At 34.8% G+C, this 61832-nt stretch overlaps 2 protein-coding genes across 3 annotated transcripts; one reads left to right on the forward strand and one right to left on the reverse strand.

The window, feature by feature from the left end:
• Positions 1 to 1495: 1495 nt before the first annotated feature.
• Positions 1496 to 38905, forward strand: LOC126735538 (programmed cell death protein 7-like). Of its 2 annotated transcripts, XM_050439576.1 has the most exons (7): positions 1496 to 1663; positions 3548 to 3666; positions 6171 to 6407; positions 6987 to 7165; positions 14343 to 14630; positions 29916 to 30195; positions 38530 to 38905. In XM_050439576.1, the coding sequence occupies exons 3-7, from the start codon at positions 6299 to 6301 to the stop codon at positions 38835 to 38837; spliced, it is 1164 nt and encodes a 387-aa protein (XP_050295533.1). In that variant the 5' UTR covers positions 1496 to 1663; positions 3548 to 3666; positions 6171 to 6298; the 3' UTR covers positions 38838 to 38905. The 2 variants fall into 2 exon arrangements, with proteins under 2 accessions (XP_050295533.1, XP_050295534.1); XM_050439577.1 differs by lacking the exon at positions 3548 to 3666 and having other exon boundaries at positions 1500 to 1663.
• Positions 38906 to 46461: 7556 nt separating this feature from the next.
• On the reverse strand, positions 46462 to 47723 carry LOC126735540 (m7GpppN-mRNA hydrolase). The gene has a single exon (XM_050439578.1). It carries the CDS (start codon positions 47586 to 47588, stop codon positions 46614 to 46616), a length of 975 nt encoding a protein of 324 aa, XP_050295535.1. The 5' UTR covers positions 47589 to 47723; the 3' UTR covers positions 46462 to 46613.
• Between the last annotated feature and the right edge of the window lie 14109 nt (positions 47724 to 61832).

Consider the following 61832-nt stretch of genomic DNA (forward strand, 5'->3'; position numbering starts at 1 on the left):
CTGCTACTTCGGTGAGTGAATCGCGAACTAGGAGATTAAGAGTATGGGCGTAACATCCGAAAAACTTCCATCACAGGCCATTTGTAATGGCACTTTTCACATTAGCCGCATTATCAGATATTGCTAAAATATATTTTTTCAATATCCCATTCTTCTGCTATGGTTCTTAGTTCCGCATTTAGATTGGCACTTGTATGAGACTGGTCAAATACGGCGCGTTTCAGAAGAATGGTTTGAATATAAAAATTTTTATCTATGAAGTGTATTGTGACTCCCATAAAGTTTTCATTGTTTGCCGAAGTCCAACAATCTATTGTCAAACAACTGCAATTACATCTTTGACCAGCTCTTTACGTTAAACTAAACATTGTTCGTAAATACTTGAAATTATTGTTCTAGAAATTACCTGTCTACTGGGAAGTTCGTAAGATGGATTTAAGGCTTTTGTATATTGCCGAAACCCTTCATCCTCAACTACGCTATATAGCTGAAAATCTTTATAAAATTGTTTTAATAACAAATCCTCAATTTTTTTCTTTGAGGCTTTATTCAATCTTTTGGGTACAAATGAGGAAATTTTGACTGATTTTTTAGAAACTTATGGTTTCCTTCTTCCTTTTTTGCTATGTAGCACATAATACTTGTACTGGATGAGCAGGTGGATGTCCGCTGGCTGTCGGTGTCCACAAAAGCTAAAAAATACAGAACTAAAAATACATGCAAAAAAAAACTCGCCGCCCCTTCATTCAATGATTCTTTTCGGCGGAGATCAAAGTGACTGCCGCGCGCTATCCAAAATGCCGCGCATGCCGCAAAAATAATAAAATTTAAAAACATAACCGCTAATTCATTGAAAAACTGTGATACCGTCAGCAGCGCCACGGTTGTCTTGCAATTTATTTGTTAGGAATAGGTTGGAGCTGTAATACGTATTTGGAATAGGTTTACATGTAGAACTGGTACAGGTCGGACTAGGTACATTAAAAAGTTATTCCATAACATCTCTAAAAAGCACCGAGTTGGCTACGTTGCGAACTCAGTTATAGTTCAATTTTGCGAACTTAGTTATAGTTCCAGTCTCCTTGATTTTAACCGAACTGCTTATGCAATGGTCAAATCAAGAAGACTAAAGGAAGAAAAGATACCTTGCATGGTTGCTCGTTTCTTTTACTATCGCACGCATCCCAATGTCTGTCTCTTTCCGTCCCTCGTTTCTCTGCCAGGCGGGCGTTGCGCATTACGCTACTGCGCAAACGCCAATCAGAGGATAGTATCGTGGGGGTAGCGAACTTACAGGATTTGGCTTCACCCAGCCCAAGCAAGATAACTCTCCTCCAGGCTCCATCCAGTCTTCTTGGGTTAAATGCAATAAGGACATCTGTGTGCCAGAAGTAGAAATATACGTACACCAACGGCGGTGCTGCAAACACAGCCAATTTTTGTTCATTCCTGAATGGTTATGGTTATATTGGTTATGTTTATGTCTTTCTATTTACAAATTGTGTTTGTTTTTGGTTCTAGCTTCTAGTTAAAAGTCTTAAAACTGATAAGAGTGTTTATAATTTAAAAATGTGTAATTCTATTATAATTATTCTTTAACCTATATAGTATCTATATAGTTTTATCTCAGAAGACTTGAGACACATCTATAATTAGGTACCAGGTAAATAGAAGAAACTCACTATTAGTAATATATAAAACTTTTTGGAAATGTGTAAAGCTTCATTCCAACCAAGGCGCTTCTACTGTTCCAAATAAGATGTTCCTTCATGACCTTAGGGGTGACTTTGCCACCCACTTTTCATCTGTATTTATTTAACAAGAATACTAACCCTTCTAATGCTTCAGGCAGCTTTGATACCTCATATAAATTTAATCATATCAACGAGGCATTCCTTAGTCCTACTACAGTTGAAACAGCATTATCTAAACTGAATAAAGGTAGCAGGTCCCAATGGAATACCAAACAGGCTTTTAAAAGAGTGCTGCCATTCCCTTTTCCTTCCACTTTTTCATTTTTTCAATCTGTCTCTCACTTCTGAAAGTTTTCCAGATGATTGGAAGCTCATGTATGACCTATTTATAAATCTGGGAATAAAAATGATACAACTAATTATCATCCCATGAGTATCCTCTCTGCAATTCCCAAGCTGTTTAAGCACTGTGTAGAGGTAATTCTGTCTGGCACATTTCAGAAAATAATTGGGGATCAACAACATGGATTCACCAGAGGTCACTTTGTGGATACAAACTTGTTTATTTTTAGCAACTACATCTTTAAATCATTTGCCAATGGTAATGAAACACATGCGATATACACAGACCTTTGTAAAGCCTTCAATAAAATCAACCATAATATTCTTATTATCTCTCATTTTTCATTACTTTGGATTATGTCTTATCTGATGGATAGAGAACAGCGGGTTAAGATTGGTGGTTTTCTATTAAACCCATTTTTAACAAGGGCTCCCACTTAGACCATTGTTATTCAGCCTCTTTATCAATTGTCTTGGCTCCTATGGGATTCTGAGTTCTTGCTGTTTGCTAATTATTAAAAAAATTTTTGAAGGATTTCTTCCTCTCAAGATCAGTTGATGCTCCAGAGAGATATAAAAAAAAGTGTTTTCCTGGTGTAAGTTGAATGAAATGTCATTAAATATCAAGAAATGTAGGTTCATGAGGTTTACTCAAGAGTATCCCTCCTTGTCAATATGTTATAGGTGACTTTTTGGATCTGAGACTTACTTTTTCCCACCACTTCGAGTATTCTATAAATAGAGCTAATAAACTGCTTGGATTCATCAAGAGATCTTGCAAAGACTTCACCAATGTGTTAGCATTGAAGTCACTATATATTTACCTAGTGAGATCTCTTCTTGAGTTTTCCAATATAATTTGGTCACTGTGGAAAGGTAGTTACCATAGGGTGTATGAAATAAGACCATAACAAGGTTTGGTAATAGACTGATTTATTGTATGTTTGATTCCTCTGAATACAGTTTGGTTGTGGCACATTATAACAATAACACAACCTCGGAACAAGGTTATAATCGAGGTTATAATAATATAACAAACCTTGATGGCACCACAGTCACCTTATTTTCTCATTTACATTGAGAGGCTTGAAAATGTTCAGTGCAAGAATCTAAAAAGTAATAATTGTAGCAGACAAAATGGTTATATTCCTAATATTATGTTCTGATGCATTATTTTTTAGGGAATCAATAGAAATGTCCTTGCTGTGATTTGATATATTTTCTGCTCTTTTGGCTTTTTTTAAAACACTTTTAGTCTTGGCTGACTTTCTCTTTAATCTAAGCATCTGAAAAATAATAATGATCAATTTCTAATTCAATAATTTAACTGATTTTTTAACCAGTATTAAAACATTTTCACACATTCATTCATTCTTGAATGTTCAAAACATTTTCATTTGCAATTTTAGTAACTAGGCTTGACAAATGCCATGTATCTTTTGTTTCAACCTATTTACTCTGGCAAAAAAAGGAACAGACAAACAATCTAATTAATTAAATTTTTATTTCAGATTTATTTATTGATTAAGCAATAAACAAAGCATAAAGGTCGAAGATACAATGATAATTCACCAGAAGCAACACTAATATTCATACAGAATTTCATACAATTCATTGCAAAAAAACAGAGGTATTGTTTATAGTCCTATGTTTTATAATAAGTTGCCACTCCAAATTAGAATATTGCCAAACAATAAGTTTAAAGTAGTGTTAAAAAAATATCTGGTGTCTAAGGGTTTTTTTAGTATTGATGAACGTAGGAATAATAACTTTACTGACTTTACAAACTATGCACATTAGATTTAAGCCTGTGTATGTCTATGTTTTTGGCCAATACTGTATATTGATTGACTTTTGTATTAACACCAATAAAGTTCTTTGTCTTTGTTGTCTATTTCTATATTAAAAATTATCAGTTCACCTGGGTATGATAGTATAAAAGCTGATTTTATTAAAAAAATAATAAGTATTATAGTGGCTTTTTATTATTTGTGAAAACAACCTTGTGTCATATTCTTGTATTGAATATGTACCTTTAAACTCTTCTGTAAATAGTTGATCAGTAGGCCAACACAATTAAGTTTTATATCTATTTTTTTATAATCATCAAAGTTGTAAATATTTCGTACTAATTTCTGTACTTTTCACAAACTGAACATTTCAACCAAGTTACTGTAACCATAATTTAGTTTGAAGGTTTTAAATAAATGAAATTAAAGTAGGGCAACTTTCTTATGTTTACCAGCTTAGATATTTTAAAGTTAAAAGGGAGTTCAATTATTATTTTATACTCTAATATAAAGATTGAAAGCCAAGCTATTCCTAAAGAAACAGTACATGGGTTTACTGATTTCTCATCCAACTTCGACATATTATAGTATAAACAAAAAAAGGAAGAACTTATTATTATCCTATACAGAAAAATTATTATATATTGAAAACTGAAATATTTATTCTAATGGCTTTAATAAAAAAAAGAATATATAAAATACCAACATAAATTAATGGTATTAAAAAATTAGTCTCGCGAAGAGGCTAGGACAAATTATTTTCTTTGTTAGAATAGGCAAGCCTTTAATAAGTATTTTTCCCTTTATTTAAAAATATATTAAGATTATCTAAACCATCTCTTAAAAAGAACCCTTCACCAAACACAATGCTAATTACCAAATTAGACTCCCAAGTTCAAACTTCATCTATATGTAAGAAAAAAAGTACTTTTAAGGCATTACCATTTTCACAAAGGCCAGATACAAAACCAGAGAATGATAAATAGTTCACTGAGAAGGTGAAAAAGGAAAGAGGGATATAAATCCAAGGAGTGTGACGGCTAGGAATATTAAAAGATATTGGTATGACTTAAAAATGTTGGTTCAATTGATTAATATTTTGAAGCCTTTTTAGTGATAAATGAGTAGTTGACGCTTTTCACATTTAATTCTTTTACTGTGAATTGTAAATCTTGCTTTATTTTTTCAATTTCTCGTAATATTTTGTCTTAAGTTCATGTCCTGTAATTCACTATTGTTGGATTGTGAATTTAAAATAAATAAATAAATTTAGGTTGCTGACATGTCTGCCAAAACCATGTACAGGGTGTGGCATAAAGAGCGAACGTTTTTAGGACATTTCAATTTAAATTCGGCTTGATAGGTCCCTATTTTTTTGAGGAAAATGGGGTTACCGTTTCAGTAACGTCTGAACGTTACGTTAATATGGTAAACACCTTCTTTATCCCCGATTTAGAAAGATGACGTATTGACCGTGACCGTTTGTGGATTCAGCAAGATGAAGCCACAGCACACACCGCTAGGGCATTCTTGGCTGTTCTTCATCCTTTATTTGCCAACTATTTAATTTCAAGATTCGTTGACGTTTTATGGCCTCCTCGGTCCCCGGATATGTCCATGTGTGATTTCTTTTTAGCGGGGGGGGGGGGGGTATAGGCGGGACCTTAGGTCCTCTAAGAAAATAATCCTCGTACATTAGATGAATTGAAACATGCAATCTGCCAGGAAATTAGTGAAATCAATAGAGATTTGTTGCAAAAAGTCGAGGCTAGTTTTCGCGAACGCCTTCAAAAATGCGTCGATGGAAACGGTCACCATATGCCTGATATTCTTTTCCACCAGTGAAAATTCATCCTAGTTTTATCAAATGCTATGTCTTTGTGTATGTTGGTCTACCAATAAATTTTCCCTAAAGCAAAAACTGATGAATTGGTTATAATTATGTGTTTTCTGGCCTCACACTTAAGATTTAAGTATTACTTTAGTTGACTTACTTAAGTGCAGTAAATTTAAAAATTATATTTTACGGTGAAGTTAATATTTCTTTAATAAAGTAATAATTAATATCCTTCAATTCAACCTAAACTGAAAATTATAGTCACCTTAAAGTTACCGATATTTATCATTGATATCTCCATATTTTATTTTTTTTTTACAGAATTTTGGCAATACATACCATTTCTGGATTAAATTATTAGGCCTAAAAAAATTCTTTAATTTTACAAATTATTTGATGACTGAAGTAATCCCTAGTAAACTGCTTTTAAAATATAGAATCACTTTAACCATTTAAAAAAGAGTATTTTCTTTTAATATTCTCTACTAACTTTTTTTAAAATTTTAGATATTAATCAGGGACATCCTTAAAGAAGCTGATTCCCTGCTGCATTAAAAATACTTGATGTAGAAAGGGCCAAGCCTTGAAGAACTATTTGCTAATTTTCACAATATCTAAGTCTTTAGGCTTGTAATATGAGTTTCTTAAATGTTCACCCTTCATTTGCAACAACGAGTAGACAAGCTGCTGACGTTGCCTCACAAATATTTCAGAGGCAAAATTTGAATAAAACCCAGGTTTTAGGTAGGTGCTAATTGTCTATAATACCTATAATAAACTAAGAAAATTAGCCCCTAGTTAGATTTGTTTAGGGCTTGTTACTGAATTTTATATTATAAACACAAACTCCAGGATTATAGTGATACATTTTTTAAGAGGGGACAAGAAAAAAATCAATTTATACCTTTTAACATTTATACGTAGATATATTTCAATACTAATGTAAAAATTCAAATCTGCTATAGTTTACCCTCTTATTTGTTTAATTAATCATAATCCTCTAAAATTGTAGAATCAACCCAACCAGCAGGGCAGGACAAAAATAAATAAATTAAGATAATACAACAATTATTCCTCACTATTATACATTGGACTGATCTGACACCTGTTTTTTATGTTTAAACAAACACCTAATAATTCCTCTAATTAATGTGCAAACACCTGATACTCAGAAAAAGAAAGTACATAAGACTGAACAACCGATTTGTGTTATCAGATCTAGTACCTCTTTTCGATATTCCTTTAGTTTTCTGGTAGAAATATGAAATTAAAAAGAATAATATTATTTGAATGATGTAAAATATTTGAATGATTTTTTTTTAGATAATTTGTATAACAAATCGAATGATGAACTATGGATAGAAAGCTGGTTGCAACAGAACAATATTTATCGACCTTTGCCCAATTTAAAGAAAATAAATGTGCCGCCTAATGCTATCAAAATAAGCCAAGCTAAAATATATCTTACAAAATGCACTGGTTTATTGGAAAAACTAAACAAAGTAAGTGCTTTATAGTACATTTTTAAGAAAAATAAAGCAGTCTAGTGTTTAAAAATATTGCAAGAAATTCTAATGAAGTTCTTATTAAGTTTTAATTAAAAGATATCTGAAAGTCTAAATAAAGCTGCTGATGGATACTTAGGTGATCAAAAAAATATTATAATCAATAATCATAGTAAAATTTAATTATAATTATTGAGTAAGGTAGTGTACGCCAGAGAGGACGGTCTTGCACCCAGTGCTTTTTGTGATGAATTTGGATTTTTCATTTATTGCTGAATGAAAAGAATGCTATGCAAATAATAATATCATAGATACAGTGCATCCGTAAAAAATGCCCGAATCCGTCGATTTTAACATGTAAAATTAAACAAATACCTATCTAAATTAAATGCTGGTATTTTGGTTTTTTAATTATTGTTGTTGTTAGTGTCAAAAAGTGAATGCATTTTGGTGCAACTATTTGAAGTATTTTTACATTTACAAGTGGTGTTTATTTTTTTTGAGAGGCGAAAGCAGTGTCATCCTGCGTTTTATTAGATTTTATTACTTACTAGTAGATTTAGTAACTAGATTTTATTACCTACTGTTATTGTATGAAATATGAGAAAATTAACCGACCGTGAAAGAATCGAAGCAAAGTTTCGTGAATTTGGGAATGTTCGGGATATTCAAAAAGCTGGTCAAGGCTCAATAACTGAAGACTTAACGTTTCGTTAACGGTCCAAGACAATCCCAGGCCACAATCACAGGCACGGCTGTGATTGTGGCCGAATGCTAATTTATCGCGATCTAATGTGCTTAAAGTATTGAAAAAAGCAAAATTTCACCCTTATAAAATATTCTTACTTCAAGAGCTATCGAAAGATGATTTTGATTGCCGAAATGAATTTTGTGAGCAAATGCAGCAATTATGATACCAATAATTTTGTAAAACGTATAATATTTTCTGACGAAGCAACGTTTACTCTAAACGGCCATGTGAACAGACAGAATTGTCGATACTGGGCGACCGAAAACCCTCATTGGTTCACAAAATGTCATGCACAACACCCTCAAAAAGTCAATGTATGGTGCGGAATAGTGGAGGGAAGAGTCTTAGGCCCTTACTTTTTTAATGACACTCTCACTGGTGAGAGGTATTTGGATCTTATCCCCGCTCTGATAACTTTGTATCCGGATTTGGAAGAACCCGACATGCACCAACATGATCTTTTTTTTTCAGCAAGAAGGAGCTCCGCCACACTATGCTTTACCCGTTCGCAATTATCTAGATGAAGTTTTTCCAAATCGTTGGATAGGTAGACGAGGGTTCATTGAATGGCCACCCAGTTCGCCAGATTTAACTCCTCTCGACTACTTTTTATGGGGATACTTAAAAAGTAAAGCGTATGTCAAGATTTAAAAGGACAAATACGCCAGGAAATTAGAAATATTACTCGAGATGTCATTGACAACGTTCAAAAAGAATTTTTAAATCACCTTGGTTATTGTCAGGTTGTTAACGGTGCTCAATTCGAACATTTCATTTAAATAGGTATTTCTCTAATTTTACATTTTATCAGCATTTTTCGTTCAAAATTGCTTACGTAACCACTTTCATTTGTACCATATCCTTTGTAAAAAAATGGGTTCTTTCTGATTCTGCATTAAAAAAAGGTGGTTTCCATTTAAAAAACTGTAGATTTAATTTCCACGTAGAAAAACCCAATATTAAAATCGACGGGTTCCGGCATTATTTTCAGAAACGGTCCCTTTCATTTTTATTGAATTTATCCGCTACTTTACCGAAACACTGTATATAATCTATCATTATTTGTAAAGGTAAAGGAAAATAAGCTTCTACCAAAGCAGAAGTAATTAGGTCAGTGGTAAAAAGTGGTTTGATGTTATTCTACTTTTAAGATTCTAGGTAGTTTACTCATCTTAATGCACAAAAGCACTTACAGACATAGCTTACTTTTAATAAAAAAAATCCCACTTTATCTGCCACATCCTCTCAAATCTTAAATATTCATTTACATAAATTAGTAATACAGTTTAACGTCCGGTGTGTTAAATAAAGAGAAAGTGTAGCAGATTTAGGAACTTAAATAAAACTGATTTTGTTCCAGAAGAAATGGTCCAAAATAATTATTATATTTCGACCATTTTCAAGGCTTTTCCGGCATTTCGGTTTAAAATTTGTTGCTATACATAAACTGCGCACCAAAATTAACGCATAATCACAATTTTTTCGATTTATTTTTTTCTTTCTAGCTTAAATTATAAAAAATTAAAATAAAAATACACAACGTGTTCTCAAAATTTTATACCAAAAAAATAAATCAACTAATTCTATAACAAAAAATTTAAAATTGTGACATCCAAAAAAAATCAATAACGGGTATTTCTCCCTCTGGTATTTATAACGGCTTGACAATGATCCCTCATACTAAAAATTGGGGTCGTTATTTGATCTTGGTCTATCTGACCCAAAATTTCTACCAATCCCAAATAAAGGCCATTCAAATTGTTTGGGGGTCTTGGCAACTGTCTCCCCATGATATCCCATTGCTCTATTAAGAAATATAGAAATAAGAAATATTTAAAATAAAACAATTTTTAAAATTATGCGTCAATTTTGGAGCGCAGTGTATATTAAGTGGCTTTAAGTTTTCTAATCAGGGGATAAAAGTTCACATAAGGATCCTAATAAATTTCTGGAGCCTCACCCAGAGTTATCAAAGGCCAAAGAACTTTGCAATACATCATCTTGGTTTTCTCATGTCATCGTGTCTTCGGACTAGGTTTAAAGATCTTGAGATCTCGTCTCATCCTTCTCTGAATTAAATGAAGAATTGTGTTACAGAATATTTGAACTTCTCGAAGAAAATTCTAATTAGAGCTGATATTCATGGGCATGGATAAGATCCTGCAAGGCAATCTGGGAAAGAGTTCAACTTTCGAAACACGACTAATTAATGGATGGATTTCGTCAATTATAACTACTGATCAGGCCAGAAGTATATTTAAAATTTTTTATGATTTTCTGGAGCCTTACTAAGAGTTATCAAAAGCCAGAGAACTTGAAAAAGTCAACCTTGATTTAACGTCTGTAGATAAGGTGTAAAGGTGTTAGCTTATTTCATCCTTCTATTAATGAAGTGGCGAATTTCCTTGCAGAATATCCAAACTTTTCAAGGAAATTCTAACTGGAGCTGAGATTCGTGGCCATGAATAAGATCCTGGGATGTAATCTAGGAAACTCAGAAGTAATTATCCAAAAACACCTGATTAATGAATGAATTCTGTCAATTTTTTCCATGTCTTCATTTTCACTGTCACTGTGTTTTTTTTTAAAGAGAAATAGCCCTGAAGATAAAACCTAAAGTTCCTTAATCTATTACACTTTCTCTCCATATTTATAACGCTCTAATAAAATGTTAAAATAAACTCAACACATTCTTCTTTCGGGAACATACTCCTTTTATTCTTAAGATAAAAAATAAAACTGGTTAAAGTACCACTAAGTTTAGTGCTTTTTAAGATCATATTATGGGAACACGTTTATGGGAACCAATAATTTTAAGAGAAAACTGACAGTCAAAGCGAGCAACTTCTATTTAAGAGGTTTAATTTTAAATAAAATAAATTTTTACATAAAAAAGAGGCTTGTAGTTAAATAACATTAAAAAAAAAAGAATATACATATATTGTCTAACAATTTATAGACCTTACTTTTCTAGAAAATTTTTAATAATACAGATACTGTGTACCTGTATGTAGGTGCCAATATTTGTTGCTTTTTTTGTAAGTTGCTATATTTATTCTGTTAAATAAAAATTTCTGCTTAAATTATCTTAAAAATTACATAAGCTAATTTAATGCTCTAAAAAGATGCAAACATTAAAATTATTTCCTTACATTTTTCTTTCAAATGCAACAATTCAAATAATAACAATTAATATTCTACTTTCCTATTGTTTACTTATCAAATACATTTCAATTATCTGTCCAGTCCTGTATGTATCACATATACAGGGTTGTGATTTAATAACGGATAAATTCAATAAAAGGGGGAGGGAAATCTAATAGAATAAGGTCGGGTGGCCTAGGCCACTCTATTGATCCACATCTGCCTATCCACTAGTTTGGGAAAATATTTCATAATTCTAAGAATGATTTTCCTTAAACCAGTGTGAATTTTAGTTTACCAGTACCTAAAATTATGCCGATTTTTTTTTGTCGGTAGTTCTTGAACCCCCGATAGTGTGGGACTCCGTGACTGGTTACCCACTAAAACTTCTCCGCTGGGTGGTACCAGTTGGTTCCCGGCACTGCGGTCTGCTCTGTTGCATTTCTATTATGCCCCATAGATTTACTTTCAATATATGTTCAGTTCTGTTGCTTCTAGGAACTTCAGTATTTTGCCCAGTGGTGAGGTTCTTATCCTCTCTGGTGAGAGTTTAGTTTCGCCCTGGTCTGGTTGAATGCTTCGCAGAAGCATAGAATGTGGAAAATAGTTTCTTCTTCCATATTGGTGATGCGTATGTAATGATGGGTCTCACCATTGTTGTATATACATAGTGTATCATTTTTGATGATAGTATCCATGATCTGCCGAACATTCTCTTGCGGTACATAAGAGTTTCTGTGGCCTTGTTTGTGTTGTTTATTACATGCTTCTTGTAGCTGTGTTTTTCGCGCCTAGATATCTGACCTTATCTTCGAGTCGCAAATATCGCCAAAGAGCACTAGGTGTCTAATAGGCTTTAATTTCCCCCTTTTTGTGAAGGGAATTAGGGTGATTTTGCGAGGTTTACCCTTAGTTGTTCTTCCATGCACCAGAGTGCTTGACTATATTCAGAACTCTTTGCATTTTTTCGAATACATGCTCTTGGTTGCCTTCCTATAGTAGTAGAACGATGTCGTCTGCGTATCCAACAGCAAAGATTTGTTGTATCTCCAGTTGTCTCAGGAGGCGATACAAGGCAATACAATACCGATACAAGGTTCCACAGCAGTGGTGGTACTCCTGCGGTGTTCGTCTGCGCACTTTGGCTTTTACCATGGTGCTGTTGAAACTCAACTTAACACCGTTCTATGATTTAGCATTTGGTTGACCCAACTGCCTAGCATGGGATATATACCTCGTGCCGCTATGGCTTGGTTGATTAAGTCATATGACGTGTTACCAATGCTCTCTTCATGTCTAAGAAGGCTCCTAGGGCGATTTCTTTGTTGTTAAAAGATTGATAGGCATATTAGTGTCGATGTAGCAGTTCTATAAGCTTTTCCTCTGTTTTCAGGAGGAATGATGTGAGGCAGATTAGTCGGAACGATTTGGGTTTCGCGTATGATTCGCATCTCACTTTTGGCAGGAATACTACCTTCGCTCCCTCCAACTCTGGTATGTGCGCCGTGACTAGACTGTCCTGCATTATTCTGCATTTAGGTAGCATTCTGCAGGTAACAGAAGTTCTCAACTGCTATTCTATCTGCTGTAGCATGATAGGTATAAAACTATCTATTCCGGCAGACTTAAATGGTTTGAAGGTGTTTATCGCTTATTTAACTTTCTCCTAGATTACAACCTTTTTTTCCAATTCTCAGTTCTCCCTTTTGCCCCTGTTTCAAATTACGAAAGTCGGGTATTGGTCTTGTATTGAGTCGAGAATTTCGGGTCCCGGGATGTTCAGCATTAAGCTGAACGATTCCTCCTCGATTGTCGTATATTCTCCATTGGAATTTATGCACGAACCAAGGGTCTGCTGCGGCCCCTTGGCTATTGCCTTGTGCAGTCTTGCATACGCTGGTATCTCAATTAGGTCCCTGCATTTTCCATCCTTCCCGTTTTGCTTATTTTATGGCATTATTGTATCTGGTTAAGCTTTCTCTGTATTAATTCCACTCCTCCTTTCTCTTTGCTCGGTGAAAGGGTTTTCTTACTGTCCGCCTAAGCTTACTGAGCTCTTGGTTTCAGCAGAAGGTGTTGCCTGACATGTTTTGCTTGGGGATCCTCAGAGTTGTGTCCGCAGATTCTAGTTCGAACCTTATATACCTGTGATCTGATACGTGCCACCTTGTCACAAATGCGTCCCTTGCCTAGTGTTAGATCAATGGCCTCTCTGCGCAGTACATGGTTGAATACGTATGCCTGTTTACTTGTCCATTATTCAAACAAAAAGTTGCATCGTCTGAAAAATATATCTGTTTCACTTGTCTGGGGTTATTATCAGTTCTTTCGATCATGGCTTGTTTTTGTGATCTCGATCATTTTCTAGTAGCTCTTGAAGTAATTGAATTTCATAAGGGCGCCACTTTTTCTTTAATAATTTTGTTACAGTCGCTCTATGAAGCGTGTTATTCAAAGCGAGCTAAGTACTGAGAGGTTCGGATTTTCGTTTAAGGAAATTAGTACTGCCTGTTTTTTTTATCATTAGGAATGCCAGGCCTTCTTGGTCCGCCAAGATCCTTAACAGTTCCAGTCTCTCACCACTTAGCCTCTATTCTACCGATTGTAGACTGAATTACAGTTCTTTGTTCAGATACTTATTGTTAAAGATTATTTGATCTTCGTTCTGTTTTCTCACTACAGCCAAGCCTAATTAATATTTCTATCCTCTGAGTCTCAGAGTGTATTGTAAATATTGTCAATTAGCAATACTGTTGAAACTTAAAAATTGACACTAGTACAGTGTTGTAGGTAATTAAAATGACTGGTTATAAATGGTTTGAAATGCTGTTAATGGCGGATACTTTCAGCATTTAAGAAAAAAAAATTCTGTCACACTTTTTTGCGACACTCGTATATTTCCATTTCATTTCAAAATATGCCCTGGGATCCAAAAATAAAATTGATGTGTCTGAGAATTTATCCGTTATTAAATCACAAGCCTGTACAATTAAAAAGCTAAAATTGTAACTCGGTTCAGATCTAAATGCTTTGGTAGAATAACATTCTTATACCTTAGAATGGTTTGTTAAGTTCTTTTTAACATTTTCTATTGGAAATAAAAGATTTTAATAAAACTTTCACATTCTACATCTGAAAAAAAGGAAGCATTACCGGTCTTATTTTTATATAAATATTTTATGTTAATGATTTTTTGACGTTTGGCATATACTTAACTAACACCGTACTTATTGAGTTTTAATATTAGCTGTTATTTATAATTCTTTGTTTCACTCTCAGGCTCAACACGATTTGGAGGCGAACGTATCAACGTTATCTAGTAATGATTGGAAACAAAAAACAATAGAAATCGCTGCTATTAAAGATGAGTTTACAAAAATAATGTGTAAATTCGATAACGCAGATGTCTTTAAGCATTTAAAAGTGTCTTTAAGAGCAAGGAAGAAGAAAAGAGCCAATAAAAGAAGAACTAAAGATCAAACAATGTCTAAAAAGCAAGAGGAAATTGAAAATAAAAACAAGTTGCATAAAGAGATTGATCAGTGGTTATATAACAAAAGGCATGAGGTAAGCATGTTGATAATAATTAATAGTTTTTAGCTTTTTAGTCTATCTACATACATAATATACAGGGTTTCTATCATTATTTATATTAAGTCCTAAACGTCTTAGATTTTTCACTACAGATTGTAAATTTGAAAGAAAAAATAACAACAACAAAACAACAAACAAGTTGTACTAAAAATAACAGCGTATGCCTCTTTAAATTCTACACCACTGACAATTTTTAAATTTCTGTTTTGAAGATTATGCAATTCTTTTGTCTTTTGCCAAGTTTCATGATTTTGTGAGGTTAGTTCAAGAATTATGAGTAAAAATTCATTTTACCAGCACCATCTTTAAATGGTCTCTTCCTTAGGAGATTGTTTATGAAAAAAAAAATATTTAAACTTTTTAAAAAAAAACGCGTACTTAAGTTAGACCCCCGAAGTAGCAGCTGAGCCTTTTGTAATAACCGTATATTGTTAAATATTAAAAATGTCATTTTTAATTATTACATTTCATACCTATGATGTTTTGAGATTATTCGCTAATATACGGGTTTTTTCATTTATAAAAATGATTTGTCAGCAGTACAATCACGACTCTTAAGCGATGATTCTTGATGCGATGATAAACCTTGAGATGCCAGACCCAGAATTTTAAGTTTTTACTAATGCAAATAGAGCATTAAAAAAGATTTAATTAGAGGTATGTTTTGAACAAAAAATTAAGGAAAATAATTATTAACTCGAAAACCGAAAAAAGTTATTGATGTAAGAAAAAAAGACCAGAAAGTAATTGCAAACAGAAGATGTTCCAGTTGAAATATCAAAGATCACGACTTCTTGGTATAATCGGCAACGATGCATCGCTAGAAGTATTTTAGATATATCGTTAATGGCTATACACGGGATTAAGGATGCCTTCGCGCTAACCTGAAGACGCAAGTCTAACTGTTACTGATATTTGCATACACACGAAAGACATCACTTCATTTTGAATGAACCGAAATAAATAAAATATCACTAAATATTAAAGATATGTGTCTAATTAGAACCGCTGTTGGATGTACAACTAATGAAAAAATATGAAGTGCAAATAGGTGAAGACATGATTACATAAAAGGAGTCAATGCACACATGTAAATTAATTAAAAGAGTTAAAAGTAGAACCTGATGATCACCGAGATTATATGCGAATGCCCGAAGAAATGTACATGGAACTATTGCATTTGGTATCACCTTACATTCAGAAAAAAGATACTGTGATGCGACAATCTAACAACTAGTTTCTATCTAAGTCCGCACGAAAGATTATCATCCACTTTAAGATGGCTGGTAACAGATTGCAGCTTACAAGATTTAAAGTACAGTGCTGTAATATCCCGGCAAAATTATTGCAGAAACTTGTAAAACAGTATTTTTAGTTTAGACTCTTTTGGTGGTAGATGTTGTCCACTTGCATCGCCCGGTTCAATACCACCACATAGGACTTAGGCGGCGTGAAGTGGTTCCGTGGAACTCACGTTTCGCCGCCATGTCGATGTGCCCGGTTTCCAAAGGGGAAATGGAGAAGACAAGTAAATGCATGATGGCGCCCTCACGACCAAAACTTTCCGGAGGTAAACTCGCCTCCCATTCGGATCTCCGGGCGGAGGCTGGTCGGGGGGGTCCATCAGGCGGATCAAAAAGCTTAAAAATCAATTTCTGCAACATCAGAGGCCTAAACACCAATATTAATGCAGTACACCAACACTTGCAATCAAATAAGCCTCACATTCTGGCATTGGCAGAAACAAAGGTGAAACCTTCAACAACAAATGTTCACCTCACTTATCCTGGATACGACCTACACACCCGATTTCGACTAAACTTTGGATTGGCAGTATTTGTCAAGAACGATTTGAGTTGCCAGCGGGAGGAAACGCTTGAACCTACGGACTTCGACGTCATGTGGTTCAAAATAATAGCCAGTGGTGCCACGAAAATTATCTGCTGTATCTACAGACCACCAAGCGACACCCAATATAGACGGCTCTTTTTGAACCTGGTTGATTGCATTAACCATCTGCAAATTGACTACCCAAGCGCAGAAATCATCGTCATAGGTGATTTTAACGTTCACAATATCAACTGGCTGCGCTTCTGCAACAAGAACGACGATGAAGGACGAGAAGCTGAGCTATTTGCCACCATATGCGGGCTTACGCAGCTTGTGGAGGAACCTACCAGAATCCCCGATCGAGGCGGCGAGTTCGCGAGTCTCCTAGATGTGGTCTTGGCTTCAGACCCTGACTCGTACACAGTATCAGTACATGCTCCCCTAGGAACATCGGACCACAAATTGATAACAGTCTCTTGCCAGTTGGAGGTTAAAACGCAGGATCCTCCGATGCCGCGGAAGGTATGGCACTATAAATCAGCAGAGTGGAACCATCTTCGGGAATTTGATCGCTCATTCCCTTGGAAAGAAGTCTGCTTTAGAATCAATAACATCTCAGAATGTGCAAACCAAATTACAGAGACGATCTTGGCAGGAATGGAAGCTTATATCCCTTTTTCTACTAAATGCGGATCAAACAACAAGCAATGGTTCAACCTAAATTGCAAAAAGGCAGTAAACACTAAAAACGCAGCATATCGCAAATGGCGTCAACATCCTTCCATCGAAAATCGGAGGAACTTTTTAGCCTCCAGAAATAGCTGCAAGCGAATTATTGATGAATGCAAAGAGAGTCACAACAACAGGATCAAAAACAAACTGCTAAACTGCCCAAATGGAACAAGATCTTTCTGGTCGGTATCGAAAGCCGTTAGTCAAGGATTTGCTAAGTCGGCCTTGCCACCCCTAACAGCAGATGATGGTTCTATCGCGTTAACAGCAAGGGAAAATGCCAACTTACCGGGTAAACTCTTCGCGTCCAATTCTACTCTGCACTCGCAATGCAAAACACCGCCATATTTGCCAAGGGTGAATTCATCGATGGGAGAAATTTCGTTTCCCCAACAAATTATAAATAAAATTCTTAAAAGCGTAGACACCAACAAAGCTACTGGACCCGATGGAATTCCAGCCCTAATACTAAAACGTTGTGCAGACGAATTGACTCCTTCCTTATGTAGACTGTTCACGGCATCGTATAAGCAGAGCCAATTTCCAACAAGCTGGAAAACTGCTCGAGTGCAAGCTGTACCCAAAAAGGGTAAGAAGACGATGTCCTCTAACTACCGCTCGATTGCACTAGTTCCAGTAATATCGAAGATTATGGAGAAAGCAATCAACCAACAACTGTTAAGATATCTGGAATCATCTGGACTAATCAGCGATCATCAATACGGCTTCCGAAAGCTTAGATCCACCGGCGATCTTCTGGCCTACGTCACACACTTGTGGACAGAGGCCATGGAGGAGCACCGCTCAGTCGCTCTTGACATTTCCAAGGCATTTGACAGAGTGTGGCATGAGGGACTACTAACCAAGCTCTCCTCAATCGGCATACAAAACTCATTATTGAATTGGATCAAAAGTTTTCTTGAACAACGAACAATCCAAGTAGCCGTCGATGGATACCTCCCAGACAAATTTAACATTAACGCTGGAGTCCCTCAAGGATGCATTCTATCCCCCACCCTTTTCTTGGTATATATCAACGATTTGCTAGGAACCACTGTCAATCCAATCTACAGCTTTGCGGACGATAGCACACTTATTTCCACATTTAAGTCCGCCAAACCAACGACAACCGCAAGTTCTCAGAGTCTTAGGCAGCAACAAGTAGCTTCAACCAACAACGATATTAAAGCAATCTTGGAGTGGGGCGATAACAATTTGATTAATTTTAACTCTAAAAAAACGCAGGCTGCAGTATTTACGATGAAGACTAACCTTGGTGGCCCGGAGCTGGTTATGGCAGGGAAAACATTGCCAATGAAATCATTTTTACATCTTCTAGGAGTCGAGGTCACCAACAGTGTGTCTTGGCATGACCACGTTGCCGAGGTCGCCAGGGCGGCTTCCAAAAAACGCGGAGTGCTTTTCAAAACGAAAAAACTGTATTCACCAGAACAGCTGCTGACTCTTTATAAGGCTCAAATACGCCCTTCCCTCGAGTATTGCTCGCATGTCTGGAGCTCCGCACCCAAGCATAGTTTAAACCTGCTGGATTCTATACAGAAGAGAGCTATTCGTCTTATCGACAAACCAGAACTGACAAAGAGTCTGGATAGTCTGGAGCACAGGAGAAAGGTGGCTGATCTCTGTTTATTCTACCGTTATTATCAAGTGCTCCTCTGAGCTGGCAGGCCTGATTCCACCCAGGGCTGTTCCGGCAAGAAGGACGCGTCTAGCAGTTGCGGCTCATAAACATCGAGTCCACCTGCCTACCCCAAGGACGTCGCTGTATCGGGACTCATTCATCTGGAGAACATCTTCTTTGTGGAACGGGCTTCCACCTCACATAATTCCCGACGCATACAACCTACAGCGATTCAAGATAAATGCCCACAAATATCTTCGCGCAAGCACCACTTCAAGAGTGACATAGGACTTTCCTCTTGTGCTTGTGTTTAGCATAAAAAAAAATTATAAAGGGTTCTTTAGTATTGTTTTAATGGCAATTGTTAATGCTAATAACGAACTTACATTAATTAATATTGGAACAAATGGTCGTGTTTCCGAAGGTTGTGTCTTGGAAAATAGCAATTTGTTTCTCCAAACTTATTGGTAACTCACTAAATATACCAGGTTTAAAAGAAATTAGTCCTAAAAAAGCAAGTAGAAATTACTTTTTGTATTCTAGCGACTCGTTTTCGCCTATTACACACAAAAATAAACATGAATCTAAAAACCATAGAGTTGGCGGTTTTAACGTATTGTATATTGAACAACTATTAATGTTGTAAGTGCGGCGAGTCTTATATATCACCTTTAACTACACAAGAAAATGGAATAACTACCAGTAATGGTACAGAAAATTTAACAAATCCAACGGGGTCATAACCGTCATGCAAACCAACAAGCAAAGGAAGTCAGGGATTCATTTTTAAGATATTTTAGTTAAGAAGGTAAAGTACCTAGGCAAAATGATGAACATAAGTTTGTTGCAACAATATAATTGCATTACAAGCAAAACTTTGGACCATCCTCACGTGTTTGTTTACTAGTGTCAATAAAAATATCAATACCCGGTCAGGTCAGAAACACCGTTTGCTGAGCCTATCAATTTGCGGTGTTGCCGACTTGCTAGCAAAGTCTCCAAAGACCCAGAATGTGGTCTGAATCAGTGTGCGCAAAATGTACAAAGACAATTTTTGCAAAATCGTGTGCCAGACAATGCAGTTCATGTGCTAATTAGTCGCATGTAAACTGTACAAAACTATCTGTTTCTCATTTTAACAAAATCTGTGTCAGGACAATAAAAAAGAAAAGTCATGAATGGATTTGCGATAAATACAGCGAAATCAGGGTTAGGTGTCGTGCATCTCTCGATTTGCAAGAGGTTGATCGACCTAGTCACTCGTCAAAAAAAACCTACTCAGGCTGCTAAAATTTCTTTATTATAGCTTATAGTAGACGCTCGGTCTCGGCAACAGAGAAAAAAATTGCACATCAAAAATATGAAATCTCCAATCTTAAAGTGGATTACATTTTTCCAGTTAAAGATATAGGTGCAAGGTTATAAGTGATACTTGCTATAAATGCTACATTTCAAAGATGAATCATAATGTAGCCCAAAATTTAAATAACTTTTGGAAACATGTCAACATTGCCGAAGGCGGTCAGAATATAGTTAATTTCTTTGCCCGTCACTTTCAGCAACTTACAAAAAACATGAAGGTACAGTTTCCAATTATAATTTTGGTTACAATCTTGATTTTGATTCTATTAACATATCTCTTACTGATGTTCAAAACGATTGACGGCCTCAAAACTAAATTTTCTTATGGACTTAATGGCATACCATCAATCTTATTAAAAATTTGTACTACATCAACAAACCACACCCCTACATTGTACATTATCTGTTTTGCCTTTCTTTTGATTCAAGTTTCTTGACTCCGATATATAAGAATGGGCATAGAAATGTCATTGCCAACTACAGGGGTATAACCACTCAATCTGAAATACCCAAATTATTGACAGACTTTTTGTCAGAGAGCTCTCATGGCGTAGTCGGAACATAATTATACATCACACACAGGGGATGTTGATAATGTTTTTTATGGTCAGTAAATAGTGGTTTGGAGCTTAATATTTAAAAAATGCTTAAGCATGTTTTTTGGTTGATCTCTAAGATTAAATGTACGTCATTACACAATAAATCGCTTAGTTCTTAAATCTGCTACTACTGTTAGAAACTTGGATGCGTTACTGGAGAGTAAATTGACATTTGCGGTTCATTATGATGAGATTGTCAATAAGTGTGTGCGTAATCTTGGTTTTGTTGTGCATAACTTTGGTAAATTGTCTGTCTTTTGTTTCAAGATGCCCTACTATTCAATTGTTCGTTCTGTGCCTGAATATGCCTCGTCTGCATGGTGGAATTTTTTATTGCCCTGATATTTTGGAAAATATAGGTACCTCAATATCAATGTCAATATCAAAAAGAGATGTCAGAATCCTCTATGTTTCATTTGCCTTTCCACTATGCCAAATACAGTTTATTTTCTCGACCAGAATGATGAGAGAGCATTTTAGTGTTTAATCTTGACCTCTTTGTAGATAAATCTTAATCACGTTAATTCATTTAAATTAAGACTCAAGGTTAACTATAGGTTATGTTTTACGTCTTTGTATTTTCTGCTATAGCTTGTTTATTTTCATATTATTAATTATTGTTATATTCTTTGCCAGTTATTATTATTGTTATTATTATGTATTTTATTATATTCTGGCAAATTGGCTTTGCTTTTTAAATAAATAAATAAATTTAAAAAAATAAGTAAATAAAATAATACCAATAATAATAATTAATATTTTTGTTACTATTAAACGATTTTTAAACAAAGCATTATTTTTGTAGAATTTACATTTGAAATATATTTCCATAAATTGGACAAAAAATTTAAATGTACATACATTTTCTGTATTACAAACTAAATAAGTAATGTATACAAGTGAAGGGTACAGGCTAAAAAGGGGGAATGTCACTTTTTGCTCATTTTGAGCTGTTCAGTCCGTTCAACTTTTAATAGACAGAAGTATCACCTAGTAACATTATACAGGCGAAAAAAGGGAAGAGTCGCCAGTTATCGACAATTTAAATTAAGCTGTACTGGCTAAAAAGGAGGAGAGTCCGCGAGCCACATGCTAAGAAGGGGGAACGTCACAAATGCACGTTATTCAGGAACTGTCAGAAGGCTCTCTTGACTGTAGTTACTTTTATTTTCTGATTGTGTTTACCGGTTCTGGTGTTTATTTATTGTTCGTCAAACTTGTGGAAATATAAGTGACAAGTCGTATTTTAATATTGTAGGGCTAATAAACAGTATAAAATGAATCCGTGACAGTGACAGTGAAGACTTTGTTGTTATGCCAGTTCAGGGAAAAAAGAGAAAAAGTAACGGAAGACTAACCGATGTTTCTAAAAAACTTAACCTACAAAGCCTGTGACAGGAAGCGACTCCCAATGTAAACGTCCCAAGTGTTTTGATAAAGTTCCACTTAGTGCAAGACAAAAGAAAATAAGTGAGTTTAATTTATTAAAATCCGTGGATGAGCAAAACATCTATTTGTGTGGACTTATTAGTGTATGTCCTGTACAAAAGTGACGTCCACGTAACGCAGAAGAGGTCGCAAGATTACATGAGAGTTCACTTGCTTATCATGTCAGAATCTCTTTAGATGGTGAGACAACAGAAGTACCAGTTTGTTTTAAGGCTTTTCTTTTCTTACATGGTATAACTAAAAAAAAAGCTTGAAATTCTGCAGAAATCTTTAAAAATTATTGGTAGCGCCCCAATTGATAAACGAGAAAAACACTTAAATAGGCCTCTCAAGCTGAAACAGGAAGCTAAAGATCTAGTAGTTAATCATATTAGTTCTTTCAAAGGACGACAAAGCCATTACAGCCTAAAGGATTCTTCAAAAACCCACCTGCCCGACGATTTAAATATCAGAAAAATGGACAATATGTACAAAAATACCATTACAGATTAAAAATATTGTGTGTCATATGAAACATATGACACACAATATTTATCTATTTTCTCACGAGACTTCAACATTTCATTTGGTTACCCAAGGTCGGATACGTGCAGTATCTGTGACGAATACTTGACAAATATTAGGTCCCTAGAAGCCAAAATGAAGAATGTGTCAGAAAATGCCATAGAAAAAAAAAACAACTAGATGACAAAATCACTACCCTCCAACAGGAAAATCTACTTCACAAGCATAAAGCTGAAGTGTTTTATTCAAGAAAAAAGGCTGCAAAATTATCTAGTCGGCTAAATGAGAACAAAGAAGCAATATGCATGGATTTTGCTAAAAATCTGCCAGTGCCCAACATCAGCACAAATGATGTTTATTATAAGAGACAGTTATCTGTATTCTCTTTTAATATTCACGTTTTGTCGACTAGTCAAAGTATTTTATATACTTATCTCTGACTGAGGCTCTGACGATGTATGTTCGATGTTGCATCATTTTATTTACAACTTTCTACCTAGTAGTGTTCGAGTCCTCGATATATTTTGCGACTCATGTCGGGGACAGAATAAGAATTACACAGTTATCCGTTACCTCCATCACTTAGTGCATGTGCAAAAAAGGTTTGGTGAAATCAAGATCAGTTTTCCCATTAGAGGACATTCATTTATGGAATGCGACAAGGATTTTGGACTAGTTCAGCAAAAGTCGCGTGTGGAACTACCAAATGAATGGGCTGGAGTTTTCAGAGCTGCACGAGTTAAACCAAATCCTTTTGATGTTAGGGAAATCACTTTCGATTTGTTTAAATGCTGGACTACACATTTTTCTACACTTTAGAAAAATAAGTGTCCAATGAAGATCCAGCCCATACGTGAACTAAAAGTCGTTAAAGATCATCCCAGGCTCGTCTTCCATCGTTCAACATGGAATGGTATGTGGGAATCGGCTGTTTTGATTGAACCGAAGAAAAAATTTATCAATAATTTACCAAACAATTTGTTCGAATTACCAGGCCAATTATACAAAGGTACCTAACTATACACATAATATTATTTTCCAATGTTAAGGATGTTTTATCTATTTGCAGGACTACTGCCTATGCAGCATAGCCAAGTACAATGACCTGCAGTGCTTAATGAAATTCTGTCGCAATCCAGCCGCTAGAAAATATTTCTCTGCATTAAAACATACCAGAAATGTCAAAGAGAAGGCTTCCTTTCCAAAAGCTTCGTGTGTAAGAAGCGCAAAAAAAAGTATTTGAATTTTTTCTGTATCTTTCAGAATTAAATGAGAAATTCGAATTAACCTTTGCTGTTTTGCTTTAGAATTGCTTGTGTATAAAAAACTGATGATACCACAAAACTACAGTGAAAATATGTGACATTCCCCCTTCTTGTTCGTTACAATCTGTACTTTCTTCTTCTTTTTTGCTCTAAAAATTTTTTTAAATGGAATTTCATTAATATTTTCTCAATTCCAATCCCAAATAGACATAACAAACTAAATCCATTAATACACTCAATACAAAGTAAGAAAATAATAAGTTATTGGGTTTTAAAATTAAAAATTGATTTCCTGAAAATCAACGATTTCTGACATTCCCCCTTTTTAACCTGTACCCTTCAAGTGTGTGTTGCTAATGCTATCGATACTACTTACTTCAACAATAATTATTGTCGATTTATCAACTTGACTTCCTAAAATAAAAAAAAAATACTGCTCAATGAAATTGAAATTTATTAACCCATTAGCGCCCAGCGTCATCATTTGATGACGCCAGATGGTGGGGATGAGAGCGCCCGAGTAGGTTGGCGATTGCCGACGGCTGTCTAACGCATCAGAGCAATGCCTACGCAATATTCTGCAGGTGGTATTTACTAGTGTTTGTGTTTGCTTGTCCGGCGAAAATCACGTTGTTTCTTAAAGATTTTGACTAGAAAGACCTGCTATAGGCCCATAGGTCATATTTCCTTTAGTAGTAGAGGTAAGATACTTTCTTTAGTGTGTTTTACAACCAAAGAGATGTAGAAATATTGTAAAAATATTATGATATTTCTAGTTGAATTTTTTTAGCCGTAAACCTAACCTAAATCTCTGTGTCCTCAAATGAGGACACTGGGTTATTACATATTTTTTTTATTATTTTTAGACTGGCAAAAAATGAATAGACATAGTTTTAAGAACTTAGACGATGCGGTGGAATATCTCTATTCTAACCAAATAGATGCTGATATTGCGCTATTACCTCCCGAGGTGGATGAATTGGCGGACGTAGACGATATCGACGATGGTGACTTAGGGGCGGTTGATGTCCAGGAGGTCCCAGGGGTTGTGGAGATACAGGTAGAAGAACAAAATTATTGGGAATCGGAAGATGATCTACCGCCGTCAAATTTCATAAAAAGGAAAAAGGTTGCATGCAGCACTAAATCCTGGACACCAAAATGGACTAAGGAAGAATCCATGTATGAAAATATTGAAGAAGAAGGTTGTGCCGAAGCTTTCCACAAAATAAAAGAAGAATTACAGGAATTAACACCACTACAAATATTTGAGAAGTTTTTTGATGACGATCTTTATAATCCTCTTCAAACAGACCATGAGATATGCCCAACAGAAAAATAAACATGATTTTTTTGTAACTTCGGAGGACCTCAAAATTTTTATCGGGTTTTTGTTTTTTCTGGCTATCATGCCTTACCAAGTGAAAGAGACTATTGGTCTGAAAGAGAAGATTTGGGTGTTGCCCTAGTGAAAAATGCGTTTTCCAGAAATGCCTACAAAGAAATTAAATCTTGTCTTCAATAATAATAATAATAATAATCTTTATTTAGCATAAATAGCTACATACAAAAACAACAAATTTCCCAAAAAATTAATAAAAATAAAGATACATATATCAATAATAATGTTCATAAAGCTAATTCAACAACATATTTAGTCAGCAAGAGTACATATATAAATAAGCAATAAATGACAAATGCTGGGTATCCCGATCCCCGACACTTGCAACGCCCCGGTTTTACCAGGAAACTTCACTTTGCTGACAATTCCCTTGCAAATGATAACAAAGACGATAAGTCATTCAAAATAGGGCCATTATTTGGGGCAATAAATACTAAATTTCAGCAATGGGGAGTTTTCCATACATTTCTATCGATTGATGAGATGATTGTAAAATATTTTGGACACCATGGCCTAAAACAATTTATCAAAGAAAAGCCTATACGATTTGGATATAAATTATGGGCGCTTTGTAGTGATAATGGGTATTGCTACAATTTTGCTTTGTACTGTGGCAAGGATAATAAATCAACAGCAGTGCCCAAGATTCCTCTAGGGACAAGAGTCGTAACAAGTATGCTGGAAACTGTAAAAAATCCTGAAAGACACATTATTTTCTTTGACAACTTTTTTACGAGTTACAACCTCTTGTGTGACCTAAAAGAAAAAGGCTTCCGAGCCACAGAAACCATAAGGGAAAATCGATCATCCAAGTGTCCCACCAAGTCATCCAAAGAACTCGAAAAGGAACCGAGAGGGGCCTATGACTGGCACTTTGACAGTAGCCAAAAAATTCTTGTAGTTAAATGGAATGATAGCAGGTGCGTTTCGGTGGCAACCAACTTTAATACACTTTTACCAACCACTATTGTACAAAGGTGGAAAAAAAAAGAAGGTGGTCGTGTTTCAGTTGCACAACCTTTTTTGATTGCCAACTACAATAAGCATATGGGAGGGGTGGACCACCATGATTGGTTGCTTGAAAAACATCACATATCAGTACCGGGCAAAAAATGGTATTGGTGCCTTTTTACTCGAGTGATAGACATGTCGATCGTAAATAGCTCAATTCTTTATAACATGATCCATACCGGAAAAGAAAAAAAATCCATAAAAGACTTCAGGATAGATGTGGCTTATTCATACCTAAAGATTGGTCATGGAAGAAGAGTAGCCTTTGGTCGTCCCTTGAGTTTGTCAAATACGTCTCGGAGTAATGTTACAGAAAACATAAAATATGATGGCAAGAATCACTTGGTAGCCAAGAGAGAAAAGCAAAGGAGATGTCAATTTAACACATGCCAAAGTAAACCCCGCACATTTTGTTCGAAATGTAATGTCACTCTTTGGGTACCTTATTGTTTTAACAATTTTCATAAAAAAAATTAGTTTTTTAATTCATGTTTCATAAACACCTCTGATTTTTTTATCAGTACATTAGTTTTATCTTGTAATATATGAAGTTTTTGTATTTACTTATTTGTTTTTTTTTTATATTTCAATATGGGATTACATATATTATATAAGCCCAGCGTCCTCATATGAGGACGGTCTATTTTTTGACCAAATGATCAAAAAAATGACCCAAAAATCAAAAAAAAAAAAATTTATTTTTTTTGAGCCAAAACAAACAAGTTAAGCAAAACTCAAATAGAAATTCAAAAAAAAAGTCGGGCCTTAATGGGTTAAGCAAGCAAGCTAATATTGATTTCTAATATAGCAATTATTTAATACTTTATACTCTATTGAATAAGAGAAATAAACAAAACCAAATTTTCTTGGTGGCCAACTAAGCGAGGGAAGCAGCTATATTTCGGTTTAGAAAAACCAACGTAATAGCCTATTAATCAAAAAGGCTTTTCCTCTCCCCTCCCGCCTTTATTTAACATCTAACGCAAAAAACTAATTAAAAAAAAGATGCACCTTATTTGAGAATATTTTAAGAGTATACAATTAGGATACCTTCTAGATGAGCATTTAGTAGAAAAACTACTTTAGGCTGACTACGGCGTTTACGCCGCCTAGCGGTAGAGATAGGAAGTTTTCATGCCTCTTCTCATTATAAAAGTTTTTTTCACATTGTTGCCAGATCGAAAGATCCTGAGAGACAGCTCGCTTGGCCTCGTTGTATATTTTTATACATAATAATTAGAAAATTACCTCAGAAAGATCATCTAGAAAACCTGAGTTACTGGTACCTACACTGGATCTAGGTATTTTGTGGTCTTTCAGAAACATCAATAACTTTTATAATACCACAGTTGCCACCGACAAACGTCCCAACTCTTGATTTAATAGAATCTATCGCTTCTTTGTTTTCTTTTCGAAAGCAACTTCTTAATTCATAATTATATGTAAAACATAATTAATGTTGGGTGGGGTCAGAAATAAAACAGAAACCTGTTTACCTAAATGTCGACGTTTCGACTTATATTAAGTCATCCTCAGTCATGACACTGAAATGGATTCAAGTAATTACAGAGATAAAACAAAGTAATTTCAAGTACATAAAAAACACTATTAAAATAAATATTCTTTAAGTTACAAAAATTAAAACAACAAAAAACAAAAACCACGACACAGTTAAAATTACATTCAGGTACAATCCGTTAAAAAAAATTTTTATAAAAAAAAACAGTATAAAATTATTATTATTTTTTTTTTTTATACATTACACCTCTTACCTAAGTTTAGGTTTCTTAAGCTATAATTAAAACACATTTATAATAGGAGCGTAGAATTATTTTTAACATGGGTTAAATTGTAGGTGTTATTGTGGGCAAACTAGAATCAACAATAAGTCAAGAAACAAATGTTTTTATTCTTCCGAGCGTTTATTTATTTAATTTTTATGATTCAATGTTATGTTGATAAGTTAAGGATTAGTAGATAAGGAAGATGTATGTATCTATACGTTCAAAACCAGAAACTTAATTTATTAATACACTGTGTGATCTAAATTTGGGACATACACTCTTTGACAAAAATAAATTTTATGTTTTAGTTTTATCTTTTTGGTAGTACATTAATTAAATTATAGTAACTTGCATTTAGATCATCGGTGTCTTGTTTTTTATTAATGCTTTCTTTATACTTTTTTATATTAACCATTTCTAGTAAAATTCTTTTTTTATAATTTGATTCTCTGCCAATGATCCGAGTGCTGTTAAAATCAAATTGGTGTTGTTGATTGAAGGAGTGTTCTGCTAGAGCAGTCTTCCCAGATGCTGCGTAGTTCGTTGGTTTTACGCTTCTTTCATGTTCGCTAATTCTGGTTTTTAAGTACCTGCCCGTTTGACCCACATACAGACCTTGACAATCAGAACAGGGTATTTTATAAACCACGCCACTTTTACACACACCAAATGTAACTCATTGGTGTTTTATCTTTGAGTTTTGAGAAGTATTGTTTGATGGTATTTTAATTTTTGAACGCTATTCTGACTTCATCATCAGAAACAACTCCTGATAGCCTTTCAGGCAAACCTTTGACATAAGGAATTTTTGCAAATTTATGGTTTTGGTTTTCTTTGACTTTAATAGGTGTAAGGTTGTTGTTTAGGATTTTGTTTAATAGTTTATGAGGAAAATTGTTTTTTAGTAAAATATCTTTAATTTTGTTAACATTTTTTTAATGAAAACTGGAGTGAGATAAGGCTATTGCGCGGGATTTTAGGTTGCTAATTATGTTTAATTTTTGTTTAAATGAGTGATTTGATTGGTAGTTAAGAAATCTCTCAGAGAAAGTGGGTTTGTGATACCAATCAGTGATGATTGTATTATCTTCTGTTCTGATTAATAGAATGTCTAGAAATAGAAGTTTGTTATTTGTTTCACACTCAATAGTGAACTGTAATTTAGGGTGGAAACTGTTAAATGTACTTTTTATGTTTTCTATTTCAGTTTTTTAGAATACACGTGGCAATGTCGTCAGCGAATCTTTTAAAAAATGGTAACCTAAATTTTATTTTCCCCATACAATATTTCTGTAATTCTGACATAATCAGATCAGAACATATAGGTGATAGACAGTTACCCATTCCAAGACCATAGATTTGTTTGTAATATATATTATTGAAAAATTATAATTCTATCTAAGGAAGAGTTTTTAAAAAGTCGAACGAAGATATTTGAATAAAAAGCTCTTGCTTTTGGTATTTGGACTAAATTCTAATTGTCTAAAATTACAATTAAAATAATAATGAAATCTAGCACTGACTATAAACTTTAATAAACGACTAACGTATTTATTTTTTACTGACATGTATTTATTTGGAACTATCTAACTTTATTAACGACGAACGATTAAATAAGTAGTTTCCAAATACGTACATTGAATTTGATTTTTATTTAACCACTCATTTTTTAATGTAGGTTGAAAAATTAAAGATTGAAGAAAGTATGCAAAGAGACGCTGATTTAGTTCTAAGCGAGGTAACAAAGAAAAAACAGGATGCGCGAAAGCAACTCTCTCTACTTGGCGCTCTTATTAAATTAAGGAAAGTCAGAGAAACTACAACAAATCAAAGAGAAAGTATTACGTCATTGGAAAATAGAAGAGCCTTTAGCCTGACCACTGAAAAGCTAATAAAAATGTGGGAAGATACTTTGCTTGTTTACACAAAGGAAGAACATGGATTGAAACTAATGTTAGGTAAGCAGTTATGGTATGTTGTATGTGTGACCGGTAATTTAAACGGTAATTATCAAAGATTACCTCCATAACATATTTGACACCAACCTTTTATTCGTCATTCTGAAGACTTAGTTAAAAAAAACTTTTAAAGATAATTAAAGTTTTTGATAACATACTAGATTTGTCCTGTGTTTGGTTGCTACTCATAGTGGCAAATGACTTCTATTCTCCGTTTGAAACGTTTTAAGGCCCTTTAAAAATGAGGGTGTAATTTAGCTGGTTTATCTTTGAACTGCAATTACATTTTTTTGACAAACAACTAATTATTATAGTTCAACAGTTGAGTTTATTTTAAGTTTAAAACTTCTTGTTTCACAGCTAATCATAAAGTCATAAGTTTTTGGTTTTAATAAATTGGACCATTTTTCTTGTCCTGTGAAATCTAATATTAAATTTAAAGAACGATGTTTTGCTTGTGGAAATATTTTATGCTAGGTACTAGAGGAGCAAACTACTCTCGCTGGACTCTCAGAAGCAGAAATTGAAAATATTAAAAAAAAATTTAATATTGTCTTTAGCTAATCCTATTTCAACAGAATATAAAATCTTGCTTCTTTCTCCTTGACCTCTTCTTTTTAGCATGCTATTTCTGAGTTGTTTTGTTGATACTGCTGCCGAAAACACAAAATTTCAAACTTAAACTTTTGATTCATCAACATCATTAAGATGCTTGTCACTTACCATGATCCGATAAAAACGATGGGAAAAATGTAACCAGTAAATATGTTAAAACCTGAAATGAATTAAGGGTACCCACACCTTTACGCATTTTTGTTTTTAAGCTTACCTTCTAGACTGACCAAAAACCAAGACTTCATTGATTTTTTATTAATTTTTTTTTTAAATTGCAAATGTCAGATTAATTTCATTTTAATGTATTTAATCAATGCAGGATAATTAGTAAAAAATTTATTTAATATTTAAGGGTTTACTTGAATAATTGGCAAAAAAAATCCAAGCTTTTCAAATTTTTTTCTTTTATTGCCAACGTTTTGGCCTATATCTATTAGACCTTCTTCAGGACACTACAAAATTTAAAAAAAAAACATAGTAAAAACATTTATAGACAAGTCATAACGGTATGTTATACAGTGGTCAAAAAAAAAATTATCAGCAATTAAAATTTATTAAAAACAAATTAAATAAGTATATTAAAACTAAGAGGAAAACATTTAAATATACTTACAACAGAAACATCAAAGCTCTTCGTTTAATTGTGATAAATAGAACATAGTGATTTCATATGATTGTATTTGGTACATTTGCTGTTGGTAAACATTCAGCTGTTGGGGCGTAAGTAACAATGTACGTAACTAACAATGTAATAATGAATAATATTTTAGTTTTGGGCTTTAATTTTTAAGATGTTTAGTGCTGCTTGGTCGCAGCTTCTCACAACATCCACCTAGAGAGGGTTAACTTGGAAGACATCCTTAACTCCACACCACTTATAGATATTTTAGGTTGTAAGCTCACTTATGGTTATTTTGTATTTTATTTATTTATAATATATATAAATGTCCCTCCTTGCACAACCGAGAGAGACTTTGAGACCTTGTGTGAAACAATTATGTCACTGGATCTGGTCCACATAAAACGCGTTATGATTGTTGGAGATTTTAATGTTCGGTCTTATCAGACAACCGAAGCTAGCAGTGTCAAGTGCAAGCTTTTGACCAACCTATGCGAGATCCTTGGTCTTAAGCAGTTTAACAATATTCCAAATGTTAATAATAGACTTCTTTACTTGGTTTTTTCAAATTTCGACGTCAGTGTCATCAAAGGTATATCACCGCTTATTGACGAAGATTTGCATCATCCTGCTTTGACAATCTCTTTTAAATCGGCTTCCCCTCATAAATATAATCCTTCTATAAGTTCAAATAATCTACAGCAGTTTAACTTCAGAAAAGCAGACTTTCCACTCATGTATAATTTGTTGCTTGATGCAGACGGACAACCAGCGTCTTGGAGTCTTCTGACGTTGACAGCGCTTGCAAGAAACTTTACAAAAGACTTGATTCAGCTTTTGCCGCTTCAGCACCTTTAAAACAATGAAGACGACGGCGATTTCCAGTATGGTTTTCAAAACAAATTATTTCTAATATCTTTAAGAAGGAAAAAGCATATCGTGATTATAGATCCTCTCCAACTGAATTTTTTTAAATCTTTCCAGATACAACAGTCTTCGTCAGACAATAAAATCTCAAGCCCGTGAGGCCTATAACTCATTTGTGACCCAAGCCGAGGAGAACATTGTCACTGATCCCTCATCGTTTTGGTCTTTTGTTAGAGCTAAGAAAGGTCACTCTTTACTTCCGTCTATCATGTGCGATGCCAATGGTAATTCTTTTCAAGGAACAGAAAATATTTTGCTAGCTTTTGCCAAACTTTTTCAGAATGCCTATAAAGATCCAATCAACCTCGCATAAACCTATCCTCCTTCTAATTCCTCAGACCTCATTGACATTCTTCCATCAATTACCACTGAGGAAATTATTGCTGCTAGTCCTTTGTCAGCCTTTATGTCATATTTTGAAAACTGGCAAATTTCCAGGCGTCTGTAAATGTGCTAAAGTAATACCAATTCACAAAAAAGACGATATAAACAGAATCGACAACTACCGACCTATCTCCATACTTTGCCATTTTTCGAAAACTTTTGAAACTATTGTTTATAACAGAATTCTTTCCCAAGTTCAATCACTACTCTCAATAGATCAGCACGGTTTTATTCCTAAAAGGTCGTGCATCACTAACCTCTGTAATGTGACTTATTTTATTTCTTCAGCCCTCGATAGAAAAAGTCAGGTTGATGTGGTGTATACTGATTTCAGTAAGGCTTTCGATCAGATAAATCATAGCATTCTGCTGGAAAAATTGAACAAGCAATTCAACTTCTCAGAAAGACTAATTTCGTTGCTTTCGTCCTTCCGCTTATTGACCGTCTACAGTTAGTTGAGGTGGAAGGTTGCAGATCTAATACCTTTGTTTCAACTTCTGGCGTCCCACAGGGATCCAATCTTGGCCCACTTCTTTTTATCTTTTATATTAATGATCTTATAGAATTGATTTCCTGCCTTAGACTAGCTTATGCTGATGATCTGAAAATATTGTGGTGTATCAATAGTATCTTGGACTGCTTGTTCTTACAGAGTAACTTGGACCTAATTAGGGGGTGGTGCAGTCGAAATCAGTTATGTCTTAACATCTCGAAATGCTGTGTGATCTCCTTTCACCGAACCAAGGATCCTGTTTTGTTTAATTACAATATAGACAATCAAATCCTCTGTAGAAGTACTTCTAGTAAAGATCTAGGGGTTGTATTCGACGATAGGCTCACATTTGTGCCACATATTGAACAGACAGTGACCTCCTCGTTGAAACTTCTGGGTTTTGTCATTCGAAATAGCCGACTCTTTAACAACTCAAACTCAATAAAACTATTGTACTTTTCCTTTGTTAGATCAAGACTGGAATACGGTTCCTTGGTGTGGTGTCCTTTCTATGAATGCCATGTTGGCTACATCGAGAGTGTTCAGAGAAGGGTTTTAAAGTTTCTTATGTTTCGTGACGATGGAATATATCCTGTTGGGGGACATGATCATGATCTGATGTTAGGTAGATTTAATCTGCAATCTCTGGCCATAAGGAGAACAATTCATTTTGTAACATTCTTATGGAAGTTGGTCATTAATCAAATAAATTCTCCTCCTCTCTTGAACGATATTCTATTTCATGTACCACGACTTGCTTCTAGAGCAAATATCACTTTTGCTTTAGATTGCACCAGAACTAACATTAGGTTTCATGATCCCGTATATCAAATGTGCAGAATTTTTAATTCAGTATCATCAACCTGTGACATATTTGTATGCTCCATAAAGGATCAAGTTTTGTCTCTGACAAACCAACAGTTACCATAATTACTTTTCTCTTCCTTTTTTCCCTTGTCCCATGAATCCCTTTCTTTGTTCATTCTAATGTTAATTTACATCTCCTTTAATTTTGATATATACATGATGTTACTATAGTAATTTAAGTTTTCCTTATTTTTCTTTATTTTTGTTATTTAATTTATAGTAATTTAATACTTGTTTACACTTTCAAAACATCAATTGTAGATTTTCCTGTAACTGGGCTCTGCCTGTTGGAAATAAACTGCTAAATAAATAAATAAATAATGCAAACAAAACAAAGGTTTTGTTTTCCGTTTTTTTAATTTAGCGTTATAGATATTTTAAGATAAGTAATATATTTAAGTATATTGTTAAATGTTGTTAAATGGTTATACAAGGGTTATTTGAAGAGTATTCTAATTTGATTTTTGGGTTTTATTATGGTTATCATGTCTGAGATTAATCTTTTCTTATAGTTATTTTGGATGTCGCTGATCTTTACCTGTTCAAAATTAAATTGGTGTATGTTTGTCTCAGCATGTTCTGTCAGAGCTGTTTTATTTTTTGACCTTAATAATATTTCAGGTTAAACGCTTCTTTTGAGGTCCGTTATCCTAGTTTTTAAATAACGACCTGTTTGACCTATATATACACCTTGACAGTCAGAGCATGGAATTTTGTGAACAACACCACTTTGTAGTTCTTTCGGTGTTGTTTTACTGTATTTTCACATTTGAACGCAATTTTGAAGAGTTGATTATTAAAAGTACCGGCCAATTTTTCAGACAAATTTTTGATATACGGAATTTAAAAAAATCTTTTTTGGTGTTCGGTGATGGAGGTTAAGTTATTAACCTCCACCTGTTCCTTTAAGTTATAAACCATCCTATTAAGGTGGTTGGTTCCTGTTTTAGAATTCTATTGATTAGTTTTACAGGGTAGCTATTTTTTATAAGTAAGGTTTTGATGTTATTTATATTTTTTCTAGGAAAATGAGAGGTGAATTTTGCGTTATTTATATTATGAAAAACATGCTGTCTATCTCACTGATATACCTTTAATTTTAAAAAACTTACTTCCAGAAGAACTATGGCCTGCTTGCTGTTTATACATAAAATTTTTCATAATAACATTAGATCAGTGTTACTCAAACTTTTTTCGTGACGGAACCCTTTTAAAAAACTAAATTTTTAACGGAACCCTTAACTCTAAACTAAAAGCAAAACCAGTTATATGTGAATTGTTTATTAATAATCATACAAAAAAAGATAGATACAGTAAGTAGTGAGTTAGTAAGCAAATGATAACACATTAAAGTTCATTTAATGCGAGGCGTGTAATTGTTTTTTATTCATCATCAGACATCAACTGAGTAAAGTCAAACTTGATAGAAGAAAGTTGAATTCTCATGTCTGGTTCGGCATCCAGTCTATTGCGGTATTTTGTTTTTGTAGCTGTATATGCTGAAAGTCCCGTTTCACACAAATACGTTGTTGGTAACGGCAGAAGAACATTCAAAGCTTCTGTGGCCAGTTGTGGATATTCATTATGAACCCTGCACCAAAAATCATTTAGATTGAAATTTTTTTAATGATTCATAGATTTGACATATTTTCAGGTTTCTGCAATTTAGATGAAAAAGGGATTTGAATCCATGAGTTTATTTTCAGTTTTGTATTATGTTCTTTAGGAAAGTAAGATTCAAAAGTCCCTTGCAGATCATTGAGATATTGCACCAATTCAACAAATATTTCATTTTGAAATATTTCTGTATCACTAAGACTATGGTGATTAAGGAACTCACTTAGCAATGAAAAGCTTTCGATTTCTCTCTTACCAAAACAAGTAATCCAAAAATCTAATATTCTTTTAAAGGCAGTTATTTTGATATTAGCATTGAAAACTGTTGTCTGTTTTCCTTGTAGTGACAGGTTTAATTCGTTAAGTTTTCCAAACATGTCTGCTAAAAATGCTAGTCTAAATAACTAGCTTTTATTGGACAAACGGTCTTATAAATTAAAAGGAACATCTGTAAGAAAAGCTTCTAATTCTGTTCTTAGTTCAAAAAGCCTTGTCAAAGTTTTACCCCGAGACAACCATCTCACTTCAGTATGGAGCAATAGTGTTTTATGATCGCTACCATAATCTTCACATAATATTAAGAATAATCGGGATTGTAGTGGACGTGACTTGACAAAATTAATTATTTTTACTGACTCATCAAGAACCAATTTTAGATTTGGTGGCATTTTCTTAACTGAGAGTAATTGTCTATGCAGGATGCAGTGGCTGGAACTGCAATTTGGCGTTTTTAATATCAATGCAATCGTTCCAATCGAGTTGATTTTCTTCAAAAAATATGTTAATCGCGTTAAAAATTTCTTCTCCGGTTGTGTTAGTAGGCAGCGATGAGCACATAAGCAAGTCTTCTTCGAGTGAATGTTTATATGGATATCGCACAATTACTAGCAAGATGGCCAGTCCAGCAACATCAGTCGACTCATCCATTTGCAAGACAAATTTGTTATTTTGAAGCCGTGAAACCAGTTCTTGTTTTATGTTTGCTGTGATATCCCCAATTCGGCGGTTAACTGTATCGTTCGAAAGCGGTACTGTAGAAACATGCTTTACAGATTTTTCGTCGAGCATACATTTTATTATGTCTACCACACATGGTTTTATTAGCTTTTCAGCGATAGTGTGCGCTTCTCCTGCTTGAGCAATGCGGTAACTAACCAAATACGATGCCTCCGTGGCCTTTTCATTCACAATCTAAGTCAAATACGTCATAGTTTTTGTTTTTGAAGTCGGGATGTACAGTTTCTAAATGTAGGCGCATCTTAGCAAGTACCATCCAACTATTAGGAAGGAGTTTGCTGCACAACATACAAAGAGGTGAGCCGTTGGAATCAACAAATCCGAGATTAATGTATGATTAGTCATACTTTCGTTTTTTCACCTTCACTGTGTTATTAGATGTTTTACTACTTGAACTTGAAACCATAAAACTAGAACTTGACGCCGTCATATCACTTTGATTTGAATTTGACGCATCATCCAAGCGAACCACATTTTTTGCAACACCTTTAAGCCAGCGCTCCATTCTTGTTTAACACTAATTTGATTTGGTCAATTTTATGACAAATAGTATCTCTTGACGCACGAAATCAAGATTTTACAACCACTACGAACAACAACAAGACAAGCGAACATAAAATACTAAGCGCGGTGTGAGTAAATTTTGCGGTACGTTGCTTGATTAATAAATTCTCCGCGCCAAACAATCCTCCTTTATATTAAACCAGCAACCATCGAATCATCTCGAATTCCTCAGAAACTTCGGAGAGCCAGACGATTTTCTCCAAAGTACGAGTCAACGCACGAGCGCGATGATCCGAGGTCATTCGATTGCTTATAGTCCGAGGGCGAATGGTCGCGTACGAGTAACGCTGTAACACTCCGATGTAATAGGTCGGACATTTACTTAATAATACATATATTAAATTTTCGTATATCTACCAGTAACACCTATGAGTAGGCGTTTCGTTTTGGTTGTTTATTTTTATCTTAGGTAACTTTATTCTTGTAGGGTCCACTTTAATACATGCATTCATTTATTATGACTGCTGGCGGAGCCCTACCGGAGGTTTCGCGGAGCACCGGGGCTGCGCGGAGCACACTTTGAGTATTGCTGCATTAGATTGTTCATTTTTACTCGAAGAACTGTTGTTAACGATACAAATTTAAGTAATAAGTCGCCAATTTTTCGACTGGTTACTGCCGTAAACCTACTATTTGATATTGATATATTTTATATAAGGTATATAGGAAGTTGAAAAAAAATCAAATTTAATGTAGAATATTTTTATGTTTTTTTTTCTTTGTTGTCAAATTCTTTATCAGGTTACTTAATAAGTTATCTGAGGTGAAGAGCCTTATTTGTAGTCTGTAGCGTTTACTTACTATACATATTAGAAACCAATTGCAATAATTTAATAAATTCTGCAGATTGCATAAATAAATAAAAATAAAATAAATGATCTTTGTCTCTTGGGAAAAGTTTCATTGGTTTGGTAATATTTCGTTGAACATTATCTATCTTATAGTGATATTAAGCATTTAAGTAGAAGACCGTTGAAGGATAGAACTCCAGATTAGATCTTACGTAACTAAAGATGAATTTTTTCGTAATTTTTTAAGTATTTAAATGATTTTTTTTTGCCTTTTTTGCTTTTTGGGGTGGGCATAGGGACTAGGGAGCAAAGAAACTTGGTTCTTTATAACAATTAGTATTATAACTATATAAAGTAGGAGAAGTTGTAATGGTGTAAGTAGCATTTAAATTAAGTAGTAAACAAACTTAATAAAATATTTGAAAGGTACTTTTTTACAGAAAAAAACCACACCGAGGGATCAAAACAATCAAAAATAGCAAAAGAACGTAAATTGATCGATGAATGGAAAACCACTTTTTTCGGCCAAATGCAGGCTGTACCTTCAAACAATGCCACCTATTGGGCGCTAACCGCGGCAGAGAGAGACCTAGAGACTTTTGTAGCAATAAGAAAAAGCTGGGATACGTTCATGGTTTCGCAAACCAATGAATTTGGTTCAAGGATTCCAATTGGTTGGGTTTTACCTGACGAAAGAGCAATACCTTCTTGGAATAAATATTTGGAAAGTCGCGAGTTAAATCATTAATAAGTTATTTATTTTGTAATGAAATGTAAGAGCTTTTATAATTAGAAATAAATCCGAGTTGTTTATGCTTTTGGGCTTTTTTTAATGAATTACGTCTTTTTAGCCCAAAAAATTACTCTTGATTTTATTTATAATAAAACAAATCGTGACCGATTCGTCAAAGTCAAGTCGTACCAATAAGTAGTAAAATCCAAGAAAACTAACATCATAAGTTATAGCACATACTAATACATATATTCATTTAACAAAATACAGGGTGATTTTGTTTAACTGTGTATAGAACTCGGTAAAATATAAATTTTTTTCAAATAACTTTTTTCGATACACTCAAAAACAAGGGACATACAGAATAAAAAAAGTGAATATGGGTTTGTTTTTCATCGTCTGTTTATGTTTAGTTTTTGCTCGAATTTTTGTATTATCGATCACGCATTGTACCGATCAGTTAGTCTTAGACACTTTTGGTTTATTGTTGTTAATTTTAAATTTGCAAATCCTAAAAATGGCACATCGTTATGAAAACAATGAACTTGTGGATATTTTGCTTATTTATGGAGAGTGTCTTCAAAGTGCTGCTGCTGCTTCAGTATTATACGCAGACCGACACCCAGAAGTTTCATAAATCTTATTCAACGGGCTTGAGATACTGGCGATTTACGGGAACATCGTGGAGGGCATGCAGGAAGAGGAAGGAGACCTGAAAATGTTCATAGGGAAGAACAAATTTTAAATCTCATCGAAGAAGATCCAACAACAAGTACTCGAGTTGTTGCAGGGCGGGTCGGATTAAGTCAAACAAAAGTATGGACAACATTGCGCGAGAATCAATTTAATCCCTTTCACGTTCAACGTGTCCAAGCGCTACTGCCTGAAGACTTCCCCCGCAGAGTTCAGTTTTGTGAATGGTTCCTACAACAACATGAAAATGATCAACATTTTTCGAACAAAATTTTAGCCATGGACGAGGCAACATTCACCCGAAACGGAATTAACAATTTTTGAAATACGCCTGTTTGGTCTGTTGATAATCCCGATGCAATTCGCAGAACTAATTTTCAACACCGCTTTTCTGCTAATGTGTGGGCAGGAATTGTTAATGGGATACTTGTTGGACCATTTATCTTACCAGACCGTTTGACGGGCGATGTTTATTTGGACTTTTTGCAAAATAATCTGCCTGTTCTGTTAGAAGACGTGTCTCTGAATATCAGGCAAGCCATGTGGCTCCTGCAGGATGGAGCACCTGCTCATTTTAGACGAGAAGTGGGCGAATTTTTGGATATAAGTTACCCAAATCGGTGGATTGACCGAAATGGACCAGTTGCATGGCCACCAAAGTCGCCAGACCTAAATCCATGTGACTTTTTTTTGTGGGGGTATATGAAAAGTTTAGTTTTCAAGACGCCTATCGACACAGAAGAAGAACTAATAGTACGTATTGAGCAGGCTGCGGCAACAGTTACACAAAAACCGATTTCTCTATTGCGTGCTGTTACGAAACAGTGGTTACGTCGAGCAAATCGTTGTGTTGAAGTTAATAGTCACAACTTTGAACAACTTATTTAAATTAGAGAGGACCGTATTGGACTCATTTTATAACATTTTGGCAATGCAATTTTTTTATTTTTCGGTTTTTTGAATAAAGTTATTTGAGAAAAATGTTTATTTTACCGAGTTCTATACACAGTTAAAAAAAGTGAAAACATCTTGTCGGACTTGCATTGTCTTATTTATTTAATGTAACACGACGTTTCGGTTGGTAAGTATCTCCAACCGTTATCAAGTGGAAACTGACAGCAAACTTTTTTTTTTTTTTTTACTTGAAACTGGCAATTTATTTTAAATTAGAGTAAGTTACATCCTTTATCTCTCTATACATAACTGCTTATTCTATTCTCAAATATAGGTCTTACATACTAGCGGTTTAAAGTTATACAATAGTAAAAAATATATAAAAATATACTTAAAAACTAAAATTATAACTACTGACGTCCGCTTCTGTGGGGGTCTTGGGGTGGCTGACCTGATGGGGGGGGGTGGGCTGAACCTGGGCGGGATGGGTTGGGGTTAATCCTGGCGAAGAGTGTCGCCGGGGAGGCGGTAGGGCGCGTTGGGAGGGGCTTGGGCGGTGTGCGAGGTCCGGATTAGGGGATTGCGATGCTCCAGGGCGGTGGCCAGGTACTTATCGCGCAACCTCAACAGGTGATCTTGCAGGGATGTTGTCTGGAGATCTCGCAGGATGGTCGTGTTGCGCACGTACCACGGTGCGCCTGTGATGATGCGGAAAGCCCTGTGTTCCACTGCCTGGAGCTTCTTGAGGTGTCGGGGCTGGATGTCTGCCCAAGTGGGGGCGGCGTATGTGATGATGGGGCGGATGTACGTTTGGTAAATCCGGACCTTGGTCCTAATGGACAGTTTGCTCTTGGGGTGGAGGAGGGAGTAGAGGGCGGAGAGCTGGCCTTTGGCTTTGCCAGCTTGGGCCTTGGCGTGCTTTTCCCAGGTTAGTTTGGGGTCGAAGATTATACCTAGATAACGGGCCTGGGCGGACCATCTGAGATTAGTGGCTCCCCATTTCAGATGGCCAGCTGGAGCTCTCTTCCTTTTGGAAAAGAACACCAGCTGGGTCTTCCTGGGGTTGACCTCCAGTCTCCAGTGATCCATCCAGGAGTGGATTAGGTTAAGGTGTTTTTGGAGCCTTATCTTTATGTGTACTTTGTTTGGGGACGTGGTGATGATCGCGGTGTCATCGGCGTACTGCAGGGTGGTGTTTCGAGGGGATGGGGGAAGATCACGCATGAAAATGTTAAACAAGAGAGGAGACAAGGGGGAACCTTGGGGTACTCCCGCTTGGATCGGGCGGAGGTCAGCGCAGACACGAAATGATCGGTTGGTCAAAAAAGAGTGGACAAGTCTTACAAGACTATCGGGAAAACGGGCATCGACTAGTTTATGTAATAAACCATCGTGCCACATTTTGTCGAAGGCTTTGCTTATGTCCAAAAATACCGCCCCGGTGTGCAATCCACGGTTAGCTCCGGAGAGAATGTGGAAGGCAAGCCGGGTTGTTTGATGAGATGTTGAGTGTTTGGTTCTAAAACCAAACTGACCGTCGGGGATAATTTGGTGTCTGTTGCAAAACGTGGTGTGATAAAATATTCCACCTATGTTTTCTAAATAACTTCATTATAACTTATTTGTCTGTAAATGTTTTGTTCTCTAAAAGCTTGATAGTTTGTGACAATCATTAAAAATTGTAAACTCAAATTCATTTGCAAAAAGAATTGAAAACAAATATTTATTCTGTATATTTAATTATAATTTACACTATAATAGCATAACTAGCATATAGTGGAGTAAAAACGGTGGAAAAATGTTCAAAATTTTTTTTTAAAGGTATAACCACATGAAACCTATACAGGATCATTGATTGGGCCCCTGTGCATAAGAAATAACCAATTACGACATATTTTGTGGAGTCGGAAATTTTTTATCCCGAAAAATGTCAATAAATTGTCAAAATTTTATATTTATGTTTTTTTAAACATACCACACGATAACCTCGAAACTAATTAGCTTATAAACATTAGATTTTTTGTAATCGATTGGAGACAGACAGGCGGTTCTAACAGTACTAATTCGTGTCCCCTGGTGAGCTTATTTTTTCTTGGATAATAGAGTAAACTCAAAATTTTACTTTTATTGCTGCATGATTTTCGGTAAGCGGGAAACTTTTTTGTTTTAAGGAATTTTACCATAGTATCTGCATATAAATTAAATAAGAGATATTGAAAAAGTTTTTAAAGTAAAAACCAACCTTCTATGACAAATACTTTTAGAGCTATCACTTAAAAGATTAACACAGGGACGCGCGGCGATGCGCAATATACTTACTTGGAGATGCCCACAAAATGTCGCACGGTACCGCGTTCTCGATGTGTTTTGAAGGCCCGTTTGGGTAATCTCCTGACTAATTTGGCGATTCGATAATTTTTTTTATTAGGAACGCAGACTGCATTGGAATTACACTTATATTTTTAATATTAAGTTAAAACAGGAATTGCAAAAAAAAAGAACATAAATTGAAAAGATTTAGATTTCTTCATACTCTGAGTCTGATGAGCTTAGTTCTTCATCTTGTGGTCTGTTACTACATATTGCATATTTACATTCGTCACAACATTTTAATTCTTGAGCTAAACACGTGTACCTATTATTGTTGCAATTTTTGTCGGAACACCGAATTGACAATGCTTTTCTTACTTCATTGGGGATCGGATCTTGTATTGCTGATATTGGTCTCCAGTAAGTTTCATCATTTTTCCAACCATATTCACGAGGATCTTCCGAAATTATTTCTTTGACATGAGAATTATACCATATTTTTAATTGGTATATACATCTAAAAAAATGGATCATTAATATCTAACATATGTAATAAATTCAATCTATCGTTTAGTACCTTCTTAAATGTTGCTTAAACACATCATTTGTAGGAGGCAATTCTGAGGCTGATCGATTTGACTCTTTTGTTAAATGCACCCTTAGTTCATTAAGAGTTTTAATAGATGTGTTTTTATTTTTACATAGATACAATAAATACATTTGGCCCAAATTTATTGCTTCATCTTCAAGCAAAAATGGCAGATTTTCGATTCCTTTTAAATTATCGATGTTTTTGTATAAAATGTCGAATGCTGATTTTGTACCTATTTTAAATAGTGCACAAGTAGTATCACATCCAGTTAAACAATGAATACTTAATAATTTTTTACAAACTTCTTCTCCCGAATTATTAGCTTCGTTGCCTTCATTTTCGATAATTTGGGACGCATGCTCAAGATTTTGTAGGCTAGTGTAAGATTTTCTACAAAGTAGATGATATTTAACAAGTTTTTTCTTTGTTAAAATATCATCCTTTTTGCCCAATATATTCTTTGCACAATTGTCTTGTCTTTTTTCTGCAGCACTTGTTTTTAAGTTTCAAATGTTTTTAAGCCCTGGATTGTAGGATTTTGAACTACGAGTTTGTCACTGTCGCTTACAGTTTTTTCACAAATTAAACACTCCATAATCAAACAATGTACAATTATTTAAATATTAAATAAATTAAACCCAATTTAAAGAACTTGAGGCGCGTAATGAACTGAACGCATGAACCAACAGAAAAATCATAGAAAGAATCAATAGTATCATAGAATCATTCTATTACACGCAAAACAACAGTATTCCACGTAACCGACTTATATTAGCAACGCATACGTAACGGCCAAAAAGTGCACTACACGGGCGCGCGAATAATTACAATTTTAAATGCCGATATCTTGAAAACTGTGTCACAGACGGTTGGTTTTTATTTTAAAAACTTTTCTAGTATCTCTTCTTTAATTCATACGCAGATACTATGATAAAATTCCTGGAAACAAAAAAGTTTCTCGGTTACCGAAAATCAAAAACCTAATGTGTATATGTTTATTAGTTTCGAAGTTATCGCGTGGTATGTGTAAAAAAACATAAATATAACATTTTGACAATTTATTGACATTTTTCGGGATAAAAAAGTCTCCCTCAAAAGATATCGTAGCTAGTTATTTTACATGCACAGGGACCTAACTAATAATCCTGTAAAGGTTTCATGTGGTTATACCTTAAAAAAATTTTTTTTGAGAAGGAAGCGACTTCTTTTCTTGTTTTTACTCCACTAATAACCAAGGTATGCTAACCTACAAAATTAAAAGTTCATTATTGCCCAATAAAAGAAAATATTGACCAAAAAAATAGTTAAATTGCTTTAAATTTTGGCAATAAACAAAATAGCCACATTCAACGTTTTTCTTAATTTTTTGGTCACAGAGAACTAGGTCTTTAAGTTTCAAAATAATATATATCTTAGCAACTCATAAAAATGGAATTAACTTATCACTCGCTTGCTATGCTTGTTTAAGTAAAAAGCATTGCTGCCCTTCACAAAATTAAAAATAAAGGCCTTGGATTATTATTATTATTAGCTTGATATACCTAAATGCTCATTACAAAATATTTTTCATAAGAATATTGATAAAATGTTTTTACCTGCTAAATTTTTGTATTAGTAGTTTTGTTAAAGGCAAATGAAATTAATGCTTTTTGGTTGTTTTATGAGAAGAATTTTTTAAGATTCAGGATCACTGCCCATTCCGCCACTTAAATTGATTATCCAAACTCAAATTGATTATGTTTGTTCTAATATTAACGAAAAACATTTTTTGTGTTAAATTGTAAATTCTGGGCTCTCAGAACATGAAGCCGTGTCAGGTAACTCTAACATATGTCATAAAACTGAAATAAAAGATAAGAAGGGCAGAATATATAGTAAGGGCAATTATGGTAGATTCTTGCAACTAAGTATTTATTGTGACTGGCAGCGAATTTGAACCACTGATGATCCATTAACATTTTTTCATAAAATTTTGTGTGAACATATTAATAAAGCCTTTCCGATTAATAAAAGCTACAAAACAATTAATTATTGGCCTTGTTTTTTTCTTAACAATAAGCATGTGGTGCCCACTGACACGCCACTGGACCTAATAATTTCAATCTAGTTACAGCTAAATAAGCGTCTTATAACTTCAAATAACTGCACCAAATTTCAACCAAATCGGTTTAAGGATAGTTAATAGTATTTTTAAAATACCGTTATTTTTTTGAACCTTCATCGCCCTGTATCTCAGAAACAACGCAACTCCCGACATACGTTCATAGGAACTTTTTTTCATAAAACGACCTAACGATTCACCCTGTATAGTTTCGTACCGTAGTTAGGAAACACCCTGTATAAATGATATGGCAAACCTTGATATACCTACAAGGTATATTTATTCAATTTGCAGATGATGCAACGGTAGTTTGGCATGATGTTAGTGTTGAAAACCTAAATAATACAGTAAATAGGGATTTAGCCAAAATTAAAAAATGGTGTGACTGCAACAAGCTAACTTTAAATGTTCTTAAAACAAATGTCATGAACTTTAAATGCAGTTTGAGCAGAGTTTGCCTTGGAAGCTTTGATTTAAATAATTTAAATGAGAATAAGTTCTTGGGAATAAGTCTTGACAATTAATTGAAGTTTGAAAGTCACATCAGATTTTTGTGTAACAAGTTGGCGTCTAATTGTTATGCCCTTAAAATTATAACAAGAGAAGTAGAGTTTGGTATGGCCAGGAATGCCTATTTTGCACTGATTGAGTCACATCTGAGGTATGGTTTGTGTTTTTGGGGTGCATGTACCAATCAATTATTTATGAGTGTTTTTATCTTGCAAAAGAGGGCTATCAAATATATTTGCAAAGTAGGTATAAGAGATTCATTTAGAGAACTTTTTATTACTCACAAAATCCTTATGTTGCCTTCTTTATTTATACTGTTTTTTTTTTTGTACCTATGTATGGTAATGCCATTCTTCCCATACAGCTTTGTTGACAAGATTATCTCTTATGACAATAAAGTAAATTTTGATTTTTTTTCACTACCAACTTTTCATCTGTAAGAGTTAATCAATGGAGACATTGTATAGATACTGACTGATATGTGACAATAATTACAAGTAATGTAATAATTTTAAAGGTCAATGGAACACTGATTGATACTTGTTTATAAGTTCTTTATTGTGCTTGTATTTTAATAAATGTTATTTGAAATTAAAAAAAAAAATCTAAAATAAACAACATCTATCCTGTGTCCCTACCCAAAAAAAAAAATGAAATTCTCTCAATAAATGTTTTTAATATAAAAACTTATTTAGTCCAAACAATTGGTTATTGAGCTTAAATCAAAACTAAAATTCGACCAAGACTTTGCTGTAAACTCTACTGCTTGTTCACTGCTTTCTTCTAAAAATAACTGCCTTTTACTATGCTTCTTGTCCCTCTTTTTAATCAATTTCAACTCATCATCCTCTTCTTTGTTTTTAGATTTGTAAATTGAAATTTCACCTTCTGTTATACTTGTATTTTTTTGCCTGATTCTCCTTGCAGAGTTATGGCTGTTACATATTTGTTTAATTTTTTTCACAAAAGGCAATATCATGAAAAATGAGTTGGATTTTACTCCTAAACTAATTTTTGGAGTGGAATCCTTTTTATTGTTTGGCAAATCAGAGATGGCAAACCAACTACAGGCTTTTATTTCACATCGGGTCCTAGGTTTAAATTCTGTGTCCATTGACACATTTTTTATAATGTACAGTCGTACTAGCTGATCATTGAGAATTGATTCGAGATACTCATTTGGGTTTAAATAAGGGCTTATATCAAAACTGGTCTCTTCAAAAACTTCTCTGATCGCACAATGAGTTGGGTCTTCCTCTTCATTTACTTTACCCTTTGGAAAACCCCATGAGGCTCTTGCCCAATAACTTTGTACTAATAGAACATGAGTTAAACCTTCAGATAGTATAATTGCACCATATGTGGGCACACTTTGCTTGTAAGTTTTCCAGTCTTGAAGAATTGTATGGAGCCTGGGAATTTCTGATTTTAAGGAAGGTATGTGTTGAAAAACATGGGCTGCAAACTCATATATTGTGCATGTTTTGCACCTAGGGTCATTACCGACATAAAAATCTAAGTAAAACCAATGGGCCAGTTCAATTTGGAAGAAAATTCGTATTAGGTTTTCCTTTGCTTCTTCTGGAACCAAAATGATGAATCTTGTGAGGACGTCATTCAAGACATCAAAGGGTATTGTATGTTCAATTATGCCTTTCTCCGACATTCTTCTACAGTTAATTACTAATTTGATAACATCACTTTCTAGCTTTTACTTTTCGCCAAAAACGATTTTATAACAAAAACAAAATAACAATAACATTCCCAACAAAATTCCTGGTTAAAATTTAGAGATGTTTGATGTTTATCGATGCTACCATAACATCGATGTCGTTTGGTCGATAAATGTGTGAAACCACCGTCCGATCGTTGCTACCGGTTGCTAGCAACCAAGGAGACTGGATTTAAGGAGGCTGATCTCCGCGCAGGATATATCGTACAGTAATTGGTCCTGATGGGAATATAAAATAATTACTTCGTGTAATGTTTCCTTAATAACATTACACGAAGGCAATTTAACAAAGGGCAGGTCCATTACTTGCATGAAAATGCCGAAAATTGCATTATCATTAACCTTGAGTTTAGTTGTGGGATGGGATCGAAGGAATAAAAACAAACGTCACTTTATGTACTGGCCAACGTTTCGCAATAATTTTATTGCTTCATCAGGGCCCTAAGGTAACAAAAAAGACACAATAAAAAAGGATTATTATATATAAACAAAATTTAACTTTTTGGGGTTATGTTGATACCACCAAAAAAGAAAAAAACAGAAAAACAAAAAAAACAACAACAAAATCTTAGATTTGAAATAAAAAAAATTACACAACAAAAAAAAAATGATAAAATTGCTTACATAACAGTGTGATTTTGCTTGTCATAAAAAATCATGTTTACAGGACACACAGGTAACATAGAATATATAAAATATTGTTTTTTTAACAAAAACGGTTTAAATTGATGGGTTGTATCACAGACAGTTGCTTTAAAATTGATTCTACGGTGTACAATAATAATTTAGCATCTAGCCAGAAAAAACCGGGTATGCGAGAACACAATAGACGCATTCTTTTTAGTGATAAGAACCAAAACAGTCCCAAAAGTTTACATTTTGATTTGATCTATTAGATTAAAATAAGAGGAACTTAGATTGTCTATATCCGTTCTTTTATTTACCGCATTATTATGTTTTTTTATGTTTATCATTTCGGCTAGAAGTCTCTTTTTAAAAAGCTGCTGTTGGCCCATAATTGTAGTCTTGCCAAAATTAAAATTGTATCCTGTATTCATTTTGTGCTCAGCTAAAGCAGTAGGGTTTTTTTTAAGGGCTAAATTCCTACAATCATACTCATGTTCGTATAGGCGCTGCCTCAAATATCTACCCGTCTGACCAATGTAACACACATCACACCCAGAGCAAGGTATTTTATAAATAATGTTAGAATGTAAATCAAAGGCGTCTGTTCGGGACAGTATTATTTTCCCTTAATTTCATATTTAGTTTAAGTGTAGTGGCAACAGCGCTAATCTGTCAATCTATTTATACTTACGCGCTGTTATTTCCCCGCTCCCCGGACAATAAGTTAGTCGTCTATTGTCATCGATTCGGTAACGATTAAGTAACGTCGCGCGGCCGCCGTGTTTTGGCCCTCTGTAATCGTGCGGTTACTGATGTAAATTTTAAGTTTAATGTTTGTTAAATACTCCCAATAACTGTGTAAGAAGTGTCTATTTGTTTTCTTTATCATTTATAACTCAAGTATGAATAAATTACGTTCTGAGTTCGAGGAATTCGTAGTTTATCATTTGCCCTGTATCCGAGTATTTTAAGTGGGTAAAGCAGCTAAGACGGGTAGTTTTAGCTGGCCCCCACATTTTGGCGACCGTGACAGGACCTCGGCTTACAGTGGCAAATCGACGCTTGAGTTTTCACAGTTAAGAGTACGGATAAGTTCGTTTGGATTTTGATTCAAGATTCTGTACATTGGGAAGTATTATTTTTTGGTTAATCACATATCCTGTGGGACGTGGTTTTGACTAGTTACCATGGATCAGGAACTAGAAGCTCAGAAAAAGGCTCGAAAAGTTTACCGTGGATCTTTCACGAGAACAGCCAATGAACTCGCGAATTTGTTAGATGGCCCCCGTTCGGAGGAAAATAATGAGGCTATTCGTGTTTTATGGGAGACTTTAAAACCGAAAGCAGAAGATTTGAAAGTGCGGGATAGTGCGATTTTTAAGAGTTTATTGGAGGACGCATCGGAAGATGAACTTTCTACCGAGGTGGACAGTTGTGATATGTATATCAAACGGTTTTGTGAACTGAACCTAAGGTGTGAAAAACTTTTCGTGGATGCCGATTTAGAGTCTAGTACCCGTATTGTGCCTAGTGTAAATTCGATGACAGGAGAAAGTCAAGGTAAGCGAAAATTTAAATTACCTCGCATCGAGTTAAAACCTTATGATGGTAGTGTTCAGGGGTGGTTGTCTTTCTGGAGCCAGTTCCAGAAAATCCATAGTGACTCTGACATTGATGACCATGACAAAATCGAGTATTTGTGGCAGACGACAATCCCAGGAAGTCGAGCAAGACAGCTTGTTGAAAGTTTTCCAGTTGTAAGCGAGAATTATGTCAAAATTATTGATTGTATGCAAAGTAGGTTCGGCAATAAAGACATGCAGATTGAGGTCTATATCAGGGAACTTCTTAAATTAATTTTGGGTAGCGCTACTGGAAAACAAAAGGTGGATATTACTATGCTCCATGATAAAATTGAGACACAATTGCGGGCACTCGAGACTTTGGGTATTACAACGGAAAGTTGTTCAGCTTTACTTTTTCCGTTGATTGAGTCATGTTTACCTCCAGAGTTGCTTCGAGTTTGGCAGCGTTCACCCTTTTCAGTAACCAGTGTTCCAAGTGATGTCCCTGATGATCCTGGTGGTTCTGTGTTAGAGTTGAGGTTAAAAGGTCTAATGAAATTCCTCAGTAGTGAGGTGGAGAATGAACAGAGGATTAGTTTGGCCGCAGACGGTTTTGGTTTGACGGAACGTATGTCAGGTGTCAGATTGTGTTCTAATGACGATAATTTTAAGAAAAGAAAGTCTGTTAGAGGTGACATAGTTTCCACTGCCGCGGGTCTTGTAAATTGCGATGCTGCCAGTTGTATTTTTTGTGGCGGATCTCATGAAAGTGCCTCTTGCTTCAAAGCCAATAAAATGTCACTAGAGGAAAAGAAAAATATTTTGTCCAGTAAGAAAGCTTGCTTCCGTTGCTTGAAAGTGGGTCATCAATCTCGAAGGTGTAGAGGGCGTTTCAATTGTGTTGTTTGTGAAAAATCCCACCTTGTTTTGATGTGTCCTAGTCTGTCAGTCAATCAAGTCGCTTCCAAACAGGAAAAATGCTATAATGGTGGTCAAAGCAGTGACGTTCGAGAAGAGAGAACTGTTGTACGTGATCAGACGTTGGCGAATTACACTAACACTTATGTATTTTTGCAAACCCTTCGAGTCCAACTAAAAGGTTTAAATGGGTACAAGACAGTGAGGGCGTTAGTGGATAGTGGTTCCCAGAGGAGTTATATTTTGAAGTCAACAGCTGCTCAACTCGAATATAAATCCAAGCGCTCTGAAAAGGTGATTCATTGTTTATTTGGAGGTAGAGAGGCAGGTTATGACCATCAATGCTATGATATTACATTAAGTGGTGAAAACTTTGTGTTTTCTATGGAGGCTCTGGATCAGCCTATTATATGTAGTAATATACCTCCAATATTTAGTGGTCAATGGTCAGATGAACTGGCAGACCTAGGTATTCAACTTTCCGATTCCCAAGATGCCGGGCCCATAGAGCTATTGTTAGGAGCAGATGTAGCTGGTATTTTGTATACGGGAAATCAAAAGTCTTTGTCTTGTGGTCTGATGGCGATTGAGACTAGGTTGGGATGGACTGTCATAGGAAAGGTTGTAACTAATGGAAAGAGAAATATAAGTGCTGCTATGACAACTCTAAATCTCTTTGTGAAGGATGCCTCTATAGAACAACTTTGGGAACTGGATACTCTGGGTATTAAGGAGCCAACGGAGCAGAGAACTAAAGAAGAAATGGCGATGGCAGCTAAGGAGCTATTTCTTGAAACAGTTCGCATCAACGATGAAGGGCGATATGAGGTTAGATTACCGTGGGTTGATGGACACCCTCCCCTCCCTTCTAATTACTGTCTGGCTCAAAAGAGATTGAAGTCCAATATTACCAAACTGAGACGAGATGGACTTTTTCAACAGTGTGACCAAGTGTTTAAAGAGTGGGAAGCAGAGAAAATTATCGAACGGATTAACCCGGAAGTGCACGTTAATAAAGGTCATTACCTTCCGCACCGGGTAGTAATCAAAGACAGCAGTATGACCACAAAGTTGCGACCGGTATTTGATGCATCTGCGCATGAGAAGAACAAACCGTCACTTAACAATTGTCTAGAAAAGGGTTTGAATCTTGTGGAGTTGATACCGTCGCTGCTTTTAAGATTTCGAGAATATAAACTAGGAGTTATAGCGGACATCCGCAAAGCTTTCCTGCAAATCAGCGTGCATGAAAATGATCGTGATTTTTTAAGGTTCCTGTGGGAAGATGATCAGCACAATGAGGTTGTTTTTAGATTCAGGAGAGTTGTATTTGGAGTGAATAGCAGTCCTTTTTTATTAGGTGTGACATTAGAGTATCATCTTGAGCAATTCCTCAGAAAAGGTGACAGAAGCAGTTCTTATTCACGAGACACTGTTGAGAGATTACGGCACAGCTTTTATGTGGACAATTGTGTCACAAGTGTGCCAGATGGTGACACTTTAGCTATCTTTATTCGCGAGTCTGTGGCAATCATGGCAGAAGGACAATTCGAATTGAGAGGGTGGGAGCACACGAGAATTGGTAATTTAGAAAAAGAATCTGTTCCCTGCCCTGTACTTGGTTTAATTTGGCATCCCGACCAAGATGTTCTAACTCTTAATCCAGGTTTTTTGGAAATTGATGTTGACAATTTAGTGGTCACTAAGAGAGAAATTCTATCGTTAACTCAGAAAGTGTTTGATCCCATAGGATTTACGTCAGCAGCAGTATTGCTTCCCAAATTATTATTGCAGAAACTGTGGGTAAAGCAACTGACTTGGGATGAAACAGTGGATGAGGAGTATGCACAAGTTTTTAAACGCTGGGTGCGAGAACTACCATATCTGATGCAAATACGAATTGCAAGATGGACTTTGACTGGTGGGAGCAATATACAAGATGTCAGCATACATACCTTTTGTGACGCTAGCAAGGATTCTTATGCATGTGCGATTTTTTTGAGAGTGGTTGTGCACCAAAAAGTCAATGTTTTTCTGTTAGCAAGTAAAGCTAGGGTATCACCACTAAAGAAAATGACGATACCAAGGCTTGAGCTTTTGGCCGCAGTAATAGGTGCAAGACTTTTTAAGAATGTCAGAGAAAATCTCAATACTACCGCACATTGTTATTTTTGGAGCGATTCATCTACGGTAATATCGTGGATACAAAGAAAAGATCAATGGGGAACATTCGTCTGGAATAGGGTTATGGAGATCCGAAAGCTAACCATAGCGGAACATTGGAGACATATACCAGGGGCTTGTAATCCCGCAGATCTGCCTTCCCGGGGTTGTTTTCCAAAGCAATTATTTGAAGCTAAATGGTGGGAGGGACCTACGTGGCTCTATCAGGAACCAGACCAATGGCCTTTGGAAAACCCAAACTACAATGAAGAGGAGATTTTACAGGAGCGACGAAAACAGCTGGTATTAGCCCTTGCTGATTTAAATATCCAGAGTGAATGGAATTTATCCTACTTTTCGAATTATCACAAGACAATACGGATGCTTGGTTGGATTCTCCGGTTTTGTTATAACATCACGCATTCAGATAATAAGAAAAGCGGTGAGTTAAGTGCTGAAGAATTTACGGCTGCCGAGACCTTGGCATTTAAATTGATCCAGCAAGAGTGTTTTTCGGGAGAGGATGATAAAAATATCAGCAATCTTCAACCATTTTATGATGAAAAGGGAGTGCTTAGATTGAAATCAAGAGTGTCTAACAGGGAAGATACTGAATATTTCCGATTTCCCGTTATTTTGCCTGCCAAGCATCCTTTAGTACAGAGTTTGATTTGGTTCGAGCATACGAAGTCTTGCCATGTTAGAACCCAAGGTCTACTGAGTCTCTTACGAGAAAAATATTGGATTATGGGAGGAAGACGTAGTATTCGAAGTGTCATATCCAGATGTGTAGTGTGCAAACGACAGCATGGAAAACCCTTGGTTGTTCAATCACCACCGTTACCTCTGGATCGAGTGCGTTTGGCAGTTCCATTTGAGATCACCGGCGTGGATTTTGCTGGCCCGTTATTCCTGAGAACTGGACAAAAAGCGTGGTTGTGTCTTTTCACATGTGCGGTGTACCGCGCGGTTCATTTGGAGTTATGCACGTCGCTTTTGACCGCGGGGTTTTTGCAAGTGTTTCGTCGTTTTGTAGCTCGGCGCGGTAGACCTAAAAAGATTTATAGCGACAACGGGACTAATTTCGTTGGTGCGGAAAACGCTTTATCGGCTCTTGATTGGGACTCGATTTTACGCGATACCAGTGTGCAACGTATCGTTTGGAAGTTTAACCCCCCGACAGCGGCGTGGTGGGGTGGGTTTTGGGAACGGTTGATAGGAGTTCTTAAACAGCTATTACGGAAAATGTTGGGTCACGCGTGTTTGGACTTTGAACAATTGTTAACCTTGGTTTGTGACTGTGAAGCTGTTGTCAATGCTCGACCGTTAACATATTGTTCCGAGGATTCCACGGACTTGGCTCCTCTTACTCCATCTTTGTTTTTGCGCGAACAAACCGACTGGGGTTTACCTGACTGTGATTCTGTTGACCGCGCTTCCTTGTGTCGCAAAGCAAGGCATATCCAACGTTTGCGAGATGATTTACGCGCGCGATTTCGCACCGAATATATGGGACAATTGAAGTTACTATCCAAAAACGCAAAGTGCAGTCCAGTCCGGATCGGAGATGTAGTGCTAATCGGTAATGACAATTCTAAGAGAACGGACTGGCCAATGGGTAAGGTTAGTGAACTTTTATCGGGTAAAGATGGTCAAGTGCGTTTAGTGCGGTTAGAAACTCCCAGAGGTGAATTGTTGAGACCCCTGCAACGACTTTACCCGCTGGAGTGTATTACTATGGAGCGAGATGTGGAAGCAACTCCTGGTCCTGAATCCACTACACCAGAAGCGTTCCAAGACAGTGAGGAGGCGAGTGGAAGAACCGAGGATGTGTTGAACAGGTCGGCTGAGGCAGTGAAAGTGACTCGGTGTGGACGTGTCAGCAAAATACCTGCGAGGTATTTGTGATTTTCTTGACTGACTGTAAGTAGACTGTAGTATAATAATAGTTTATTGCTGACTGTCTCTCCTGAGTTGTGAGAAATCTTTATGTGAAAATATTTCTCAGGTGGGAGAATGTTCGGGACAGTATTATTTTCCCTTAATTTCATATTTAGTTTAAGTGTAGTGGCAACAGCGCTAATCTGTCAATCTATTTATAATTACGCGCTGTTATTTCCCCGCTCCCCGGACAATAAGTTAGTCGTCTATTGTCATCGATTCGGTAACGATTAAGTAACGTCGCGCGGCCGCCGTGTTTTGGCCCTCTGTAATCGTGCGGTTACTGATGTAAATTTTAAGTTTAATGTTTGTTAAATACTCCCAATAACTGTGTAAGAAGTGTCTATTTGTTTTCTTTATCATTTATAACTCAAGTATGAATAAATTACGTTCTGAGTTCGAGGAATTCGTAGTTTATCATTTGCCCTGTATCCGAGTATTTTAAGTGGGTAAAGCAGCTAAGACGGGTAGTTTTAGCTGGCCCCCACAGCGTCTTTAGTTTTAAGCTTCGTAAAGAAATGTTTTCTTACCGAGTTTTCACTTCTTTCTGAGATTTTAATAACATCAGATTTTGATTGTATGGTCTTTTTAATTTTATGAGAAAGTGTGTTAATGTAAGGAATCTTGAAATAAGCCAATTGATTATTTTCATTGTTTCGTGTAATATTTTGAGTAATGTTCTCGGTGTCGTTAATTATTTTTTTAATAATTGATAGGGGGTAGTTGTTTTTCTTTAAAATTGTCTGAACATAATGAAGGTTTTTTTTATGATATTCTGGACTAGAAAGTCTCAAGCACCGATGTTTTAAGTTTTTTATTACATTTATTTTGTGTGTCATAGGATGTTCTGAAAAATAATTTAAAATGCGTTCTGAAAAAGTTGGTTTTTGATACCAATCTGTTTTTATGGTACCATCTGTGGATCTTATGACTTTAACATCCAAAAATAGAAGACTACAGTTAATTTCTTGTTCGATAGTGAATTGTAAACGTGGATGGAAACTATTGAAGACTGATAGAATTTCGTTTTCTTTTTTATTTGGAATTGCCGTGATTATGTCATCAACGTACCTACAGAAAAAAGGTACATTAAAAGATAGTTCAGAAATACACTGATCTTGTAGTTGTGCCATTACAATGTCTGAGCATATTGGGGACATGCAGTTTCCCATTCCTAGGCCAAAAATTATCATTAACATTATCAAAAATTGGGTCCCGCTAATCAGAGTGAGGTACACTTCTGACTACAGCGCTGATGTGGCAACTTTCTGAACTTAGTTTTCGTTCATTTTTGGTTATACACGTTTAGCGTACAGATCAGTCTCCTTATCTCTAGTCTTCTTGCTAGCAACCAAACAGAGAACGTAGCCAAAGTTTACTGAATAAAATACAAGTTGCTTCACTCGGCGAAAAACCTTTTATCTCTCGATCTCAAAGGCCGCCGAGCTCCTCGCCGACGGGGAACTAGCAAAAAATGTAAAGGGGAATTCTGGTAAAAGATACCTATTATTTTACGAGTTTCGTCTAATTCGAACTGTAGGGGAAGACGGAGCACGATTTTATAATAACTTTATTATCTGGAATAAAATTATTATTTAATGTACCTACTTGGGAAAAATATGTAAATTGATAATACTATAAATTATTTGTTTTTATAACCACCAAACTAAATAAATTTTACATTATCAAAGTTTACCTAATTCAAGAACTAAATGGTTAAATTTTTTTTGTTAATAATTAGGTACTTAGGTGTCTTATTAAAGGTTGTTTTGGTACGACTGGTTTCATTAGGATTTATTTTTAAATCAAAGTCAAAAGTTTGTGTGAAAAAATGCATATATTACTGTTACTAAACTTAACAACTAAAGATAGACATAACTACTAAGTAATGACATGTTTGAATTTTAAATGATTGATTACTACACTTTTTGACGTTTTTGTTATTTTGTCAGACTAATAATAGCATTACCAAAGACATTATAAGTAAAAAACGTAATGTTTCATTCATAACCAGCCCAAATTTTTTTAAAAGCCCGGCAAAACTGTATGGGAGTTGGATTTCTCACATTTCCAGTACAATTCCTGATTTGCCCGAAAAAGTTTTCCAAGCAATCTTGATTTAGATTTCTGGTAAACAGATATTTATATCCCTTACCCTGCAAAGTCTCAAATAATATCAAAATAGCATTAATAGACAGCCGCCAACCAAAAATAAATTTAAGTTGTTTTGTCATATTTTTTCCATTAACATTTATAACGTTTAAGTTTTTAAATAAGTTGTCCATTTCTCTTAAAAACAAAATTTGTTTTTCATTTCCCATGAAAGCATTGAAATTTTGCAGAGTACTCGAATTTAGAATATCAAATAATCTATTCATTTTTTCAATGAAATCTGCAGTAACTTTTGCTGCCTCTGGAAGAATTTTAAAATCAATATAAGTATGCAATGCTGCAACAGAGTGACTAAATATCTGTGTCGCTAATTTAACCTTCATTTTCTGAAAGTTATTTGGAAAAATGTGCTCGCTAGATAGTCTTGGAGCAAGTCTATACTGTTTCATTTTATCATAATTATACATGGTTTCCAAATAACTCTTATTTGTTGCTCCTTTGTTAATTACAAAATTGTACTTTGAAAAATTATTCCTCGTTGATTTTAACAAATGTGCGACGTCAGACATATATACAAGTTCTTTGTCATCAACTAAAAACCGCGGATTTTCCTCAGATAAATGTAAAGTAGTTTTGACTAGTTTATAAAAATTTGAGCCTTGGTCACAAAACCACGCCTAGGACATTTAAACCTGTTGAATTTATTTTCCGAACTGATTCAAATAAAATATTTTTAAGTTCATCTGAATTTGGAGATGATTTATAGAAAAAATATGTGATAGGCTGCTTCCAACTGGTTGCAATACCCCGGGCCATTAGAACCAAAACGTTGCTGGCAATATCTGTAGTGTTTTCTCTCAAACCTCTCTGGAAACCAACTACCTTGTCACTTGAGATATTGTAATATAGATGTGCCTTAATGGACATCTCATCTATACATAAAAAACAGTATTTTGCTTTGTCATTTAAAAAAAGCGATTTCAATTCTGTTAATCGAAAAATAAAATCATTAAATCCTGGATTTATTGGTCAGTTTTTTGCGAAGCGTTGAAGAGTGGACTTTGATGGCAAACGACAAACGGATGACATTTTTTTATAGGCTTTTGCAACAAGGTATAAACTCATAGCAAATTGTTTATATTCATTTATGTACCTGCTTCCCCGAGGAGACTTGTTCAGAAGAGATAGCTGACTAGGAATGCACAAAAATCTGCTCGGTAGTTGTCATCTAGGAATTTTTGAACATCGTCCAAAGTAACTCCTACTTCCAGGGATCTTTTTGCGTGAGAGCCTTCCTTTTTCAGACTTTTTAATTTCTTTTCTTAATTGAATTTTTCTTGAAGTCATTGCCGAAATCTTCATTGACGTTTGACAGAACTTATCTTGAAAGTAGAATTTATTTTGGATATACGATACCTGTTTTAATACAACATTAAAATTTAACTCAAAACAAGGTCAAAATAATTTAAAAAAATTGAAGGTAATGTTTTTTGGAATTTATTGAACTTTACCCAAACTGAAATAATAAAATCTAACAAAAAATATAGATTTTTTTACTCAGGAGCTAAAAAACTATTATAGGGGTAGCGTCGTATTCATTATTAAATTACTAGGTTTTTCTTAATTTTTATTGTACTTGAAGTAAAACATTTGAGTATAGTGCAAGTGTAATTGTTTTGCATATTATAAAAAAGTTCACAGTACCGATTCTTTCACTTACCTGTATTATTACATACATCCGTCTGGACAGAAACATTAACCTGCATCGGTGTGTCAGTTTGCACGGAAGCGTCAGTGAATTCCTTCCTTAATGTGTGACTTGCAATGATGTTAGAATTATCTGTGTCTGAAAAAATAGTACGTAAATTTGTAAATAATTCTGATTTCCCTATACACCAAAAAATTGCAAATATTAAAAGGTATCTTCTATAATACATATTGCCATTATAAGTGCACAAATTAGAAGAAAACATAAAACATACTTGTCGATGCTCTGGTCAGGAACAATGTAGGAATTGCGTCAGGTCTAAGACGTTGATTTGAAGGGGACATAAAACTGCTCTCCGCAAAATGCAAGCTACAGATATTAACCCTTTTATAACATTGTTCTGGAGTAAGATCGGCATATCTATGTTCACCAGTAAATCCCAAAATACCTTTCCAGAGTTGGCACCTATAATCCATTTTTTATATTAATTTAAAAAAAGAAACAGGAACCAGATCATAAAGTAACTAGGAATGCAATCATGATTTTAATAAACAACTAATTCCAATGTACTTACCTATTTTAATTTTTCGGACATCTAAAAAATATTAAACCACTTCCACGCTTTGTAAAATAACTGTCTACCGAACAATAAGTCGACATTTTAATATATAAGATTATAATAATTTGCCAGTCCACTGAGTCCACCCGGTACAACTAGTAATAAAACGCTCGCACATCAAAACGATTTAAACTCTACTCACTGTGTAACCCAACAGATTCGATTGTAGGAGCGTCGCCCGGCAAATGAAGTGAGGGGCGGTGAATAGGTAATTCGGCGCGTGGAGCCGAGTGAAGCAACTTGTATTTTATTCAGTAAACTTTGACGTAGCATATCGACGGGCTATTTAGAACTGTAATACACAGAACACAAATAATTAGAGAAGTGGTGGTTGCATACAACCTAATCGAAATTTGAAGCTAGCGTCCTCTCGCTTGGCAACGGAAACAGTTGTAAGTAACTTGACAGTTTGACGTGCCTAATTAGACCAATCAAAATGATGAAAGGCGTTGCCAAATTAAGGCGGAAAATCAAATTTCATTTAATCTGCCAATCTTATCATTTAATCGTAATATCTAAAGCAAACGCCTACTCAAAAAGGTTACTCATAGAGAAAAGGGCCTTTTTGATTAGGTGTGTGAACAAAAATAAAACTTTTTAGCTTTATTTTACAAATCTAAATGAGTTAATTTACTGCAATAATCTACGACAGCGTACTAACAATAGTGTACGACATATCACCAATTGGACAAATGGAAATAAAACAATGTTTTTCTTTAATACATTTATTATTACATTTTCCTGAAAAAAAAATACTTAAAATGATATACATAATATACAATAATTTATTATAAAGGAAATTATATAAATTAAAATTAAGATAAAAATGTTTAAAAGAATTTTGTTAGCCCTGAATTACCCTTACTTTAAACGGATTAGAAAAGGTTGTCAACTTTTGTGATATTTTCTCATCATACATCTAAAGGCATTATCTTATTAGGTTAATAATATCCTCATTTTATTAACACAGATTCAATAGAGGATGAATTATCCTTATTTAATATGTACTTGTATGTGTTTCCTAAAGAAAAATTAAACAGATTTTAAAATTATTTAAACTATAATTTAAATATTAATTTTTAAAATTAATTAAAAATTCTATAGCAGAGTATTATCGAAAGAAATAATATATCCATTTACAAAACAAAATAAACTCTTTATACAAAAAAGTTATTTTCATTTTCAAACATATATCACTTACATAGTATAAATTTGTTGATCTCTTATAATACTAACAACATATCTTGGAACTATAATATTAATAAAAACTTAATTCAAGGACAGGGGTTTACATAAAATAAAAACAAACTCTTAAAAAAACACAAGTTGTAAGAAAAACATTAATTCTGATCTATTCCAGGTGCTCAGGTCTCTTAGTCTCTATACCTATATCTCGTCTCAGTGTACACAGGAAGTGGTATGATATGAGCATGAAATAAAATTAAAAAATAGGCAGTGCAAACTTTATAAATCAATTTACTAAATGATTCATGTGAAAAAAAGACAAAATAAATGTTTAAATAAATATGTATTGTAGTGTAAAGCCAGCAGTATCAGCATTATTAAAATTTGTGGAGAGAACTGATCAGAAAAAATTCTATAGCTCAGTCTTAATAAAATTTACATTGCATATCGCTCTCCATGTTTTTCTTGTAATGGGAACTGAAGGAAATTAAAAAAATCTTTTATTACTATGTTTCTCAGAACCCTTTAAAATATACATACTCTTACATGCAGGAAATTTTCAGGAAAATTTAAAATCAATTTTTAATAGTTGAATAGAAAATGAGAGGACAGACATTTTGTTATATGTATCTATAATAATCAAGTTAAAAATTAAATACTTGAAAAGTGAAACTTCTTCATTGAAATCAAATGAATTTGATTTTATGAAAGACTAAAGATTGACAATACAAAACCATAATAGCATAGGCTAACGAGAGAATCTTTTTTTTTGAGAAATTGAAAATTTGTCTGGTTATTCTATGATAATAGTAATAAATAAAATCAGATTTTCTCACCAGAAACGTGGAATTGCTTGCTGCAAATCAATTAAAAAATTAGTCCCAATATTGAAAGAGAACTTTTTAGAAAAAAAGTCATGAATTTAAATTAACATCCTTAAAACAAATAACAAACTCAACCCAGTCTTGCATTCATTGAAATGAAAAACAAACTCAAATCAAATAATATGACAAATTGACAATGACAAATGATGTTCTATCAGTCAATGTCAACAACTATCTGTCAGCTCCCTGTCAATTTTGCCAAGCAACATGGCCGCCATACGATTCCGATTTTCAACATACAAGCTTCATACATGTGATAAGGAGGCTGATCTCCACGCTTTCCAAGTGAGGTGACGCGTACATAAAATTGAACGATAACTGGGTTCGCCGAGTAGCGACCTCGGCGCTATTGGTCAGAAGTGTGCCTCGCTCTGATTAGCTACTCTGCGCGTTGCTTTTATTTTCACTCGTGTCAGTTTGACGTCTTCAAAAGAGAATTTCTGAGAAATAATCGTT

Source organism: Anthonomus grandis, chromosome 4, assembly GCF_022605725.1.
Source record: "Anthonomus grandis grandis chromosome 4, icAntGran1.3, whole genome shotgun sequence".
Classification (NCBI taxonomy): Eukaryota; Metazoa; Arthropoda; class Insecta; order Coleoptera; family Curculionidae; genus Anthonomus; species Anthonomus grandis.

Bases quoted from the DNA above. Each gene is read 5' to 3' on its own strand.
- LOC126735538 (XM_050439576.1), top strand. From the start codon at position 6,299: ATGAGTTTCTTAAATGTTCACCCTTCATTTGCAACAACGAGTAGACAA. The intron at 6,408-6,986 runs GTAGGTGCTAAT...ATTTTTTTTTAG, and splicing joins GAATAAAACCCAGGTTTTAG to ATAATTTGTATAACAAATCG. The intron at 14,631-29,915 runs GTAAGCATGTTG...TTTTTAATGTAG, and splicing joins TATATAACAAAAGGCATGAG to GTTGAAAAATTAAAGATTGA.
- LOC126735540 (XM_050439578.1), bottom strand. From the start codon at position 47,588: ATGTCGGAGAAAGGCATAATTGAACATACAATACCCTTTGATGTCTTG.